General features: G+C 37.6%; 3 protein-coding genes, 1 long non-coding RNA gene and 1 pseudogene across 5 annotated transcripts in view; 2 read left to right on the plus strand and 3 right to left on the minus strand.

The window, feature by feature from the left end:
* The window catches only part of LOC149834061 (uncharacterized), a 4,504-nt gene extending 1,357 nt beyond the window's left edge, over positions 1-3,147 (minus strand). Inside the window, exons 1-2 of the long non-coding RNA XR_016432746.1 lie at positions 3,134-3,147; positions 1-18 (exon numbers count right to left, since the gene is read on the minus strand). The exon at positions 1-18 is cut by the window's left edge and continues 130 nt beyond it. This is a non-coding gene — a long non-coding RNA (uncharacterized LOC149834061). The remainder of the gene's footprint in view (positions 19-3,133) is intronic.
* Positions 3,148-4,634: 1,487 nt separating this feature from the next.
* Positions 4,635-6,480, minus strand: LOC149834062 (allene oxide cyclase, chloroplastic-like). The gene is made up of 4 exons (XM_090011199.1): positions 6,187-6,480; positions 5,949-6,073; positions 5,706-5,849; positions 4,635-5,159 (listed from the first exon to the last, which is right to left on the minus strand). The coding sequence occupies exons 1-4, from the start codon at positions 6,404-6,406 to the stop codon at positions 5,139-5,141; spliced, it is 510 nt and encodes a 169-aa protein (XP_089867325.1). The 5' UTR covers positions 6,407-6,480; the 3' UTR covers positions 4,635-5,138.
* A 4,058-nt stretch (positions 6,481-10,538) lies between these two features.
* LOC149834063 (T-complex protein 1 subunit beta) lies at positions 10,539-23,601 on the minus strand. 2 transcript variants are annotated; one of them, XM_090009949.1, is made up of 11 exons: positions 23,409-23,601; positions 22,891-22,947; positions 20,769-20,834; positions 20,515-20,626; positions 19,898-20,026; positions 19,093-19,164; positions 18,359-18,474; positions 17,023-17,099; positions 15,490-15,975; positions 10,945-11,260; positions 10,539-10,835 (listed from the first exon to the last, which is right to left on the minus strand). In XM_090009949.1, the coding sequence occupies exons 1-11, from the start codon at positions 23,412-23,414 to the stop codon at positions 10,689-10,691; spliced, it is 1,584 nt and encodes a 527-aa protein (XP_089866075.1). In that variant the 5' UTR covers positions 23,415-23,601; the 3' UTR covers positions 10,539-10,688. The 2 variants fall into 2 exon arrangements, with proteins under 2 accessions (XP_089866075.1, XP_089866076.1); XM_090009950.1 differs by having other exon boundaries at positions 19,898-20,014; positions 23,409-23,537.
* Positions 23,602-31,252: 7,651 nt separating this feature from the next.
* Positions 31,253-37,326, plus strand: LOC149834064 (110 kDa U5 small nuclear ribonucleoprotein component CLO-like; annotated as a pseudogene).
* A 6,902-nt stretch (positions 37,327-44,228) lies between these two features.
* On the plus strand, positions 44,229-46,244 carry LOC149834065 (uncharacterized). The gene is made up of 5 exons (XM_090009275.1): positions 44,229-44,297; positions 45,324-45,485; positions 45,563-45,734; positions 45,818-45,891; positions 45,975-46,244. The coding sequence occupies exons 1-5, from the start codon at positions 44,229-44,231 to the stop codon at positions 46,053-46,055; spliced, it is 558 nt and encodes a 185-aa protein (XP_089865401.1). The 3' UTR covers positions 46,056-46,244.
* Positions 46,245-60,948: the final 14,704 nt, after the last annotated feature.

Genomic DNA, 60,948 nt, shown 5'->3' on the forward strand with positions numbered 1-60,948 from the left:
ATTTACACTGCATAAAGACTGCCCAATTCGAGTTCCCAAAATACACATCAATCGTTAGCTTGGCCAAGTAAGCAATATTTAACTTTTCTATCCTACCACCTTTTTTACAAAGCAGGTTATGTGTCCCCCCCCCGAACAGGGCAGTTAGCTACATCTCATGATCGGGGGTCTCAAAGAGCACCACGTATGTAAGCATGTGTGTCTCGTATCCCCATGTTTGTCAGCATTAATTAGCGTTGGAGTTTGATGCGATTGCAAAGACTTAAGTACCCTCTTCTCCATTGGTGCAAAAAAAAATGACGGCTCTTGAAAATGAGTGGTTGTAAAGACTTAAGTGCCCCGAAGATGATTATTTAAGACCCAGTCTCTGCACTGCAGGATTATCCGAGAAAGAAATCTCCCCTGGAGGAGGCCATGAACATCAACCCTCTTACTCTCTCTCTCTCCCTTCTATTTTTGCTTCTGTGCACATCCATTAGAAGATCATACATTGCTCCATCAAGCACCGACTGACCTGCACATTGACTGTTGTGGAGCCTGATTCAAAGTTTTTACCCTTACAGGAGGAGGGTTTGGGGGCTCATCCCAGCGTGGGTAGCATCATTCAACTCTCACTCTCTCTCTCTCCCTTCTATTTCTGCTTCTGTGCACATCCATTAGAAGATCATACATTGCTCCATCAAGCACCGGCTGACCTGCACATTTACTGTTGTGGATCCTGATTCAAAGTTTTTACCCTTACAGGAGGAGGGTCTGGGGGCTCCTCCCAGCGTGGGTAGCATCATTCAACTTGAAGAGTTATGGAGTCTGATTTAGAGTTTTTACCCTTACAGAAATGGGGGTCTGAGAGCTCCTCCCAGTGTGGGTAGCATCATTCAACTTGAAGAGTTATGGAGTCTGATTCAGAGCTTTTACCCTTACAGAAGGGGGGTCTGAGGGCTCCTCCCAGCGTGTTCATGGCCTTTTGCCCTTACAGAAGGGGGGATTTACATTTCGTAGAACACCCGTCACCGAAACGAGATGAACACCCGTCACCGGAACGACGGCTTCGCTGAGACCTCATCGCTAGGGAAAGGAAGACGACGTGGTAGAGCTTCTGCTGGCCATCCTCAGCGCGACTGCACCGACTGTGTTGCTGTCGATGAGGAGGGCGAGAACGGTGACTCTTAGCTTGGGCAATCTTTCTTTTGATGATTGTGGTTGTAATGTATCGTTGAAGTTAAAATGGGGAATGAAATGACAATAGAAATTGCTGAAAATTTACAAAAATAAACTAGACTCAATAACGAAGACACAACTTTTTACAGATTTGGAATATGACCTCCGGTTAGGGAGATATGGCTCTGACAAGTTGGTCCTAATTTGCGGAAGACACTACAAATCGCTATAGCGATTTGCGGAAGACACTACAAATCGCTATAGCGATTTGCGGAAGATACTACAAATCGCTATAGCGATTTACGGTAGACACTACAAATCGCTATAGCGTTTCGGGATTTGCGGAAGACACTACAAATCGCTATAGCGATTTGCGAATCGCTATAGCGATTTGCGGAAGACACTAAAAATTGCTATAGCGATTTACGGAAGACACTACAAATCGCTATAGCGTTTCGCGATTTACGGAAGACACTACAAATACTACAAATTGCTGTAGGAAAGCCCGATAATACTACAAATCATTGTTGGAAGGCCCAAAAAAATTTTGGTCCGGAGGGCGCTGCCCCCCGAGCCCCCCGCCAGGGGCGGCCCCCCCGGACCCCTCTCCTGTAAGGGCAAAAACTCTAAATCAGGCACATAAGTAGAGAGAGAAGGGAGAGAGAGTGAGAGGGTTGGTGTTCATGGCCTTCTCCAGGAGGAACCCTTTACCTCCCTTGATTTCTTCTCTACAGAGAGAGAGGGTTTTACAGTGTTTTACGAAGAAGGAAGAAGAAGAAGATGACGATGGAGCAATGTAGGATCGTCTGTTGGATGTGCACAAAAGTAGAGAGAGAAGAGAGAGAGAGTGAGAGGGTTGATGTTCATGGCCTTCTACAGGAAGAACTCTTTGTTTCCCTTGATTTCTTCTCTAGAGAGAAAAAGGGTTTTACAGTGTTTTACGGAGAAAGAAGAAGAAGACATGTTTGTCATTTTTTTGAACAGAAAAAGAAGAAGACTTTGAAGAGTCAACATCATCCTCGACTTTCTGGATGGAGGACATGTTTGTCCTTTTTTTGAACTATTTGTTTTTTCTTTTTTGAATGAAGGACATTTTTGTCATTTTCTCAAACCATCACTTTATGAGAAGAATAGCAATAAAGGGTACTTAAGTCTTTGCAACAACACCAGAGTCCGATGCAAAGTTATGTCAACATACACAGGAATACGAGCCCCATGTGCTTGTATACGTGGTGCTCATTCAAAGCCCCGAACACAGGCGTGGGATTCAGTGAATCATCGGGGGCGAACATACACCACCCTCTCCCTTTTTTAGGCCTGGAGAGGGCCTCCCGAGCCACAAAGTGAGGCCACCTCCCGAAGTCTGAATCCTACCACAAGAAAATTTTGAACATCTTCAATTGTGCCTAGGGATGGCAGTGGACCGAGGGACAACGGCCCCCTGACCCGTTTGGACCGAGAATGAAGGGTATGAAACGGGGATGAAGGTTAAAATCTATCCCCTTGCCGGGATGGACTTACGCTTTCCCCCGCCCCGCCCCGTCCCCGTCTCAATCCCCACCTTTCCCAGCCCCATCCCCAATCCTTTAAGGAATGACTATAGACCGAGGGGAAACAGGGCCCAGCCCCGTCTCACCCCGTTTGGACCGGGGATGGAGGACATGAAACGGGGATGGAGGCGGGGGTGGAGGTTAAAATCCATCCCCGTGCTGGGATGGAGGCGGTGAAGGTTCAGATTTTGAAACGGGACAGGAGTGGAGACCTTGTCCCCCGCCCCAGTCCACTGCCATCCCTAATTGTGCCACTACTTTGTTAGGGACCTTAAATGACAAGATCCAAAAAATTGGAAGACAAGTCAATGTATTTTAAATAAGCAATAATCTTCCAACATAGGATAAAAGTTTGTCTTTCCATGCTTCCAAACCATGCTGAATTTTTGCAATAAAAGGTTGACAAAGCGTCGTATTCAACTTACCAATACAAAGCGGCAGACCCAAATATTTTTCATGCTTACAGCAGCTTCAAACTCTATGAAAATATTATTCACTAAAGTGATCTGATCCTTCGACGGTTTACAAAAAAGATCCACATCATCCGTGGAAAATAAGTGGGAAATATTTTGAGAAAGGTTAACTTCACATAAATTCAATCGCCTCAAAAGTCTCTCCATCACAATAAGAAACAAATAAGGTGATAAAGGATCCCTTGCCTCAACCCACGAGAACTCCAAATCTTCTATCCCAGAATACCATTCACCACAACTTGAAACGAAGCCATGGACAAACAAAGCATACTTTTTTGTACCCATGACGCATTAAAGCCCAACCGGATAAATTAACTTTTTAAGAAACTCCAAGATACATGGTAATATATAAGCCTTAGACAAGTCAAGTTTCAAACAGAAAGTTGCAATTTTTTTCTTGTCAAAAGAATCAAACAATTCATGGGCAAGTAAAATACTTTCATGAATGTTCCTTGGTTTAAGAATAAAGGAGAAATGCTCCTTGGTTTTTGAAAATCACCCTTGAAAGGATCTCTCTCATCCTATTGACCATTATTTTAGAAATAATTTTTTAAAGAAAGTTACACAAAGCAGTCAGTCTAAAATCCGTCAACCGATCCACACCTTGAGATTTAGGAATAAAGGAAATTAAACTAAAATTCACATTCTTGACGAGCTTACCTTTGGTAAAAAATCTCTCACTGCAGCAATAATATCACTACTCACAATCTCTCAGCATTTCTGAAAATATAGACCCGGAAAGGTGACTGTATTTGGTGTTGGAATACCAAGAGTGAACAACTGATCAAACGGCTAATGATACCTCATAAGCAGAGAAGCAAAAGATTGATTAGATAGTTTGTGAAGCTTACCAAGGTGATAATCAATAGCTGGTCTGAAATGATGATTAACTATACAGGAACTGCGACACGGCTAATACCCCTATCCAAAGTACAGGATTTGGAAGCTTTGGGGTTTGCCAAATCTCGTAGCGGGTTTGGGTGTTCACAATTCGCTGACCTTGGCATCTCATTACCAACTTCAGGCTCCCAAACAGTCGAATACAACCGGAAGTGATTTGAGAAGAGAGGTGACAAGGGTAATGTTAGAATTGCAAACTGCAACAAAGAGACGTTTTTTGCTGCCTTTTTTTTTTAGAGAGCACGAAGAATTTTGGCTGCCAATTCTTATCCCATATCGGGATTCATCCTATCTAAGCTCCCAAACAGCAGAGGGTGTTACGGAATCCGTGAATCCAAACAACGCTCTTCGACTAGGGACCCCCAAACAATAGTTGGTCCAGGTAACCATAGTATCTGCATCCTCCATCTAAAATTTATAAACTATCAAGAATATCAACGACGTTTATTCCCCAAAACTTCATTAATTACCCGGGGACTTTGATATTCATATTATATTTTTCATAGGATTTCATATTCTTTATAACTAATACCATTGGGCTCTCTCTCATGGCTTTAGAAACGGGCAGCCTTTTGTCATGGTTTACATTATTCAGGCCTGGGATCCACTGGTTGAAAGTTTTTCCTCATAGCCACATAAACAAATACATAAATGAAAGATTAATCAGCCGAATCATCATTTCCTCCTTAAATAATACAACTCCAAGCATCAACTAATCCAATATTATAAATGGACTCTTCCAAATGACCGAATAAACCTAAAACCTTCGTGCAACAGGGCCAAGATATTAGCCACAAAGCATGGTAGATGGTGAGGCCAATCAGTTGGTATAGTTGAGGACACTGGCATGGCGCTCTGCGGCCTTGGCTGCAGGGGTAGGTTCAACTGAGGCTGAAGGAGGCACTGGCTCCCCCAAGAGCTCTGCAGGAAGCGGTGGAATCCCCTCAAGATAAAATGTGTAGAAGATCTTGAATGGGAAAATTAGCTGTTGAAGCTTTACTTGTCCACGAGCGCCTTTAAATATCCCTGAGCCTCCTGTTACTGCTAAGTATGTGTCTTAGTATGTCAAATAGGGCCCCTGCATCAAATCACAAGCATATATAAATGCCTATTATACAAAGGATATTTAGGTTACCAGTTTATTTGGTTCAAGCTCAAAAGTTGATAGTCATATAGAATTATTTGGAGTCTGTTTTAGAAGTTCGAACAAATTCTTGAACTCCAAAGTTTCTGTCATCACCTGAAACATGATTCAACTTCATGAACTGGAAAATATGTAACCTTTCGTTAGGATTAGAAACATTGAACTTCATGAACTCAAGTCATGTTTCACTCTGCTAAAGCGTACCGATATGGAATGGGCTGGACGACCATGAAGCAGACTCATGCAATTTGAATTGTCCCCATTCCACTACACTCAAATGGCATTGAGTAATCAAACTAATAGACTCTCGTCTCTCGTCTATGATGTGACCAATTCACCATGAATATGTCAATCAGAATCGTCCGAGTCGTTGCACTCAATAAGAATCGGTCTTATTGTCAGGCGATTCATGAACTGTCCCGGGTTGAATACCATCCGGTTTTCGAGTTGCGTGAAATGTATTTAAATGCCGGAACTTACTTGAACAGAGATGTGGCCATAGTCTCCGAAGTAGAAGCTGAAGATAGCCTCGTACCGGTCGCCCTTCTTTTCCGGTACATGCTGTATCAGAATACAGATGCCGGATGTGATTCCGAGTCGCTTCTCCAGGTTGCCATGGTAGACCTGGACACAGTAATTTAACAAAAAATCAATTACCCAACTCAAGAGGGATAAGTGACTGATTGGGACCATTAACCTGGACAGAGAGAGAGAGGGGCATGCCTTGTTGGTGAAGGGCACCAAATCACCAAGAGAGTTGACTTCTTTCTGACTAAGGCGAAGGTAGGCAGGGCTGCCCCTGTCCCTCTCGTTTAACTCGTATACATGCAGCTCCTGAACACCACTTGCTGAAATACCACCAACAACATCAGATGATGAATGGTGAATGAGCATTTTGATGATGTGCACGATGGGATGACATGATGATGATGAGCATGATGATTGCAGTCAGATAACATACCTTGTTTCAAGGAGGTAGTGGCCAGGGAGTGAAACGAGTGTGAGGCAGATGGGGCAACACCATTGGCGGCACTATGCCTGAGATGGGTGCCCAAGAAATTGGGTCTTGCAACACTATACTTGAATCCATGGTTGGATGGAGACAGTAATGATGATGATGAAGGGGTTGATTTGGTAGACCTGAGTAGGAGAGATGAAGCTCCTGATGGGATTGCAGCCATGCTTTCTCTTGTTTTCTCTCTTCCTTTTCCCTTCACTATTGATCAAGAGTAAGGTTAGATCTCTTCCCAAGTTGCTCAGCCATGTCAGGGGGCAACACTTAAATAGGGATGCCAAGGCTCAGGTCACTGCTATTGGACGATCATGATGAAATCTCCACCGTCGATGTCCACTTTAAACGAGGAACACATGTGGCTTAACTCCCACACGGTATTAGACTTCCTTGTCAGGTGGGTGTGGTCCACTCGAAGATGTCAGCAGGTGGGTTTGGTTTGACCATTAACCCTCCCAAGACGTTGATGGTGAACAAAAAGTGGAAGGGTTCTAGACAACCAAAAGGTCGGTGTCTGCATCGACAGTGAGTAAAGCTTGGACCAAGAAAAAACCTCTGAGGCCTGTTTGGAATCTGGGCGCTGTGATGGGTGTTTATGCATTTGGGTGTTGCTGAGGCAAAATCTTGGTCAAACGAGTATGGTGGTCCCGTTTGGAATCTCGGCACTAGGATGGGCGTTTATGCATTTAGGAGGGGAGGTGAGTAGGGATGGAAGTGGACCGGGGGAAAGCGGGGCCCCGCCCCACCTCGCCCCGTTGGGACCGGGGATGAAGGGTATGAAACGGGGAAGGAGGCGGGGACGAAGGTTAAAATCCATCCCCGTTCAGGGATGGAAGCGGGGATGGAGGTGCACTTTTCCCCACCCCGTCCCCGCCTCATCCCCGCTCCGACCACTTTTCCCCGCAATATCCCTGCCTCATCCCTGTTTGAACCGGGGATGGAGGACATGAAACGGGGATGAAGTCGAGGGTGGAGGATAAAATTCATCCTCGCCGGGGATGGAGGCAGGGGTGGAGGATAAAATCTTGAGGAGGGGCGGGGGTGGAGACCTTGTCCCCCGCCCCACTGCCATCCCTAGAGGTGAGGTCAGGGTCGGACCTGTAAAGAGGCCAATGAGGCTTGGGCCTCAGGGCCCCTGGGCCCAAAAAAAATTAGGGGCCCATTTTTAAGGCCCGAGCTCCCTTATTTTTATTTAATATAATATAAATATTTGTAATATTATATTTGTTTAATGTGAATGCAAATTTTATTGTTATTTTGATTCTTTAAAAAAAATCGGAGGCTCTGCCCCCGAACTCCTACTATTAATAGGGGGCTCATTTTTCCCCTCTGCCTCAGGCCCCATAAAACACAGGTACGGCTCTGGGTGAGGCCCTATCCACTTGTATTTAGACTAAAGGATGGTTTTAGCAGCTTCCACTTCCTAGAGGCAGAGCCGGACCTGTCAAGAGGCCAATGAGACTTGGGCTTTAAGGCCCCTGGGCCAAAAAAAAATTTAGGGGCCCATTTTTAATAGAGATTTCATTTTCAATAGGGGTCCCAAAAAAATTAGAGGCGCTGCCCTCGAACTCCTACTATTAATAGGGGCCTATTTTTAGGGAGCCCATTTTTAATAGGGGCTCAAAAAATTTCGAAGCCCTGCCCCCGACCTCCTACTATTAATACGGGGCCCATTTTTTTCCCTCCGCCTCAGGCCCCATAAAACACAGGTACGGCCCTGCCTAGAGGTGGTAGCTGGGGTTAAGCAGACCCCACCAGTTACACAACATATCATTGGTTTTTGAACTTGCAACGTTCCAACACATTGGGGTTGTTTTTGAACTTTTTTTTTTCCAAGTGTTCCATCCTTTTAATTCCCCCAGCTCTTTTAGGATTAAAAACAAAAGTACCAACATGGGCAGAGGTGGACATGGATCAGATGGGGTCCCGGTTAAAGTTGTACCATAGTGATAAATATCGTGATATTCTAAAAAATATTATATTATAAAATACTTCTGAAAAGTTATGATTTATCACAATAATTACATTCCCCTTTTTTGCTTTTTTTTTTTTTGCCCAGGCCAAAGAAAAACCACGTTCTCATCAGTCGTGATTGGGATGAATGCAAACCCAGCACTCTGGTCTCCAGTAATAAAAACCCCAAGGTGTCTACCGCGCTCCCCGAACTTGTGATGCGAGAGCATCTCAAGACCATGCAGCCCCCCTAGTAACCAAGTGGAACACACTTATCATGGCCTGATATTTGCATTCTTACCAGCTATATCTCAAGAAAAAGAAACATGGTTATTCTTATTTTTTGTATATTTTGTATTTTACTTCTTTTCACATTTGCTAGGATATACCTTCAGCCAGTTACATCTATGATTGATCCCAGAACTCGTACAACGAAATCCAAAGGTTGGGCTGGAACCCAGCCCCTTTCACAAATCCCCATCTCTTCTAGATCTCTACCTAAATGAGAAGGATGTACTGGGTTTGGTTTATTGCACAAATTGATGTGAGCTTCATCTTTTTAGCAGCATCACAACATAAAAAAAATGAGCATGCAGCCCATTATCTAAACTAAAGATCCCCTCTTTCTCCCCCTTGCTAATGAAAATTGTGCACATGAGACACGAGGTGTGCACTTGATATTTAAAACCAAAAAAATGAAAGTGCGTGGGAAAGCACAAAGCATGCAACACAATGATGCCAAACATGTGACCCACGAGAGCAGTTACCATCATGTTGTATATGACGTTATGTTCCATCACCACCGCACATCTCACTTGGAGGTGCACGAATATGAAAGGGGAATTGATAATAACCGTATATACAGTATGACCATAACTCTCGTGACCCACGAGCAAGATAACAGCTTATCATATTACTTGTGGTTCTTGGGATGGTTACGAGCTGGATCCTGGTTGATCCAAATTGGAACCATAATTTAACCAACAAATGGGCATTTAGAGCTGAGTTTTGGATTAGAGTTCCAACACATACAGAAAATGTATGAAGAACTTATTAAGAAAATCAAAACAGCCGATTTCGTAGGCTAAATACTTCAGATTAGAGAGATTCTGGGTTCCAAATTTGGAGGTCCGACACAACACATATTCTGAATGTTTGGACGGCCTTAATATTGGAAATTTTGTTTCCAAAACCCAAAATGGTCTAATGATTTCAACAATAAATTGAAAATAGTTCACGGTTCAACATCCTGGACTTTCTAACACGATCCTAAAACGTCTACTGGACATCCCAAGTTCAGGAATTCAATGACAAAGTTTCAACTTCGGTTAAACTGCAAGGTGCAAAGTAAAACAGAACGACTCCATCTTCAGCAGGAAATCACTTTGTTCATTCACAACTGCAGTCTTGTACTCATGTATAATAAGCCTGAAGCAGGAATTACCCAATGCTTTGCCATCCTCTTCTTTGACGAGTATCAAAACATGTTTTCTTAGCTAATACGGAATTGCAATTTCACCAATAGAAATTTCTAGAAAACCTGAACATATGTTTAGATTTAATTCCGTTTTTTTTTTTTTTGAAAGGCAAGCTGGGGTTAAGCAGACCCCCACCAGTTACCATTCAATCGTACCATTGGGGTTTTGGATCTGCAACGTCCCACCACAGGTCCACTGACAACTCCTACCAACCACGAGGAGCCCACAGCCTTCCCTATTGAAAAACATACTTCTGATGGCATAAGATTTTCCTCAACGCTTTGCCATCCGCTCCTGTGATCCACGGAGATCCTAAGTAATGAGAATCCACTCGACACTTCCAGCAACAGAAGTTCCCAATGTCACTTGTACAAGTGGTAACTTGCAATTCTGAAAGAATCCCCCACAAGCATCTCCAGCAGTTCTGCTTCAGTTTATTGAGGATCAGGCAGTGAAATCTCAATTCGAACATACCTTCTAGAAGTAATATATATAGTAGTAACTCTAGCACCATTTCCTCCCATGAAACCATTAAAATAAGAACACAAAAGTAACAAGTTCAGCCTTGGCTAGAACCCTGAATCACAAACATACCTGGTCTGACACCCAAAGACCAGGAAACTAGAAGGAAGAAAAACAGCCATAAATAAAAAAAACTAATTACCAAATGCTAAATTGCATTATAGTATGATCTGTTAAGGCAAATGTACATAAAAGCTCCCAAATACTTCAAGTTTACAAACAGTTAAAGTACTTTGCAGCCACAGTGCCTGTAAGGTTGTGAACATATTCTTCCATGCAACAAGAAGATAATAAAAGTTTTGCTCATAAAAATCATGAACATGATTCTGCGTGGTGCAACAAACAAACTTAACACGGTTAAAAGCTTCATATTCCAATAGAAAACCATCTTATACATAAATTTCAAATGAAACAAGTAACAAAGCCATAGCAAGCCTAACTAACCCAAAAATTCATGAAAATCACAACCAAAATTACAAACCAACAAGCTTGTCTTCTTCACATCCGTTCCTCTCTCCTCCTTGGTGCACAGGTGATAATCTCATCAACCCTGAGTATCATCTCAGCAGCCTCCGTAGCAGAGAGTAGTACTGCTTGCTTGACCTTAAATGACTCTGATATTCCAAGCTTCTCCATATCCCCAACCTTGAAAGAGAAACAGAATGAAAGAAAACATAATAAGGAAAACATAATAAGTTGAATACAAGCTAAACTATATATACTTCAGAAAGCTAAAAATTGGCTTCCTTCTTACAGCGCCAGAGATGACATCAATTCCAGCATTTGTTTCATCCTTGTGGTGCTCAGCACGAAGTTGTGCAATCAAGTCTGCGCTGTCTAGACCTGCATTGTCAGAAATGATAGTTGGAATAGACTGGAGTGCACGAGAGAAAGCCTCAATTGCAAGGGACTTCTTTCCAGGTGTCCTCCGGGCAAGTTCATCAACTTCCCTGGACATCACCATTTCAGGCCAACCTCCCCCAAGCAGGACTCTGCTGTCTGTTACCGTTTGGGATAGTACACATAGGGCATCATGTAAAGACCTTTCTGCTTCATCTAACACATGGGAACTGCAATAAAAGATTGTGATTACAAAATGAAAACTTTGAATATATCCAAGGAATAAAATGCTCCAGAGCGACCATAAGATTAGCCTGACATGAACAGGTGGCAAATATAGCTTGACAGCAGGAAAAAATGAAGGAATATCCAATAATCACACTACCCATTACTTCAACATTTTATTTTGGATACAGCACGTTATTGGTTCTAATTTAGGAAGTGGTGCCATTTATAATAGGCCTCAGAAACAAAGGAAAGCCCAGTCAGATGGCTTATCATCCCAACATGCATGATCTCATGTATCCTAATTACCGAATGAAAAAGCCTACACTAACAAGGATGGAAAAGGTGCACATGAAAAATTGAAATACAAAACTGATTTTTTTCCAGAAATATTAGGGCAAGGGATCCAGATCCGAACAAAGAACCAATAGAAACATAGAGCTGAATTAAACTTTTTGATACCTAATATTATTTGGATGCACATTTTGATCTCATTTTAAGGTCCATATCTGAGAGTAAATTACCAAATGCAGATCAGAAGTCAACTGAATCTGATCTGTTTGTGCCCCTATCCCGATGCATGTCTCTTGTAAGGTCGATCACGCAGGTGTAAGAAATATGTGTATTACCTGTACCTGGTGAGGGGGGACGGATGGGAAGTGGACAGATTCAAAAGTAATAGGACAGAATAAAAAAACTCCTAATGGGGCAGGTTATCGACTAATACCCAGAAAAGCCAAGACCGGACCTGTGGAATGGGGGCCCCCTTTTCTCCGCCAATGGAAAGATTTTTTCAGATGCTCCGCTGCCTCAGATAAAGGAAGATACTGGTCCCCCCCCCTGGAAATCGGAAAATACACACACACACACACATAGAGAGAGAGAGAGAGAGAGGGAAAAAACAGTTTTAACTGAAAAGGGAAAATGGCTGACTGGAATCCAGCCAGAAATAAAAAATAAAGAAAATTTATCAAAAATAAGTAAAATTCAAGAAAATCTTCAGTTATAAAAAGAACCTTAATATGAACGCAAACAACTAAAGAAAACTTTTTTATGATTTTAGTTCAAAGTTATGAAAAAACAGAAAAGAGATCAGTTTTAAGAGTTTTGAGGGATTTACGTGACTAGAAGTTCTACCCTAATATTATTTGGCATAATCAATTGTAAATAAAATTGACATATAACCTTTCAGCCCAAAAGGTAAGGGGGGAGGGGAACTTAAAATGTGATGCTAAAAACAGAAAAAAAAAACATCTGACCTTTTTCAAACAAGCCAAGGTTTTTGTTCTTTCTTTTCTCACAGTTCTGTTTACAACAGACTGAATAAAGTCAATTTCAGAAGGGTGTTGTCCGATTCAACCCGATCCAACAATTCAAGGAAAATTGGTAAATTTTTGGGCAGACCATTCCAGTCCCCTAAAGGTTGATTTGATAACATTGATTGAGAGGAAGACCAAACCATAGTTCTGTCCAAGCCCCACCAACTACTGTTTCCAAAAAAAGAAAACTTAACAAGAGAGTCTCTAATTCTACTCAGTCCCTATAAAATCCCCTTTTAATCCATTGAACCCCTTTGAAATGGAATTTATGACCCTAGGTACTAAGCCTCCAATCACTTTGAAGAAACCTCATTGGGACCTAAACTGTGAAACATCAACAAGCTGTGAAAGACAAGATTAGTTGTTGGCTATAAGCTCCCTAAGGCTGGTTCCAATTCTTGTATATGTTAATGGCACATTTTTTATGTTTTCCTGTACTTCCTGCAATAAAATTTGAGAAACAAAGAAGAATTGAAGAGAAAGATAGATGGACGTATCAGCTAGAGAAAGAGAGAGTATCTTGAATCTGTTAATGGCTACACTTTTTATGTTTTCCTCGAATTCCCACACTAAAATTGAAAAACAAAGAACTGGAGAAAGATGGATGTATCAGCTAGAGAAGGGAGAGGTAAACAATATCTCATCTCATTCCTTTTCAAACAAGTATATTCAAAACATAAAATAGCTAGGACAATATCATAACGACTGAAATACTGCTGTAAAATGAAGAGATGAGTAAAAAATACATATAGGCTACAATGACAAAAAATACCCCTCTACAAACCCAATATGCCAACTATACTTCACATCACCACTTTCAACGTTCTACCTGCATATATCATCTCATCACATTGTATACATTCTTTTAGCATATTCATTATCACTCCAAATAAATTTTGACAACCATTCTCAAGCATGTTAATGATTGAAATAAGAATCTTGAAGGACAGTAACCAGAAGCCATTTGCCAGCAAGCAAGTCATGTAGACTCCCAACTTTCTAGTCTTTTCCAAGTTATAGAAATTATCGCTCAAGGGAATCCAGGGTTCAGTTTTCAAGAACGAGAGAAGAAAGCCAAGAGAATTTATCAGCAAGTTCGTTAACTACACCCTCAGCAAGATTATTCAAAATATTAGGAAATCAAAAATTACCTGATACCACTGATCTTCATGCATTGACATTACAAAATCATGGGGGTGCAAAACACTTGTGTGGAATACAATAAGAAATGCAGAGGTTTACAACTATAAGTGTGTTTAAATGCCCAGATCAACCAGAGATCCAGGATTCATTGACCTATGCCGGGAAGAGAGAGGGTCAGGACAGAGATGCATGAATCAAATGCTCTGGATTTCAAATCCATTTACAAGCATAGGATCTGAGGCAATCAAACGCACTCTATGAACATGGAGAACAAGTCGTTAAGATATATGTTCTCTTTTCTTATGTAATCGTATGTCTTGCATATACAAAAGTACACCTAACTGTACTGTAGGTATTTTTCTTTCTTTTATGTGTATTCTTGTATATTTTATTTGAATTGTACTCAAGCTATACTTTAGGTATACCCTTTTTGGATAGGTATACTCTAGGTATACCTATTAGTATAATATAAGTATACTTGTGTATACTTGTAGGCTAGATTTAGGATTCTTTTATTTTTATTTTTTGTAATACTGATAGCTAGTCGAACTAGCTGTTGGGATTTTGCAGTCGTTAGGATGGTCTCATGGCTAGTCAAACTAGCCATTTGACCATTCTAACGACTAGCTTGTTCTCTTGTCTGTTTATATGAGGCAAGTACCTCATTGAGAGTGAGAGATGATGGATGAATACAGCGTGTGCGCGTGCGCGTGCGCGTGCGCGTGCGCGTGCGCGTGCGCGTGCGCGTGCGCGTGCGCGTGCGCGTGCGCGTGCGCGTGCGCTATCTTGTATATTAGTCTGAATATTTCTCATCAATAAAATATTTAATTTTTATGTCTTGTTTTTTCCTCATGGCTGTGTATTGTTTATTATATCTAGCCAAATGCATTCTAATGCATTTGGATTTCATTTATATTTGATAAAATTATTGTTAATTCTTTTGTGTTTCTTGTGTCTCAAACTCCATGCCACTTTGTGACACAAATATCCCAAAGACTCACTGCACTGGCCAGGGCTACTCTAGAGGAGTATTTCCTACCAAACCGCAACCCCCAGTCCCCTATCCGAACAGGCAAGTGAAGTCCTCTATTTTCCTAAACTTGGGAATTACCATTGCTGAGGATTGCACACAGTCAACCATAAGTTAATAGTTATTAAATTCATACAGCGAAACCAAACTACAATTTTATTATTGAATCTTTCTTGCGTTACCCACCTTTGATTTGCAAAACACCCATATTGTGGAACACAAAAATAGGGAAAACAGAAGTTTACAACCATGGTTTCAAATATGTACAAATATTTCAAGACTCATGGCACTGAAGTGAACTAGCTATAAGTGTAAAACTTCCAGTTCCAGCCAAACCTCCAACCCCCAGCCCCATCTCTAAACGAGCAGGTGGAGTCCTCCTTTCTTTTTACCGCTAACGTCAGAGCTGCTGTTGCTGAGGGTTGCAAACAGAAAACTTTCGGTTGATAGTTTTCTAGGTCATATTTGGTCCTCATTGTATTACTTACCTTCTATTTAGGTGTCCGGCCGATTGCGTATTCTTGCATCTTAACCAAAAGACCTTGAATTTACATGCCCCCTAAAAACAGAGTAAAAGAGAGGGTGCATGCCATCCTTTATGAAATCAAGCCATTAAGCAGCACTAGTGATCAAGAATTAAGAATCAATCACTGTAAAAACCTGCTAGCTCACAAATTTATATGCAAAACCGAAACCAGGTATAATGAGTATTGAAGGTTCTGTTATCAATGAAAAAGCATACCTTGCTCCTCTTAATACAATGGTGCATGCCTGACCCATATCCACACCAGAAAAATGGATCAACTTATCTTCACCAATCATGATTTCTTCAACAAGCTTGCAGTGCCCAAGTTTAACAGACCCAGGGTCATCAAATGTTGATGCAATTTCTCCACCAGTTACTAGAGCAAGACGCTCAATTCCATCAAAATCAGCATGCTCAATCGCCAGAATTCCCGCATCAGCAAAGAGTTCCTCAGGAAAGTTGTATATCAGCTGTCTATTAACAAAGCAATTAATGCCATGGGAAATAATCTTCTGCACCTTCTCCTTCATTTTCTCTTTTTCTGCCCCTTCTATCTGAGCAACCCTTGCCATTGAGTCAACACGTACTCGTGCACCATATATCTTTACTTTATCAGTGTCCATAGCTGTGTTTGCCACCAAAATTTTTGCATTTTCGATTCGCTTTGGTTGTCCAACACCTATTTTTTTGTCCAGAATAAACCTGAATTATAAAGAAATTTGCCCGAGATCAAGATGATGGTAGCATTGCTAATGCTATAAATAATAGAACAGAACTGAAGGTACGATTATCATAGTTGAGAGACACAAGATGCTGTCAATAAACATAAGTTTCATAGTCTATTTTTTAGAATTATAAACAATGTCATTCCTTCTTTGTGAGACGCAAAAGAAAATAAAGAATATTAGTCAATCAGAAGTGTCAACACTGAAGAACATGGATTAGGAAGCAGTACCACCCTTAATAGAATATGCAGCCAGAAAGCTCTAAAATAATTAGAGAAAATATGTCCAACATAATAATGAATCACATTGGTAGCAAATCAACAACCTACAACAATTATGAAGCCCCTTACAAAAGATGTAAGGAAAAAAAAAGAAGCAACTGCTATGTAGGTATGCGCACTGATGCAGGTACGAAGTGTATGACACAGGAAATTTTAGAAGTATAGCCATGGGATATGGCTTCAACACACATATGTTTGTTGTGAACATGGATGACATTAGGATCAAGATTCACTTTCTTTTATAAAAAAGGGGGAGGGGTGCTGCCCTGAAGGGGACGAAACCTCCCTCCCTTGTTCCATTTAAAATAAAAAAGGTTTCCGGATCAAGTTCAAGTTGGACTCCACCCCACATGCCCCATACTCAACCTGTGTCTCATACCAACACGGGTACTCATCCCTTAGGGACGTAAGTCACATAACCATGTTACATAGACACCCAACTAAATTTCCATCAGATTGAAAGAATCTACGATGAAATCCTTTTGCAAATTATTTAGCAACAAAAGGGAATACTGAACATAAAGAAAGTGACTTCATCAAGATCAATGACAAAGAAAAGAGACAAGTCAACCATCACTAATTAACACTAATGCATATTACGTACGGAGATCACATATCAAGTTAACATAAAGACAAGCACTTGAAGTAAAATCAGGTTGATCTCATAACTTCCATTTGTGGCACCCACATCTCATACATATTAAATTCAAATGGAAAATGGGGGAAATTATAAGGATGTGTACCCTTCATCTAGGAATGAATCTTTTAATGAACCCCCAGCCTTTTTAATGATTTGGATGGACTCTAAATTGGTACTACCCTGCATTTATCAAGCCAAGTAAATTTAGAAGTTAGGGGGATAGAAGTTCAAGATATCTTCTCATTCATGATGGGAAGGAAGATATGGCAACAAGATGCTTAAATCAATATAATGGTAGAATAAAAAATATCCATTTAAATATTTGACAGTGTTATTACAACTCAAAAATGAATCAACCATTTTTAACCTAAGGAACAGAGATAATATACTAGCATGTACAGAAGTATACCATACCAGCAAACAAAGATCGCTAAATGCCAGACCTCTTATTCTAATACAGTTAGCCTCAAAAAAACTAATGCAAGAAAAATAATTTCCATGAGATATTTGAAGCATTGAGCTATAAACCTCAAAAATTAGTTTCATTCAGTTGCCCACCAATGTTTGGAAGATTTGAAATGTAAAATGGCTAAGAAAAGTGTCTTCTTGTGATGCTAAAGAGTGGAGAGAAACAAATATTTAGAGTGTGCTTCAAGAAGTATATGATTATTTGTTTTCCATCATTTGCACATCACAAGCATAGACACACCCATCCGCCCGCCCACACACCCACATAGCGATGAATGAAATACGCTGAATGAAATTTTTGGGTTTTCCATTCCTAGGCAGGGTCTTTGTCATCAATATATAATAATAATACCAACAATAATATTATTATTAATGTTGTTGTCATTGATAGGTTCAAATCCCTCTTTTTCCATATCCAAATCTAATTCACCAATGTTACCAACCACATTTAATAAGAATAATGAAGGTCTTAGTCTTTACAATATTGCTGAAAACTTCTCCTAGGGATAGCACTTGGCTAAACTGGGATGCTCTCTCTCTCTCTCTCTCTCTCTCTCTCTCTCTCTCTCTCTCTCTCTCTATATATATATATATATATATATATATATATATATATATATATATATATATATATATATATAGAGAGAGAGAGAGAGAGAGAGAGAGAGAGAGAGCATAATGCATGCATGCCCATGTACAGATGGAAAAGGGAAAAGGGATGTTGCATGTTGGTGGGTGATTAGCTGTGGATGCTGCTCTATTTATCACTAGAAGAAAAATAAGAGAATAAGTCCACATACTTTATAAAATAAGGAGATTGTGCAGACCATTGTAGATGTTATCAAAACAAATGACTAACTTTGGCCAAGTCTCAAAATTTTAAGTGGCCCAGATTCCGTTATTCACTCAAGTAAATAGACCATTAGTCAAATCTTGACTGTATCGAACACCATGTTGTTTGTAAAAATTACCTTAAGCCTCATAACAGCATCCACAGCCAGTTTAGCAAAATGTATTTTGTCTTGAGAAAGAATCTTTGAACTAAGTGTAGTCATTGCTATTTTTGTCAAGTCTGACCTGAACTTATCTGCATTACAAGAGTAACAGAACATGAAGAAGCATGAACAATATAAGAAAATGCTAGAAGAAGACAGTAGATCCAATATGACCTAGTGGATAATCTGCTTCCAAAACCAAACAGATTAATGCTTCATGCTTCTTTTGTCAACAAAAATTTTAGGAGATGTTTGTTTAAATCCCACGAGAATCATTCTCCCATCTAAATGAGAGAATGATTCTCATGTGCTCCATTCTCTCATGTCAAAACAAAAGTGAGAAAATGCAGCATGAGATAATGACTCATTTGTAGTGAGTTATTTTCTCATTTGTGTGAGAAATGGAATCACAAGGACCCTGAATCACATGATTCCAGATCACATCTGATTTGGAATCATTTCTGGTGGGTCAAACCAAATGTCCCCTTAGTGTAGATATGAATGCCAAGACTATGGCTGTGACTGCCAGTCTAATTGTACAAAGTTGTAAATTTCTACCAAAAAGTATCCAGTTAAAAATTGACACTAAGATAGGCCATTGGCCTAACTTTGGAATGTACCTCAAAAATTATTGTAGGATAACTAAAAAACAAAACAAGCAGAAATGCATACAGAAAATATGCGGAAACGTTAACATTAATAACTATTACCTGGGTTTTCTTTATTATCCTTAGATTTTTGTGTTAAAGCATTCCGAGCACATTCTGCAGCCATCCTATAACCTATGATAATGAAAACACATGAAGAATATAATTGAAACCAGTGAGAAATGGTTTTAGACTGTGTGCTTAATGCAGATGTTCAAAAGGTACAAGAATAACAAGCATAAAATACAATTTGGATTGTTATAAAATATTAAACTAAATGTTTAATGAGATGTTCTAGGATAACTAATAGTTATGTCTACAAAAATACATGCGCTGACATGCATAAATGAAAACATACTGTAGCTGTTAACTTCCACAAATATGCATGAACTTAGCTCATCACGCACTTTCACCCTTAACAAATTAAAAAAACAGTCGTTTCACGCATTAATTGTCCCATCACCATCAGTATTTCGGTAAATTTACAACAACAAAAAATAGAAGACAGTTTGTATATAAAAAGATCTGCTAGCAAATGTGCCATTTTTCTTTGCATAAAATTACTACAAAGACAATGGTAGCAAGAATCAATGCATGAAACTACTGTCATTTTAAAATGTGGTGCACTTGTTAACATCCACACACACACACACACACACACACACACACACACACATATGGAGAGGGAGAGAGAGAGAGATGTTCCCTACTGCTTCAGCAGATCGATTTGGAATAAAATAACCCCTCAGTCAGCAGCCAAATCACATTGATTAACATAAATGCTTACATGAGTATAATAACCATCAGAAAACTTTTAAGAAGGCCAAATTCTTATGGGGATTTATTGACTGCATAAGTTCAAGCAAACCTGAAATTATTGTCATTGGATGGATCTTCAGTGCAATCAACTTCTCAGCTTCCCTCAATAGTTCTCCAGCCAAGACAGCCACTGATGTTGTTCCATCACCAACCTCATCATCTTGAACTTTTGAAATATCTGACTCAAAAGTTAAGCAAAATACATATCATATGTGATCTTTTGAGAGAGAGAGAGAGAGAGGAGGCAATAGGTCCAGAAACGAATATGCAATCACTAACAAGCTGTTAGCATTTTATTACATTATATAAATATGTATCACTGCATCGGTATGTGATCATGGAGGATGCACAAACACTGTTTTAATAAGTACAATCAGAAACAGCCAAAGCAATGGACCAAAAACCTGTACAACATTAACGTGATCGCTGATGACTTGGATAGTTTCAAATAAAAGGGGGAAAAACTATGCGACAAGCACTATAGGATGCTAGGCCATCAACATCAAATAACAAAAATCTGCAGAAATTCCTGCCTAAGTCAAAGAAAATGCAAGACAAAATGTAAAATTTATGAGAAGCAAAGCCAGAAAATACACTGCTTTGTGAAACAGAAACAGTAAGGCTCATTAGTAGCAATGTGAGAATCATGTCCAAACAAATGGATACCAACTAAAACTTTAGCTGCCGGATTGTCAATATGAAGTGATTTCAAGATAGTGGCACCATCATTTGTAACAGTAACACTGTGACCTCTGCCTGTAGACTGCAATATCTTGTCCTAAAAGAAATGAACATTTAAATTTATTCAGTCAAGCACAAGAAGAAATCCAATACCACATATTTATCTTTAACTTTTTTTTTCGGGGGGGGGGGGGGGGGGCAGCTTCAATTCCGAGGCACAAAATACATCAGAACCATACCATTCCCTTAGGGCCTAGAGTAGTCTTGACTAAGTCAGCAATTGCCATGGCACCAACAAAAGATGCCTGCACCAAAATACACAAAACAAAAGTACACCGATGTCAGACTGTCACCAATATTGAGCACTTCCAAGTTCATAACAGCGATTAATAACTATAATTGAGATTTATAAGTTTTCTCAAAGAAAGAGTAACACAATTTTAAAAAATAAAAAAAAAATCATAGCAAGTTGGCTGGATAATGTTAGGAATTCTTCTTTCTGCTGATAGCTCAGGTTTGCAAAACTAAAGGAACATTTAAGGCAAATGAGAATATCATTCTCCAACTTGCATGAGATGCAGAACTGACATTCCATAAAGTGAGGAACAGGAAGTACATATGTTAGCAACTATGCCAGCATAAGGTTTAGAAAATAAGGATATGAAAACAAAAACAAGGTTCTCAATATATTCATCGCAACTTCTGAACAAACAAGAAATTTTAGTTAACAGCTATAAAAAAGAAAAATCTGGAATTGAGTTTTTTAACCAATTCTGCATAGGTTAAATTGTACTCACTGTAATAGCACTGGCAAGGGTTTTGTTTGGGAGAATTTACAAATACATGGTTTTCTTGGAAAATCTCAAGACATGTATTTTTAAATGAAAATAACAACATTTAAAATTTTAATATTATATTTTAGAAAGAGAACTTTTCAAGGAAATACAAGAATAATGTAACCATATTCTCACGTTGAAATCTTTTGATTAATATTGACAGTTTGGAGTTTTGTATTCAGACATCCTTTAAAATGTAAAACATGAAAAAGTAAATATGGATGATAACGTTGAAATCTTTTGATTAATATTGACAGTTTGGAGTTTTGTATTCAGACATCCTTTAAAATGTAAAACATGAAAAAGTAAATATGGATGATGACTCAACTTATCATATAAAATGAACATCAACAATTAACTACAAGAGAAATTAGAATGTTTTCAGTCTCAATACAATTACCTGACAAGACATCATCTTGCTTTGTTTTTTTAGAACAAGGAGAATTTTTATTCAAAAACAAGTATCAATTACAAATCTTATGAAGGGAAGAAGGTGTATCTTGCTTAGACTATAAAGAATAAATTTCAGTTAATAGTTTGGAGTAAAACTAAAGAATCAACATGATACTCACTTTTCCTGGACTTCAAGCACTCATGGACAAGTGAAGTCACAAATGAAGATAACAGTAGTAACCATTATTATAGTTAAGTACAGTCACTGGATTTAACTAGGACTACCAAAAACACCATCTTCAAAGCACCGATCTACTTGTTCAAAACTACAAATGGATACCTATCATTCATATCATCAACTTCTAAACAGAAGTATTACTAAATACTGTCTAAATAACCAGCTCTTAGTCTTAGACATTAAAGTAACGATCAGGAGAGATTTGGTTGCAAAAGGGCAATGGCTCCAGCACTATGGAATAGGATCATATGAACCAAAAATGAACTTGGTATACTGAGTATATCTGGTTGCAGGTAGTGAATCACCGTCCAAAACAGAAAAATCCCCAGTAACTATAGTAAAACATGGGAGAATAAATGGAACATGTGCCGGATAAGCAGCTACAAAGACCACCAATTTTGGCCAAAATTTAATCTGTCAATTAGATATCGGACCCCCATATTGTCCTAATCCAGCAGCGTTAAAAGCTTCACATGTTGCAGTGCATGTTCAGTAACTCAAAACTGCCTATTAAACATATTTCTCAATCAACATTTTATATTGCCAGCAAGATGCAACCAAAATGTATATTGGATAGTGTTCAACATATAGCTCACTTACAAAATAATGAAAGAGAAAAAATACAAAAAATGATAAAATAGCCAAAGCAACAAGAAAAGAAACGACCATGACTCTTGTCACGAGTGGTGATTCTATATCTGAATTTCCTAACCATACCCAGCATTTAAAAATGTTCTTTCAAAAGACGTTACTAATACATGGATCACTGTAAAAACCTCGGAATGAAATGCGAGCTTCACTAACGCACTGTGCACACAAATAAGAATATTTTACTGATGAAAATAACAATAAATTACGAAATGATCGTGATGACGGTAAAAAGAGGAGACTTACCATTCTGGCTCGTTCTCCCTTCTCCTCGGTGGCCTCATTCTTCAGAAGCTTCTCAACCTAAGAAACACGAATCAAAAGGGAAAACAAATCAGGATCCTCTAACAATCTCTGCAATGATATTAACCACGACAGCAACGATTCTTCCCACACTATGAAGGTTTCTTTACGCACCCGCATTTCCAACATATGGGGATTAAATCAAAACACGCATAATATTGCACCATAAAATTTCCCAACTTAACACATTTTTCTGAACAAGTCAGTGCCCACAAGCACCCCTTAAGCGGTTGTGTAGATTAACCCACAGATAACGGGATAAGCTCAGAAACAGCGTCATGATCACGAGCACAAAATCCCGACTTATCCCATCGTGGCATCAAAATAGATGCCTAAAAATCAAGCCAGGATGGGAGAAAGCAAGATCAAAGTTAAACTGAAACGGATAGCCACAGAAAATCACAGCAAAAGTGATGATAAATATAACATTTCATTGAAGAGAGAGAGAGAGAGATTCATACCGCCATCAGGAAACTCAAGGCAGGAAGGAGTTCGGGGGATCAAGCGAGGAGAGAAGAGAAACCCTAACGCGAAGAGAGGCTCTCTGACTCAAACGGGCTGTGGTGTAAGAGAGAAATGGCGCCCTTTTGTTGTACGAGTCAAAAAGGATGCAGAGCCCTTTTCGAATCGAAGCTCCTAGAGTAGAAAGGCCCTTCGATTTGACTCACTTAGGTCTGAACTTTAAACCCATGTCCAGGTCCGGATCCGAACATAATTAGGGTTGAATTGGATGAACATAAGTAGGGATGTATCCAATACTAGGATGATTGTTAAACGAATTAGGATTCAGATCAATATTTGGATGGTGAAAAACACACATCATTTTTACATGTAATTAGGCTCGGCTATCCGGATATAGACAGATTTTATAGCAAAAAATCAAAACTAAATTCGCGTTTTATTGTAATCGGATATAGTTTGGCTTACCAAATCCAACTAAACATACTCGAATTCAGTGGGATATCAGGTAATGATATTCCTAAGTATAATAATTCCTATGTATTATTTGTTTGACCTTAGGATGGCCATTTGGGATTACTCAGACCCGAAAAATAGAATTTGAAGACATGGTAAAGCAAAAATCATTAGTAGCAGCATTTAGTCAAAACCAGGTTAGAAGCTGTCATCCAAATAGGGGTGGCAATCGGGTCGGGTCGGGTTGGTGGGTCAGAATACCTCGACACGAACATGACCCTCGGATGTGGCAAACACGAACACGGCCCATTTATTAAATGGGTAACCCATTTAATAAATGGGTCAGGTTGTGTCGACCCGATTACACGACACGGTGACCTGTTTATTAAACAGCTCGACCTGATAACATAGACACGATAACCGACCCGAGTAACCCGCAACCCAATAACATAGACACGAACCTGTTTATTAAACGGGTTGCGGGTTGCCAGTTGATGGGTTGTGGGTTGACGGGTTCGTGTAAACGGGTTGACCCGCCCACCTAACCCGTTTATTAAAGGGGTCAAACGGGTTGGCGGGTTGGCATACCCCTAACACGAACACAACCTGTTTAATAAACGGGTTAGGCAGGTCGACCTGTTTGCGACATGAACCCGTTTAAGTCAAACCCTAACCCGGCTAAGAAGCGGATTCACGGGTTGGGTCAGATTTTGCCACCCCTACATCCAAACATCAAAACCAGGTTTTCATAGCGTTTTTAAAGCCAGGCTTTAAACCTGGTTTTCATTAAACCACGTTTTCTATGGCCGGGCATTAGGGGTGTAACTAAGTCAGGTATACTCGAATTGGGCTGATATCCAGAACTGATTTGACCTGATTTTACCCAATCTTGGTAAACCCATGGGTTCATGTTGGATCTAAAATTTCAAACTTATTTAGGAAACGGGTCGGTTCCTTGGTTGCGAACCCATTGAGAAATAGGCCAGGTCTATGGCCTGTTCAAGCTGGTTGAACAAGGGCACAAAGAAAAACACAGGCAAGTGCATGCACATAGAAAAACACATTATATATATATATATATATATAAGAGAGAGAGAGAAACATGCTAAATAGGTTTTTACTTTTTCTATATTTTTGTCATGGTTCCGAGCACATAGATGTGTTTGGCAAAGTCGATTTACTAGGAATCCACATCTGGATGATGCGTTTTTTATGAAAAAAGTAATACTTGAAGCCTACAATTTTTACAAAGATTTTGGACCGTTGAATGTTCAAACCTTATAAAAATCCGCACATCGGAATCAAACGTTCTAAGAGTTTATCTATTTAAAATCAAGGACAACATCTAATGCCATGTAAACCTGTCCATGAGCAACAAATATCAGATTGTGTGCATCGTGTTTTAAATCAATGAAAATAAAGACATTGATTGTCCTTAAAACATTAAAATTATGAGGCAAAAAAATAGCATTTTCAAAATGATGATGTAGTTTTAGAATTTTTTATAACAACTTTTTATTATAGCTAATTAAATTATAAGAAATCAAGATAAAACGATTATTATTTTTTCTTATTATGATTTGATAATTCATTTTCATTTGGTGCAAGTAAAAAAATTTGCTTTTTGTCATAAATAAGATATTTTTTAAAGTATTTATATAGTAATTTTTATTTTTTTAAGTATGAAGTATAATAAATTTATTACACTATGATTATGAAGTGAAAACTACTACCTCATCAAATTTATTATGTAGTTTCAGTTTTTTTATAACACATCATTTATTATAGTCTAATAAGTTATATAAAAACATGATATAGATAATTTTTTATTGTAATTTTCTAATTCATTTCCATGAAAATAAAAAAATTACTTTTTGTCATAATAAGATGTTTTTTTACAGTATTTATATGTTTTATTTTCTATATTTTAAAAGTATTTATTTTATAATGTACATTCAATAGTTCGTTTGTAAAAAAATGACTCATTTCATTATGCATAATAGAACTAGTTAGGAACACTTTAAAATTTTTATTCTAAGTAAATATTATTTTTATATTTTATTTATTTATGATAGTACTTAAGATACTATATAATTCATGATTTTGCATGATATTAAAACATTTAAACATTATCAACAATTATAAAACAATTGCTTTTGTAACTAATATGATATGTTTAAAGTTTATAATAACAACATTTATAAAACATAAACAAACAAAAAGAATTTGTGACTAATGTGATATAATATACATTTTTAAAATAATAGAATAACTTTGATAGTTTTGTAATGTTATATTTGATTAAATATCATGATAAATTATGTCATTAGATAAACTATAAATAAAACTTATTATCTTTTATCAAATTGTAAAATTTTAATAGATAATTTTTATTTCTAACTTTTAATATCTAGATATATATTATATGCATTAGCAACATACTTAGTTTGCTTTTTAATTAAATACAAAGATTGTTGTGACATAAAAAGAGATTAACTATTGCAATACTTTATTGGAAAAAAATGTTTTACTTCTTTCTTTAAAAATTCTTAAAAAATTATATATATATATATCATCTAAAATGATACACTTTTTACGTGTAAATGGATAAAATACTAGTGAAAAGCAAATTATAATAGATATATAGAAAATGATAAGTAAAAAAAATTGATAAACTAGACTTACAAATAACTATTAGCAGCTATAAATAGACTAATTTTGACTAATATTGAAACTTAAATAAAAAAATAACAAAAGTGTAACTTTTTTAAAATGTTTAAGTAAATAAACAAGGATATCTTTACCTTGTTGATTGCTAAAGATTTATAAATTAAGGTGTTTTAAAAGACAATAAGTTATGATGCTTCAACTTGGTTTCACATGAGCTATGCATTTTAATTTGCATAAATCAAAATTATGAAAGAGAAAATGTTTTTTTAGGTCAAGAGAGAAAAGGCAAAAGAGTTTGACTGTGAACATATTCATCTACAAATAAGCCCTTGGGTTAGTGTATTAAAGAAAATGTCATATAATTTATGTAGAAATTTTGTGTTTCTTATTATATGATGTCATTTTCTTGCGACCTATTTGATTTTCCTTTGCTTTCTATCTATAAAAACTGCAAATTTTACATGTCTTCTTGTTAATGGCATCATTTCAGTATAGCATATAGTTTTTGGGCACACGTCTGTTTTGTTACAAGTGAGTCACAAATCAAGAACACTCTTTTTTTTTGTTTCATATAATGATTTAGACAAGTTTACTTTTTCTAATAATATTTTTTCTAATCATTAAGTATCATAACAAACAACTTTGGAAAATTATTGTGCGTAGGATGAAGAAGCTTTTTATGCAACACTATTTAACTAAAAGGAAAGGGTAATGGTGCAACAACAAGTTACCTCATAAACAAAATTCCCAGTAGGCATCTTGGAAATAAATCCCCTATAGAGATTTTGAAGAAAATAAAGCATTCTATAGAACACTTGAAAACCTTTGGGTGTATTACTTATGTTTGGAATTCTCTCACTCATAGAAACAAGCTTGGAAAAAAAACCATTAGATGTGTTTTTTTAGGGTATTCCCAAACTCAAAAGGGTTACCGGTATTATGATAATGAAAAGAAAAAAAAGTTAGTCTCCCGAAATGTCACGTTTGATGAAAAACAAACATATTTTAAGCAAAGTTCTCAAGGGAAGCATCACATGACAAGACAGATTCATTCTGACCACCTAGTTTTGCCTAATATTTCTCTTGAGATTAACCAAGAAAATAGTGTCTCTCTCAATTCCTCCACAAAATCAAGTCAAGATATGCATACTTCTAGAGATGAACACGATGCCAAACTTCCGAATATTAGGCATTCATAAAGGATTTCTCGGCCACCAGAAAAACTGAGAGACTATATGTTACTTATAGTGTGGTTAAATATCCTATAAACTCTTATGTTGCTTATAACTTGTTGTCACCCTCATATACAACCTTCTTGTCTAAGATTTTAGTTGTCAAGGAGCCAACCACATTTGATGAAGCCTCCAAATGTCTAGAATGGAGACAAGCTATGTGAGAGGAACTTCAAGCCTTAGTAAAAAACAACACTTGGGGTTTGGTCTTTCTTCCTCCAGGTAAACAAATTGTTGGGTGTAAGTGGATATATAAACTTAAATTTAAAAGTGATGGGACGTTAGAAAGGCACAAGTCCAGATTGGTGGCTAGATGATTTACACAAACCGAAGGAGTAGATTACGGGAAAACATTTGCACCTGTTGAAAAAATGAGTACCCTTCGAATTCTTGTGTCTACTTCTTGCAATTCTTGTTGGGAACTCTTCCAATTAGACATAAAAATTATTTTTTTACAATGTGATCTTCAAGAATAAGTGCACATGCAAATTCCTCCATATGGTATAGAAATTGGTTACTCAAAAAAGGGGCTTTTCCTTTCTCAACAAAAACATACGTTAGATTTGCTTAACGACGTTGGGAAGCTTGGTGGAAAGCCGGTTGAAACACCTATTGAAGTGAACCATAGGTTGGATTTAGCCAGTGATGAACTGCTAAGCAATATAAAGTGGTATCAACGGATAGTGGGCAAACTAATCTATTTAACAGTTATTAGGCCTGATATCACATATGCGGTCAATAAAGTCAACAAGTACATGCATGCTCCTCGTCAATCTCATATCAATACTGTAAATGGCATATTAAGATATCTAAAAAATTATCCAGACCAAGGATTGTAGATGAAATATAATGATCATCTTAAAATAGAAGGGTACAATGATGCTGAGTGGGAAGAAAGTGCTTCTGACAGAAAATCTACCATCGATTTTTGCATTAAAGTTTGAGGCAATTTAGTCCCATGAAAAAGCAAAAAACAAGATGTGATATCCAGATCAAGCATAAAGGTTGAATATAGAGCTATAGTTGTTGCTACTTGTGAACTCATTTGGGCAAAAGCTTTATTAAGCGAATTAGGTTTTACTAAGCTCTTATGTGATAATCAAGCAGCTATTCATATCGCTGCTAACCCATTTTTTCACAGACGGACAAAGCACATCGAGATAGATTGCCATTATGTTCGAGACAAAGTTCAGAATGGAGAAATTGTCACTCCATATATTAGAAGCCATGATCATATAGTAGATATATTTATAAATGTTGTTACCAAAAACAAGTTGGTAGATATTCTCGACAAGTTGGGATCACTCGATATTTACTCTCCTCAACTTGAGGGGGAGTGTTGAAGAGGATAGAGACTATTCAAGAATAGAGGACTCTTTCCATAACAACCTCGATATGGATCCCTTCATTATCGCCTATTTATGCTCCTCTTAGATATTTGTTCTTATCGGTTTGGTACTTTGTTGATTTCTGATAAGAACCATATTTGTCAAGAAGATCCATATATATTGGTTGTTGTACTGGTTCATGAAATAATAAGAAAAAGATTGAGCTCCTTTCTTATCATGGATGTAGGCAATATGCTGAACCACATAACTCTTTCTCTTGAGTGATATTCTTATAGCAATTTATTGTGCTTTCTGTATTTTGTTGTTCTCCTTGCTTTTCCAACTGAAGTGAAGCATATGGACAGTGATGGTTTGTCTTGAGAAGAAAGAGAGTATGTGATTGTGGACAAAGGCAAAGTGGACTGAGTTTGATGGTGCATCCTGAAAAGATGCGGGTATGTGATGGTGCACATAGGGGAAGTAGATGGAGAGGGGCATATGATGGAGCATGAAGGAATATGCATGTTTTTTGGGGGGTAAAGGTTTGAAGTTTTTTTTTGTTTGCATGCACCAGTCCTTTATCAGTGGAGACTTCCACTAAGTACAATGCTTTCTCCTTACTCACCAATTCTTTGTTGGTAAATGATTTTTGTAGTGATTATTATTTTTATAATGTAAAAACCCTCACCAAGGATTGAGTCACTTAATGGGCTTGCCCCCCCCCCCCCCCCCCCAACACACACATCGCTTTGTGTTAAAACTATAGGTGGGGACACGATGACATTGTCTTACGTGGCCCAATGTTTTTTTTTATTACTATAGAAACAATATTGATTTTCTTCTACTTTGTAATATATGGTTCAAAACCTGTGAAGACATACATATTTCAATATATTATTGTGGTCATGTATATGAAAAATTTTTGATTTATTAATTTTGTAAGATGTGTTGAATGATGATTTGAACATGCATATCTTAAATTTGTATTACATGTTAATATTTTGAAGATGTGAAATTTAGCAATTCTTAAATGCATTTATTGATGAGATAGCCTAAAATAAGCTCACTAGTTGAATGAGTTTATTTGGAATTTTGATTATCTATTACAATTCATTGTTATTTGTTTACTTTGTGCAAAATGCATATATGAACCTATTAATAAGTCCTTTTGTCTAACTAAAGAAGAGACTTTTTATTTTGAGCCTATTTCGAACTCAAGTCTATAAACAAGTTGATATGAAAACACTCATCTCAACTTAGCATAAGTTTAATTGAGTACCAAGTATATTGAGTTACATACATATATTCTTGTGCATAGTTTCCCTAAACTTAACATGTTTTGTAAATAAGCTCATTTGCAGTCTAGAAGCCACAACACAACTTTTTCTTATGTGCATTTTAATAAAGTTTAATGAAAGAACATAAATTTATTAAATTGAATTAGAGTTGATCTCATACTTCACCAAAGCTTGAACTAACCAAGCTCCTATTAAAAGCCAAGGTCAAGCTTGAATAGACCATGACGGCTAGGGAGCTAGGGTTTGAAGTTCCAAGGCTCAACTTGGTTGGTTTCCTTACAACTAGACATGCATGATTATTAATTGTCTTATTGTTGTTAAGTAATTTTAATAGATAGTGATGAAACGGCATTATAATTGATGTTGGTTAATTAATTTCACTGCAGGATTATAGTGTTTTTTGTATGAGTTATCATTTCATTAATATTTACTATTTACTTTTAAAAATCATATATTACAAAATATGCACAATAAGAGTGTGTTTGATACGTAAAATGGGAGGGAAAACTGATTCTTCATTTTAATCTAAACCAAAAAAGATCCTGACCACAATTTTATAAGCAAGATTGTTGTTTAATGGACCTAAACCCATTTTCATATCAATGTGCTCTTCTTATCTATCTTATATAAGGGAGTGCCGCTACATTCGTAATATCATGCGGGAAAGTTCGGATCAGGCAGATGTGGAACTGATGGGGTTCCGACCCGGTAAGGCCTTTACCGACCCAAATCCGAATCTGTACTGGATCCTTCATATCCAGTAAGATCGGATTTGGTTATAGTACACTTGTACCCATTCAGAGCCCGAATCATTTACTTGCTACTACTTGGTCACACTCTGGAAGCTTAGGGTTTCTCTCTCTCTCTCCCCGCCATGGACGACAGTCTCTACGACGAGTTCGGCAACTACATCGGCCCGGACATCGACTCCGACGGCGGGTCCCCTGGCGGTGACGCCGGAGACGACGACGATGAGGAGGACGAGGAGATGCGCCGGGCGTCCGACAACGACGACGCCTCGGTGACGAACGGCTGGCTCTTGGAGCGGCAGGGCGCCGGCAAGGACGCGGACGAGCTCGAAGGGCAGGTGGTGCTGGCGGAGGATAAGAAGTACTACCCCACCGCAGAGGAGGTCTACGGCGAGGGCGTCGAGACCCTCGTGATGGACGACGACGAGCAGCCCATCACCAAGCCCCCTCGCAACCTCTAGTTCGAGCTCGGCGTGAAGGACTCCTCCACCTACGTCTCCGACCAGTTCCTCCTCGGCCTCATGTCGAACCCGACCCTCGTCCGCAACGTCGGTCACATCCACCACCGAAAGGCTGTCTTCATGGACATGCTCGTCGAGCAGACCCACCACATCTCCACCTTTGACCCCGACAGCGAGAAGCATATGCGGCATACGGATACACGGATCGACGAGCAGGAGCGGCGGATTTCGATCAAGACCATGCCCATGCCGCTCGTGCTCGAGGACGGGAACGGGAAGTCGTTATCATGGACACGCCCGGCCACGTCAATTTCTCTGACGAGATGACCGCTGCGCTGAGGCTAGCGGATGGGGCGGTGGTGATCGTCGATGCGGCGGACGGTGTCATGGTAAGATATGGTTGTTAGCCACACGTTTTGTTTCTTAGTTATGCAATCAAATGTGTTTCGTAAAAAATTTCACCTTTGCTGCTATAGCAATTTGCGGAGAATGATGTAGTGGGTACTGTATTTTTGCTTTGATTTGTATTTCTGTAGTATAGTATGAAAAAGTTTATGGTTGCTATAGTTAGGAACATAATGGGGAATCTGTTGATCTAGTCAATCAACGTCTTGATGAGAATCTTCTCTCTAAACCTTCTACTTGTCGATTCCTTTATAAATTCTCAAATTTGCCACCATTTCTGGATGTATTGGAAACGATATCTTAACTCTCCAAAACCAAGCTTGCTTCTTATAATGAACTCTAATCATGGTTATCAGAAGCTTTTATGCATCCTTTCAAGCTCGCTTCCCTGAAGCTTGCTTTGCAGGCATACTTTCTCACTTACGAGAAACACACTTTCGAATACATGAGGTTTTTAAGCACCGGACACCTTCATCAAAATGCAAAATGTTCACACAGTTAAGGTATTGTGGTTTCTATTACATGGGAACTGAATTGTATAGTAAACTATAAATGATAACTCATTTTTAATTTTTCACAAAAAAACAGTGTTTTCACGAAAATCTTATGCAGTCAAAAGCACTAGAGAGAGATCACCTAGGTGCTGGCTGGTGACCCAATTTTTATTTTTAAATATATGTGCTAAAATGCTATAATTAACAGATTCAATGCTTCAAATGTAAGAAGACATAATAACATGTTATAGAAATTATAACCACCGACACCATATAATCAGTCACGATAAATCACAAGCAACAGTGCACATTGCATGCAAACCACCACTTCTTAAATCTTAATACAATCTCACAGCACCATAAATTAGATTACAAATGTCCAATGCAACAGTATGAATATTTTCAGGATACACAACAAATGAAAATTATTGACATTATCAAAATGCAGAGTGGACAATCAGATCATACTTCACATTTACTACTTACTCATGTAACATCAGAAACTCATTGGATTTTTCAAAATTGCATGAACAGAATACATATTATCAGTTATTAATACATGTATACATACTTCATGTTATCAGTTTGTTAATCACAATAGATTATCAAGGGCTGGCTTAAGCTAGAGTCGCAAAGGTGGTAGGTTGAAATTGGGAATTTCCAAGGGAAGTTTTGTCTTGAAAAGCTAAATTGGATGTGACTTATTTGTGGTTATGATGCAGGCTTCTCATCCCCTTTTTATTTGCCTAAAAATTAAATAAGCTCGCCTATTAGTGCAGTGGCCAATTCCAAGCACTAGTGATGCTGAAAATGAATTTAAATATTAGCTTTGTGTTGTTATAATGTCATTTTCCTTCACCTTTTTCCAGATTTGAAATGGTCCCAAACCCATTGGCTGCTATGGAGGTGAATAGGATTTGATGAGGTAAATTTGGACAGTTTTTAACTTCCATACTGTTCATTGCATCACATAGGAAAATTGCAATTGTCATACTGTATTTTTGTCATATGATACAAGCTCCATCATACTATATTTTGCAACGTATTAAATATCATGAGTGGATATTCGTTAAAAATTTAAAATTGAGATTTTTGGGGTTTTATTTTTTCTTTTTTGTTGACCATTTGATTTATATCTTTTGGAATAAATATGGCCTTTTAATCCTATTCTCAAACCAAAAACAGTAGAGAGAGGAGTTTTTCCTCTCGTTCTGGTCTTCTAGTTTTTTTTTAACTTTTCAAATATTGGAAATTTTAGTAATCTTTTTCTCTATTCTTAGACCCTCTAGAGGCCTGATTCATTCATGAGGCTAGATCTATGGACTTAGGAGAGGAAGAGACGAAAACCATGAGGCAAGTTGCTAGATGTACATCAAAATCCTTGAAGCGATGATTCATCACCTACTTTGTGAGCTTTTAGTATTCCTAATAGTAGGTTGGGTGTATCTCTAATCTAATTCAAATTGATCAACTTCGAAAACTATGATAACAAGCTTGATTCATGGTTGAGTTTGACCAAAGTATATATTTGAGTGAGGCCTACTAATGACAATGAGAGCAAGTGGCAAAGACTGTTCGACTTGGATACCTTGTTTACTGTTTTTTCAAAGCTTGGATACAGCTTATTGTCTGTTCCACTGACGTTATGTGCAGAATATTTGTTGAAATGCCTTGCAAGTGGAGATCAATATATTAATATAATACTATGCAAATCTTTTACAATTTCTTCACATCTGCATAAGTCATACATAGTTTGTTAGAAATGAAAAGATACAACTACCAGAAGGTCGTGAAAAGAATAATGGACAACCATCAGCACCAAAAATTAAGAAAACTCAAACATTACCTCCAGAGGAGGTATTTTACTACCCTAAAAAGCTGGTGAAAGTTTTGCAACATATGAAGCTGGTGGAAGTTCTTGGGTGTATGAAGTAATGAGTAAATGACATTAGATGTTAGAAAAACTGGAATAGGTCAATGTCATTTGGATCGGATATTATGTGATTATTTTATTGTCTATTGCCTTTTATGTTGTCATAAGTTATATACTCAATGATTATTGATAAATTTTTTTCGTGTGTTCATTTGCTTATTAATTATAATATTTCTTCGTGGTTAAAATGTCAAGTATACATACTTTCAATTTTTTATATTTCAATGTAAGCTCTATATTTAATTATTAAAATTTAAATGTAGATCTTTTTGTGTATTTACGATTTTATGCTATTATGAAGGATTTGTATCTTAGACCCTTTTAGTACACGTTAGAGTATTTTTTACAACATTGTCTCACAATGATTATACCTTTATGTTTGGCAATGATTAGCACTCTATGATCAAAATCTGATTCACTTTTTCAACTAGATATATCAACAGGGAGCTTGATTAACTAATTTAACACTTATGTGGGTTTAACCAAGAGATTCAGGATCTATGTTTGGAAAGGTGTGACATGCACAAGCATCAATACGCCTTAAAATGACCACAGTGATTCACACAACTTAAAATTAATAATCTCCTGCTTAACTCAAGCCAAAAGGGATCCTTACAAGTCACACAGTATCTAATACTGAAACCAGATAACTAAAATATTATCTGCTAATAATCTTTATGCACAGTGATTAAGTGACCCTAGTATTGTTGAATGTGGAGGGTTGGTTTCATAAAACAATGACTACCTTTTTCAGAATGAAGTTTTTGATCTGTTGGGCATGTGTTCCGATTCTCCAAGTTAATAGCTGCAACCATTCTGTAGTTCTTGTCCACTTGAAAATTTTGAGCAGGTAAACACAGAAAGGGCTATACATCATGCAATACAAGAAAGACTTCCTATCGTAGTAGTGATAATAAGGTGATTCTTCAACTTTATTACCTTATTATATATTTTATTTGTTTATTCATTTTTTACTATCTTTCTTTTATATTCTGCATGGATCCCACCAGAGTTCTATTTTTTTCCTTTAAAGGTTGATCGCTTGATAACTGAACTTAAGTTGCCACCAATGGATGCATACTTCAAGTTGAGGCATACACTTGAAGTTATCAATGATCTTATCTCAGCTTTCTCTACCACAGCAGGAGGTGTTCAGATAATTGATCCAGCTGCTAGAAATGTTTGTTTTGCTAGTGCAAGTGCAGGATGGTCCTTCACCCTGCAATCATTTGTAAAATTATATATTAAACTCCATGGAATACCATTTGATGCTAGTAAGTTTGCCACTTGTCTATGGGGAGACTTATATTATCACCCTGATGCTAGAGTATTCAGAAAGAAACCTCCTCTTAGTGGAAGTGAAAGATCATTTGTGCAGTTTGTTCTTGAATCTCTTTACAAGCTATACAGTCAAGTGATAGGTGAATATAGGAAGAACGTTGAGACAACTCTTGCCGAGCTAGGTGTGACACTTAGCAATGCAGCATATAAATTGAATGTGAGGTCTCTGTTGAGGTTGGCGTGCAGCTCAGTTTTTGGATCTGCAACTGGATTCACTGATATGCTTGTTGAGCACATTCCATCTGCTAAGGATGCTGCAATGAGAAAGGTAGAGCACATATATACTGGACCACAATCATCATTGGTTTTTGAGGCTATGAAAGATTGTGATCCATCTGGTCCCTTCATGGTCAATATAACAAAACTTTACCCTAAGTCCAACTGCAGTGTATTTGATACTTTTGGTAGAGTTTACAGTGGAAGAATTCAGTCTGGGCAGACTGTACGTGTGTCCTATGAGAAGGTTATTCACCTGATGAAGAGGATATGACAGTCAAGTTAGTCACGAAGTTGTGGGTTTACCAAGCTCGCTATCGTCTTCCCATTAGTGAAGCACCTGCAGGTTCTTGGGCCCTCATTGAGGGTGTGGATGAATCCATTATGAAGACTGCAACACTTTGTCCACTGGAAACAGATGAAGATGTCTATATCTTTCGTCCTCTTCGATTTAATACACTTCCTGTTGTGAAAACTTCAACTGAGCCCCTTAATCCTAGCGTATTGCCCAAAATGGTGGAAAGACTTCGGAAGATCAGCAAAAGCTATCCTTTGGCAATAACCAAAGTTGAAGAATCTGGGGAGCACACAATTTTAGGCACAGGGGAGGTATATTTGGATTCTATAATGAAAGATCTGAGGGAACTTTACTCTGAAGTGGAAGTCAAGGTTTGTTCTTGAGCATAATAATGATACAGATTTATGATTTTGAAACATCATTTTTACTTTAATTTTGGTTGGCAAAAAATCTTTTCCTGTCTAGGTGCAGATCCTGTGGTTTCATTCTGTGAAACAGTCGTGGAGTCCTCGATCAAATGTTTTGCGGAGACACCAAATAAGAAAAATAGAATAACTATGGTAAATTATGATCGATCAGCCATACCATTTTGATGATTTTAATTTTTCATCATTTTGTGTACAGCTTGCAGAGCCGCTTGAGAAAGGGCTAGCAGAAGATACTGAGAATGGTGTTGTCAGCCTTGATTGGTCGAGGAAGACAATTGGAGACTTCTTCAAAGACAAATATGATTGAGATTTGCTGGCAGCACAATCTATATGGTCATTTGGGCCAGATAAGCAGGTATTAATAGTTCAGATAAATTTTGAAACATATCGTAGAATGCCATTGCGGTTGAAGGGAAAGTTTTATAGGACGACTATTAGACCCGCTTTACTATATGGTACGGAATGTTGGGCTGCCAAGAGACATCATATTCAAAAAATGAGTGTAGCTGAGATGCGGATGCTTAGATGGATGTGTGGAAATACAATAAAAGATAAGATTCGGAACGAAGAGATACGTAAGAAGGTAGGTGTTGCACCCATTGAAAATAAGATGCGAGAGAATCGTTTACGGTGGTTTGGACATATTCGGCGAAGGCCTAATGATGCTCCAGTTAGAAGGTTGGAGAAATGGAAAAATATATTAGTTAAAAGAGGTCGGGGTAGGCCTAGGAAGACTTGGATGGAGATGATAGGAAAGGATATGAATGCTTTGAACCTCACCGAGGACATGGCGTTGGATAGAAATGATTGGAGGAAAAGGATTCATGTGGAAGACCCAAAATGAATTTCTTTTTTGGTTCATATCGCTGACCCCAATTGTTTTGGGATGAAGGCGTAGTTGTTGTTGTTGTTGTTGTTGTATATCATGCACCTCATTCATGCAGATAGCAAGTCATTTTAGTTGTTACAATGTGGTGATCTTTAGTTTTATGCGCACAAAAATTTCCATGAAGGGCTTAGCTTTCTTGGTATGCTGCAACGTGCTTATCAATATACTTTGGCAACTAATACAAAGATAAAGGATACTTCTGGAAATAATGCTTTTATGTGACATGATTTCCAAATATGATGTGATCAAAAGTTGTTCCTCTCTCTCTCTATCTAAAAATTGAATTTTGTTTGTATTCATTTTGATAGAAGCAGGTATAGACAAAATCATCATTTGGTTCTTCTACCGCATTTATCTTTCCTGATGGTTGTCATAACCACAACAATACTGATTGTTTTGTGGACCCTTGGATTTGAAGTCTTTGCATTTCATTTTAGTGGTTAAAAGCTTTGCAGGTCATCAGAAAAAAAAGAAAGGAAAAGTATCGTTACCATGCATTCTCTTGTCATGCAGGGACCAAACATACTTTTGGATGATACGCTACCTGGTGAAGTTGATAAGAGTTTGCTGAATGCTGTCAAGGATTCCATTGTTCAAGGGTAGGTATCATATCTGTCATGAAGTTGGCACGAAATCCAAGGTGCAAGAAAATAAAAATAAAACTAAATCCTATTGGATAATTGGACAAATGAAATCCAAATGCCATAACAAAATGAATTTGGATACAAGCAACAAACAACTCATAAACAAGAGTAGGAACCAAGAAGTAAAAAATAAATATTTTTATTAATAAAAATATACAAAGATTACATGTAGGCCTCACTACAAACACACTCATGCACACACCTAAACTACTAGTTGGGAGAGGTGCAGCGGCTAGTTGGTCAGCTTATGTTGACCACATAAATAAATAAATAAATACAACAAGTCATTTTAAATAATGACCAATAATAATAAAAAAATTCCTATTATACCCCTACAAGTATACTTTGGGTATACTCAATCTAAAGACCAAATACCTAGTAGGTATACCAAGGATATACCTAAAATACAAAAATATTACAAATACAATGGAAGTAATGATAAGTATACCCAAGTATACCTTGGCAAATACCACACAAAGATACATTTATCTTAACACCCTCCTTCAAACTTACAGTGAGTAACCAGAATTTTGCAAATACAAAAATAAAGGAAAGATCCCAAGACTTCAAATGTCTATTCACCAATTGCATTCATTAGCTGCCATCATGGAAGGACATATCAAAATCTTTCATAAAATCTTCCAGATTTTCAACAATCATTTGGTCAAACTATCTTCTCTTTGAGAACTTGTAAATAGAGCAAAACAAATGTCCCAACTATACAAAAGAATATATATCACAAAATCCCTTTTAAAAACAAAAAAAGATTTTAAAGTAACAAAATTGTTATAATAATAGATAAATTTGATTTAGACAACAAATAAACTAATGTAATGCTATATATTACGGAGAGAGGATGATCAAGCATACCAACAAAACCCAAAAGATACAGTATATAAAAATAAATTAGACAATATATAGAGAATAAACATGTTTTATTGAGGAAAAAACATTACCATGGTCGAGCATACCAACAAAATAGGTATGGACAATGTGTAGAAATAGACTAGACACATATTAGACATAATTTTAAAACAATTTTTGAAAAAGGGATAACTATTCAAGCAAGACACAATAGCCATTAAGATAGACACGAGGAACATAGTACCTCAAAAACAATTTTAAGAAATCTAATTTATATAATCATAACCACAAAATCAACATATTTTTCAAGAAAACATAAATACTGGTCATAACTCATAAGAGAATTTGACCATTAAAGTTCAAAAGACAAGCACATATTAGACATAAAGTTTCAAGAAGAGATAAACAATCATGCATAAATAATATCCCAAAGGTTTAGATAAACATTTCAAATGAAGGTACAAATCATCAATTATGTTAAGCAAACACGACAATGTGCATATAAAATGTAAAAGCTCAAAAGAGCTCACAACAAAAGAGGAATTAATTAAATTCATACAAAAATCAATACAATAATGCATGTGAGGTAACCAACATGAAACAAATCTAAATACCCTCAATATATACACATATATATATACATATATATATATATACATATATATATATATACATATATATATATATACATATATATATATATACATATATATATATACATATATATATACATATATATATATATATATATATATATATATATATATCCAACATGCAATTAAAGCATATTTAATGCACATAATGTAACAAAATAAGAAGAGGCCCACACACCTCACAGAAGAGGCGAGAACACAACCCTCAAAGGGTGCAAACACAAGATCCACTAAGGGCCAAGGGAGAGAGCATACAATACTTTAAAAATACTTAATTTATTACTCAACAAATGCACATAAAATGCATTAAAATTTTTCAAGGAATAACCATTTTTCATACAAGGGCAAATAGACAACGGAAAAGATTAGAAAATACATGGAGGGATTTTAAAAAATCCCACATACAATAAATAATAACATGAGAAATGATATTCAATAATGTTTTGCTCACCTTAAGCAATCACCTCATTGACCTCCAACTCAATACCCTCAAAATTTGAGTGTATCAACACATAAGACCAAGGTTTTAAAACCCGTGACTCAGAACTCGACTCGTTCTTTATTGACTCGTGACTCGGCGGGTCAACTCGGTGACTCGGACCGGGTTTTGTTAACTTTTGATTTTAAAACAAAGACAATATATAAATTTTCATTTAAACATATAAAGGTTTGTAGAATGACTTAATTACTAGTTTAATTGATTAATAAGTAAAATAACATCAAGTAAAACTGCTCTTAATTCAAATCTCACATTTACTAAAGAAACTACACAAGCAGGAGCAAGTCTTTCAAGACAATATATAAAGAATGACTTAATTACTAGCTTCAAGAACTTTAATAGCCATGCTCGATCATGGTTTACATCCTGAATATATGGACATAGCTGTTGTGTTGCAGGGCCTTAGAAAATCCTTGCAAATTTTTGGGAACATTGAACTTTATCTTGATATTTGTAAGTGTGTTTCTGATGTAGAGTTGATTGGACCATGCTTTATATATCTGCACATAAATGCATATAAGCTTTGGATAATGAGAATGCTGTGATGTATATATATTATAATGATAAATGTGGGCATTTTATGCTGTTGGTTTTGAATAGGCTGGCTGCCAACTATTGTGTAGGTCTCAGAGATGGTTGCATGAGGGATCAATTATGTTAGCTGGATTAGTGGATTCACTCTATGCTCATTGAGGGGTACTGGGTTTGATTCCTTACCTGGAGCTACCAAAAGGAATGAATGATGGACATGTGAAATTTGATTGACTTTTACTAATTTTGTGATTTTATATTAAGTTGGTAAGCCTATTGTTATTATGCTATTTGTTCTTTGAAAAATGAACACTTACATATGAAAAAAATGCCCATAGCCTTTGAAAAATGAAAAAAGAAAAAAGTGTCCAAAACTCGCCCGAGTCAGGCCGAGTCAAGGCCGAGTTTTCGCAGAACGAGTTTAGCTTGCCGAGTTGACTCGTTGGAGGGCCGAGCCGAGCCGAGTCACCGAGTTGACTCGGCGAGTTTTAAAACCATGCATAAGACAAGAAATAAAAAACAAATGTCAGCAATAACCATACCAATGACCTTACACTAGCAATACCAACTATCTAAACTGACAATAAACACCAACTACAACCACAAGAAGTGCTTATACCTCACCTCACAAATGGTTGTAAAAACTGTAAATAATACCATTAACTACAACGGGTGCACATAACTCACCACATACATGGTTGCAAATTGATAAAATAAGATCCCTTGCCCAAAAAAAATCTCTCAAATAAGAGGAAAGAGTGAAAAAACAAGAGGTACAAATATTATAATGAAAACAAACTAATGTCAACAAGAGGATAAGCAATATGTTTTGAAACATAATATCTAAATCAAGGAAATAACAATAAATTTAGCGATATCATGAGATTTAATTCATAGGAAACCAACATGATCACAAAGAAATGATAGTTTAGCCATTACAAATAAAGATCTATATAAGCTTTCAACATAACAAGGGCCAAATAAACACTCGCAGAACTAGAGATCAAACATCTGTCAGTTAGAGCCAAACCAAGGGCCAACACTAGCACTCATAAACCGGAATTCTAAACCATGGTTGCCAGTTGAGGAAGCGGGAAGCGGGAGCGGGAAGCGAGGCACTTTCAAAATTTTAGGAAGCGGGGAAGCGTGGGACCACTTAGGACCGATTCGGGAAGTGTCTCGGAAGCGACCTAGGAAGCGTCTCGGAAGCGAGCGGAAGCGAAAAAAAAATAAAAAAAAATAAAAAATACAAAAAATTGAAAAAAACAGGGGAAGCGAGGGGGAAGCGTGGTGGGAAACGCGCTTCCCATTAAAGGGAAGCGCGTCCTCCATTAAAGGGAAACGCGTCCCCCATTAAAGGGAAACACGCTTCCCAAAAAAGGGGGACGCTTCCCCCCACGCTTCGGAAGCGCGCTTCCCCTTTTAGCTAGGCGCTTCCGGTAACCCTGTTCTAAACCGACAAGAATAGAGGTGCACACAACTCACCCCAACAAACATCTTTGGCTTCATAACACTGAGGTGCACACAACTCACCTCGAAAAGGCTGAACAAAATAATGGATGCATCAAATAAAAATGGACTCAGCCAAAATCAAGAGGCAATAGGAAAACCTTAGAAATCTCTTTCCAAAGGAGGTAGCAAACATGAACCAATTTGAAAATGATAATTTCAAATCAAATCAAATAACAAGAGTTGGAATCCTCAAATCCATTCAATAAATTGAGTTTTAACCATGTCACATAAATAAAACACATGACAAGTTACAAACATAATGCTTAAATCCTCATGTGAGGCAACACACGATATACAGACATGTAATATGATGTCCACCCAAAAAGGATGTAATGAAGTGAACACCCACAAGGAAGATCAGAGGGCACCAACACCACAAATCTAACGAGGGAAACAGTCCACCGAATCAGCCACTATAGGCATTATAGCCACACTGCCACATACCAAGAGAGTGCTCACAAGATAAAAACTAATATTTTATTGATGGCTGAAATGCATAAAGAATGCATCATAAATCTCATAGAAGAATTCAACACAAATTCCACAAAGATGAGTGCATAATTCTCATAATAAACAAGTCATGCATGGAGAAAACATGCTTTAAAACTCATGATATTGTAAAATCCACATGCACGAATAAACAAAATTAATGTGCATGCACAAACACAAAATCTCATGAGATCTTTTATTGACAAATAAGGCCAATAAGGTACAATCATGTATACAAACTGAAATTTCTAAGAAATGCCAAAACAACAACCACATATAACCTCAATACTTCTCAAATACTCAAATAAAGCATCTAGATTTCACGCAAGAGCGTATCAAGTAAAAGAGAGTTCAAACATGAGTTAATCAAGATCTCATAAGATCACACACATGAATATCACACAATACCATTGCACAAAATTAAATAGATTTGCATATCATATTAAAATATTTAACAAGATTGAAAAACATCACAAATATGAGTTCAACAAAGTCCAAAAAGCACAATAAATTTTGAAAACAAAAAACCATATACAAAAACAATTCCAAAGAGCTCAATCATGTGCTTATAATCAACCAAAAATCAAAGAATATTTCAAAAAGGTTTCAAATGAACAACAAATAATTTGTAATAAATTTCTTAAAAATCTATAAACAAATGCTGAATGCATGAGATAGACAACAAAAACAAAAATAAACAAAGTTTTGAAAATACATACCAGATTAAGATTCCATTGTCTCCAAGCCATACTTTGATCAAAGGATCCAGAATCCATCACTAACAGCCAAATACCGAGATGATCATATCTTGGCTTTGATACCATGTCACGAAGTGACACAGAATCCAAGATGCAAGAAAATAAAAATAAAACTAAATCCTATTGAACAAATGAGATCTAAATGCCATAACAAAACACATTTGGATACAAGCAACAAACAACTCATAAACAAGAGTAGGAACCAAGAAGTAAAAAGTAAATATTTTTATTAATAAAAAAATACCAAGATTACATGTAGGCCTCACTACAAACACACTCGTGCACACACCTAAACTACCCATCACTTTTTAACATTACAAATGCACACACTACCCATATATATAAGAAGAAAGGGTGGGAAAGAGAGAGAGAGACTAGCCCAACAGCTAGTTGGGAGAGGTCCAACGGCTAGTTGGTCAGCTTAAGTTGACCAAATAAATAAATAAATAAGTAAATAAAAATAAAAAGTTATTTTAAATAATGACCAATAAAAATAAAAAAATCTTCAATGTGTCTTTGAACTGCTCGAATATTGGCTCATTTCGCCTATCTTCAATGTGTCTGATCTATATGCTTACTGTGGCAACATCAAGTCGTCTGAGCCGACTTCTTCCCAACCAAAGGAGAATGATGCAGAGCAAGCCAAGGCTGAGCCTATACAGCGTGAACCGGACATGGCCATGGAACCCGACACCAATGGGATGGACGATCGGACCCAAATGATGGATCCGATCGCGAGTCAGGTACCTCGAAGCAGGGACGTACCTCTGCGCACCTATGCCAAGCGAGCAAAGAGGACAACGCATGACCACCACTCCAGCCAGGATTGATGGTATCGGGTCCATTCAATACTGGGTTCAGGACCCGGGATCCGGACCCGATACACAGCCTACTTAACCCGACTTTAGGGTTACGTAGAGGGGGAAGACTGATTTATTTTCTGGGAGTTTTTCCTCTGTCACGTTCAGCTACAACAGCTTTCATTTTGGCCTTTCCAGCCGCCAGTTCCATTTCCTAGTTTTGTTTTTTTTATTATTCATTGTAGTTCCATATATTGTTTTTTAATAAACAACATTGACGTCGGGACGTCGATCTCTCGCTGCATCATGATGGCAATCTGACCAAATATTAACCCTATATATATATATATATATATATATATATAGAGAGAGAGAGAGAGAGAGAGAGAGAGAGAGAGAGAGAGAGAGAGAGAGAGAGAGAGAGAGAGAGAGAGAGAGACAAACACACGTGCAAACACTCAGAAAAATACACAGCTATATTACATATTACAAGGTGCTCTACATATGAAGCTGTAGATTGTCAATTGTTGACCAAGTCTAAAACATGTCAAATCTTTGTAACTAGCTAACAAAAATGGCATACAGTTAACAGCCGATGCTTTATATTCCTAGCATTGACTACACATTGACAGGATCATTGGTCGAGATTGTCAAGTCAAGTCCAACACCCAGATGACCCATACCCAAAAGTACCCAGGTACTAGTGCAAATACGATAGAGGTGCAGGGAGCTGGTAGAGGTACCCATGTTACAAAGCTTTTCATAGGATTAATTATTGTATCCTAAGTTGTTGCAATTCTACCGTCTGTTGGTGATGGTTTCTCATGGTTTAGTAATTGATACAGTAGCAATATCTCCTTTTTTTCATCTGTTTTGGTGTCACGTCCTCTTTTACTGGTAGCCTTCTGGGATCAATTATTTTAATTTATTGTGTTGGCTTGTACATTATTGGTTTGTTCTTTGCTGCAGTATTTTATGGATGAATGCCTGCAAAGGTTGATTGAAAGAATTCAATCAGATGGGGAATTGTCGAACTTGATAACTACTGAGTGCATTGCCAAGCTTGTCCGTATCCGCCTGGAAATGCAGACACCTTGTATATCTCGATGGCCTCAAGCACTAAGTATCCAGGTATCGTGTTTGTGTCTTTACATGTTTATGGTGATGCATATTTATGCTACGTTACATATCATTGCATATCTTTTTAGGCACAACCAATGAATATTCCGACTAGCTTTAAGCAGCGCGCTATGCTAGTTGATGAAATTTGGCATGCTGCTGGTGATGAGGCTTCAGATATTGACTGGTATGCCAAACGTGCTGCATTAGGAGGAATTTACTCAACAACTGAGCTATATATGGTGACTGATCACTCCCCAGGTTATCTTTACCCGCTGTCCAACTTTTTGTAAACTGAGATAACTTTGTGAGAGCATTTGATGTAAATCATCTCTTTGAACCAGATTTTCGTGACACCTGGATGTTCTTGGATTCTCGAGTCAAAGATGCATTTGATTTTCGGAAGTCAGTCCAGGAGGTAATGCTTTGTGCATGCTGTTCTGCTTGTTGAATTTTCAAAGTTAAGTCAGATACTTGATGTGCATTTCTTGATTGTCACAGGCAGCATATTTGGCAGAAGCTGTAGGAGCAGGAATTGGGAACTCATTTCAAGGATTCGTGAAGAAAGTACTTCATCAATGATACAGAAAATTATGGCACTAATTTTGGAAAAATGTTTTTTTTTTTCATTTCAAGTATGCTAAAGTCACAAACAGATTATTAGATTGTTCTCTGTTTTGAACAGTAAGGACAATTATGTCATGAGATTATTGTGATCTAGATGTGAGACTTTATTACTTTCTGTGGAATATAATGTCCTGTTTGAATGTGAATTATCGTGAGCTGTACCTGACGAGATTGTTTCATGTTGCAAATATATGTGTTTAAGCAATATGTTTTTTTTTGTCTATGAAATCTTTCTGATCTTCGTAGATCCAGATCCATTTGTTGGATACTTGCTGTGGTACTTATATTTTTCTTTATTTACCTACTTGGCTTGGATTGATTTATGTGGTAAGAGCAAACTTTATATGATCTGATTATCACTAGGGCAAGCTCATTTTAAAAGTTAAAGCATTCTTGTTTATCAATTCCAAAAGTAGTTCCTTGACCTTCATAATCATGAGAGGCTGAATTTAAGTTAAGTGCATATGTTGCAAACCTGTTCTTCTATACAATAGGCGTATTGATCAATGTGTATATGTATTTTCTACGTGGGAAATAGACCACGCTTTCAATTGTTGAGCTGCTAAACATCTTGAGCACTTTATGGGTATGCGTTCTTCCTAAAACTTCTTACCATTCTTTTTGCTGCTGCTATTTAAGAGATTTCAACCCGGTCTTGATGAAAGATTGTGCAAGATAAATAACTTAACTAGAAAAATATAAAAACCAAGGTAATGGAAAGTCCGAATTAAGTCCAGTTACTTAGCTAGACATGATAGAACGTCTAGTAGGAAAAATCGAAGTGAGGAAATTCAATTTCAACAATTCTGTTTTTCTTTTTCCACAAAGGCGTGGGTTGTTTTCTATCTATATACTAAAAAATTAAAAATCAGTTGGTTAATATTTTCTATGCACATATACTGTTTCATGATTTTTGCTATATTATTAGTGGTTACACACACAAGAAAAACAAAGTTTTTCATTGGTGTAATTTGTAAACTAGTCCTAATACGGTTTGTGCATCCTCGATCCTAGTCCTGAATCTCCCTCCAATCTAATTGCGTAAGGAGGTTCCCCCTCCTACCTTCTCCATAGTATCTTTTCTTAATGACTGTTCTAAAAGCACATGGTAAAAACAATGTCCTTTTTCTTCAAAAATTACGGTAAGGAACATTTCGGAAGAAGATATAAAAACTTTAGCAGAATTCATACAAATTGCATTAATTGAGATACTGACAATAAATTGAATTTGTGATGGTATTACATTGATAACCTCATGCCATGTTCAACTTGAAGCTAAAAGAAACTTTTGTTTTTCTATTTGATCATGTCTTCGTTTATTGCAATTTTCACAGAATAGGTTTTGTTAGTTTACCACATTGTATTACAGAGAATAGGTCTGGTTAGTTTCTATTTCTCTGTTTTGCTTGATATGTTCGTTTATTTACATATAATCCCAAAGAGGCTACTACTTAAAAATTTCTTTTTAATTTCTTCAGAATTTCATAGTTAGTAAAATTAATTATTGAGATTCAATTACCATATCTTTTTTACCATCAATTAGAAGTTAAAAGATAGAAGAGGTTTCTTTTAAGTTTCGACTCCAAATGGATCAAGCAAGAATAAGAATTTAGTTTGTATAACTGGTGGGGATCTGCTTAACTTTAGTTAACTTTCATTTCAAGTTCAAAACTCAATGGCATGGTTGTATAACTGGTGGGGGTACTGCCTAACCCCAGCTTGCCTATCAAAAAGAAAAAAAAGAATAAGAATTTTCTTTTCTTAAAAAAATAATATTTTTGTTTTATTTAAGCATAAAGTCTCTTTTGACCAACCAACTCCAGTGCGAAAGATACAGAAATACGCTGGTATTTCATCTAAGAAAATTGGGTCACCCAAGGTTACAAACTTGAAGCCCTCTGGACGAAGTCCTTCACTTTTATTCAGGAATTTTGTTATTAATCTTTGTAAGAAACCACCTAGGCTTTTTGAATTACCATTGCATACAAATCTTCAAGCTAAAAGCAGCAGACACTAACATGTCCTCTCTTTCTCTCTCTCTCTCAAGGTATTTAGCTACTCCGTCATGAATCGTCAACGATGGCATTTTGTTTCTCCTTGCAAGCATGAAACTATCTTTTACTCACTGTTGGGGAGTCTTGAATCAGAGGTGTGTTGTGGTTTCGGTCCGATGCTCTTTTCTGTTTGGTAGTGGTGGTGTTACCAAAACCCTGCATTGTCAATGAAGTTGGTATTGAATTTTGGATTGGATTGGATCTAACTTGGATGTGACTCATATTGACATAGCATATCAAGGGGTGACTCTTGGGTTTTGGAAGTTATGGTTCTGTTCATTCTATTTTTTTTGTTCCAAGTCCAACAAATGTCCTTTATTTGATGGAAAAGAATGAAGAAGAAAAAGAAACCCTAATCAATGGAATAAAAACCCAATCAAGAAAAAGAAACCCTAATCTATGAAAATCAAACAAAAACCCCTAATCTAAGAAAACCCTTAAATATGAAAACCTAAAAATAATTTTGATTCAAACCGAAATAAAAGAAAAAAAAAAGAAAAAGAAAGAAGAAGAAGAAAGAAAGAAAGATGAAGAAAGAAGAAAAGATGAAGAAAGAAAGGGTGAACCTCGCCAACGGCCTCAGCCTTGGCGGCCTCGTGTTGATGACAGCGACATACTCATCCTCGGCATCGGTGACCCTGGCACCAGTGAATCCTTGGCTGCCAAGGAGAGAGAGATACTCAAGGGACCCCTGCACCCGATTTTTTTAACGTGTTCCCCACGTCTTGTTCTTTTTATAACAGAGGGAGAGGTGTTACAAAAAGAATGACTTTTTAAGGTTGTGATGGACGCCATTTCGAGCGTCCACCGCATTCGTTTGTTGAAATCACCTTCTCCCGTGTCCATTTTGTCCCATTTCAGAAGGAGGACGATGATTCAAACATACCTTTAGGGACCACCACTAGTTCCCATTATGGGTCTCCCCTAGATCTTCCTATAAATATGAGAGATTCATGATAGCTTGACGAGGACTACCATGAGGATATACGTGGTTGCTGAGTGCCACATTTGTGTGTGATCTTTCTCTCTGGGTTCAAGGATTCTGCTCACCTTTTGACATTTTGGCTTGGGCTCATTGAGGGTGTCAATTGACTAAGGAGAATGTCGACCACCCGCATCCATCAAAGCATCGTTCAAATCATCCAAGATCGCATCCGGTAAGTGACTCTTTTGTGACCCATTTTATACTAACATTGGGTTATGGGATGTCAGACGACGATGGAGGAATCATTGACAAGTGACCCACTGCTTGCCATAGTCGTTTCTGCCAGCCATTCGATTGGCTCACTCGTCATACTCTCGTTTGGTTTTGAGATGTCAGATGACGATGGAAGAAGCATTGACAAGCGACCTACTGCCTGCCATAATCATTCAATCAGCCATTCGGTTGGTTGTCCATCGACGACTGTTGAGGCAACCTTTACTGTACATCCTTAAATTTAGGCCATATCCAGCAGAGGATCGATGATCCCCCAGTAGATCTGATTTCATTCACGTGTGAGGATCTTGTCTGAGTGATTTGAGCATCATTGGAGTTCTGTGGAAGCATTTTGGCATGTTTTCTGAAAACTCTACAAAATTCTAGTAGAAATTTATTCATGCACGGTCTGATGCCTTGATTTGCATTTTTTGATTAACCAATGCAGAATTCAGTAGCGATGTTAAAATGAAAGTTGTTCTCCATTAAATTATGCAAAACTTCCATTCATACCTTATCGACATTTAAGATTCTTAGCAGGCTATATTTCAGAAAGAGCATCCCCGCACCCATTAGGGGGTTCCAGGTCTGTGTCTGACCCAATTAGACTCAGTCCAGAACCAGAACCCGTTGAAGGTTCCAAGTGGATGGGTTTTCTTAAAAACTAATAAAATCTGATATGTGACCCAGACTTGTTAGGGGTTCCGAGTGGATGGGATCCATGCCTAACCTGGTCAGACTCGGTCTGGGACCCGAACCCGTTGGGGTTCTAAGTGAACTCGTTTGAGTTTGACTCAGTTAAACTTGGTCAAAAAATCAGACCCGTTGTGGGTTTTGAGTGGATCGGGACTAAGTCCCAACTGGTCAAACTCGATCCAAGACCTAGACCCGTTGGGGTTTCGGGTGGACCGGGTTTGAGCCTGACCTAGTCCAAGATCAGAACCCGTTGAGGGACCCAGACCCATTGGGGGTTCTGGGTGGACTGGGTCTGAGTTTGACCTTGTCCGGGATCTATACCTACTGGGGTTCCAGGTGGATCAGGTCTAGTCCTGACCCAATAAGACCTGGTCTAGGACTCATTATTGTTCTTGAGTAGATCGGGTTAGTGACCATGGGTCAGATTAGGTCTAGAACCATACCATTTAACCCATTAAAGATAGAACCAGTTTAGGAACAAATATAGTCATTTTGGGACTGGTTCACGAGTTCCTAAGATCAGTTTTTGGGGTTTCTGAAATTGGTTTAGACATTCTAAAAATCGGTTTAATTGTTTATGAGATCGGTTCAGGCCTCTTATGATCGATTTAAGGGTTTTCTGACCAATTTAGTGATTTTTTGGACCGATTCAAGGTTTTTTGTGATTTATTTAGGGTCTTTAAGGACCCATTTAGGTAGTTTTAAGACCTCAGCCCCAAATATGACTCATAAATGCATGTTTTTATCATTGATTTCATACTTTTTGATAATTTTAACATGATATAAGGTGTGTTTCATGTTATTTTTAGAGTTATTCATGATTATTTAAGCATGAGATTATGAATATATGCATTTTATTTGTGTTATGACATGCTTTATATGAACTTATGATAAAAGATTTTGATTAACTCACTCTGGATATCTCCAAAATGATTCGAGTTTTGTTGATTGAAGGTTTTTTGGACCTTGTTGAGATTGTGTGTGACTTTATGAAACCATGATTCTATCCAAAGGTAGGTCATTATATTCAAAATTCACATAGGGTATAATAGTAGATGTATACACCAACACATAAAGTATGTTTGTACCCAAATGTATAATACTAAATTGCCTTTAGTTACATGATCTACTAGTTTAATCAGTTGAAGTCAATTCCTTGATAATTGAGGAGGCAAAACAACTCAAAGTATTATTTTTTTTCACCAAAGTAAAATAACAATGACTCTATTATACTTGCTTTAAAAAATATGAATAATAAATAGTCTCACATTTACCTTTTCGATATGAATCTCATATAAAGTGATTAATCTCTCACTCATATAGAGAATAACATAACCAAATTGAAGGTTGTCTATGAGAAGTGAGAGCGCTTAAAAGGTTGTTTATGAGAAGTGAGAGTGCTCAAATAATCTTAGTTTGTTGCTATTGCAATCACGAGTAGCTAAGAATATTCGAGGTGTCATTTCTCACTGCAGAACATTGATTTTTTTTTTAAAATCCATTAAAGGGAAATTTATTGATTTAAACACGATTTCATCTCAGGCCATATAGATTAAAAACTTCATTTTTGGTCTTGGTATAGTGGACTTTATTGAAAGGTCACTAAAGATCTTATGTAATGATGAAGCTATTGTGTCCTTGAATAACAACAAGAGCTCCACCTCATGTTGACACATGAAGTTAAAGTACTTTGTTGTTAAATAAAAGACTGAAAATTATTTAGTGTCTATTGATACAATTAGTACAAAAAAAATGATTGTAAATTCTCTTACTAAAAGGCTAGCATCGAGATTATATTTTCAACATGTAATTGGGATAAATCTATTTGATTCCTTATGATGTACAACTTTATTATAGTTATATGTGATTACATTTATGAAAATAAATTGATTTTCTATGATTTGTCCATCGTTGATTCTGTGTAAAGTGTCTCTCATTTTATGAAGAGAATAATAAATTAACAATATTAAAAAGATCAATAGAATGAGTCAGAGATCAACACATTTATAAAGGTATTCTTAACATGGTAAACACTGAAAATAAATAATATTATAGTACATGAAAATATGACATCTCATATAAAGGTGTTTATCTCCATGACTCATATGGTTTATTCTTGTGACACATGATAGCATGCGATTACACATAAAAATTAAATCAAGATAATAGTAAATAACTTCGATTATGTGTTTTTCTTTGTCAATAAGCCAAGTGAGAGAATGTTGAATTTTGGATCAGATCAGATCTAACTTAAATATGACCCATATTGACATGATCACATCAAGGGACATATATGGTTGTGGTTGTGGCTTTTGGGTTTTGGAGGTTAGAGGTCATGCTCATTAGAGACTTCTACTAGTGCCCATTATGAACACATTCTGGACCCATTAAGAATCTCTCTTAGATCTCTCTATAAATATGAGAGATTCATGGTAGCTTGATAAGGATTACCACGAGGGCATACATGGTTGCTGAGTTTCACATTGGTGTGTGATCTCTCACTCTAGGTTTAAGGGTCCTGCTCATTCCTCGATATTCTGGTTTGGGCTCACTGAGAGTATATGAGGAGAACGCCGACCACCTGTATCCACTGAAGCAACGTCAAGATCTTCCAAGGCCACATCCAATAAATGATTTTTTCAGTATCCATTTTATGCTAAAAGTTGGTAGTCTCATCACTGCATTTCAACACCATTCACGAGAATCTTTTTGGCAAATCCATCCTTAACGCCACCAATCTTAATGCAAGCTCCCAAACTGAGCCTTAGCTTTAATTTGATTGCAGATTCATCTTTCTTGAGGCAACTTTCAATGGGAGCAAGCACTGTGGTGACCCACTTTCCCAATCACATAGACCCACTCAGGAGTGGGTGCTAATCAATATTGACATGTATACAGCTTTGGTTAGGCGACACTTCTGTCAAGTGAAGCTCTTCCCTGCTTATAGTGGGCTGGCCTGATTGTTAACGCCGAATCTGGGCCTTCTATTGGCTTCAGAGTTGTCACTGTCAGGGGGCTGGATCTAAACTAAGCCAAACACCTTGCCGACTGACACTCAGTGGCTTGGTTAGATTGCATTTTTGACCAGTCAAGGCTCTCTCTCTCTCTCTCACAGAGAGATTTGAGCACTGGACCTATTGAGACAAGGCTTAAAATATCTCGATTACAGAAAAATACATTGTTTCAATGCTGAAAGTAATTGGATTTGAACTTCAAACCTAATGTTTGCATGTCAGCAGGGGTGGAACCACGTTGTGGATAGGGTGGGTACGTGCCCGCCCACCCTCAACCAGGAAATTCTCCCAAGGGGATAATGGATGCCCACCCTGACCTGAAGGACAGGTGGGCAGTGCCCACCCTGCCCCAGAGTGCAGGTGGGTAGTGCCCCGAGTCAGGGTGCGCACCACTCTTGCCCGTAGCCCCATGGCCCACCCCTACCCAAGCTCGAGTAATCGCGAGTCCCACCCCACACACATACTCTCTCTCTCTCTCTCTCTCTCTCTCTCTCTCTCTCTCTCTCTCTCTCTCTGGGCCACCCTAGTGTCCGCCCATAGTTAACGGGAGTAACTAAGATCTGTAGGATTGGTTGCTGTCTAGCGTGCTATGGGGCCATCGACAGAAGAAGTCCCAAGCGAGGTGGTTGTGTTGGAGAAAGAGAGTTCATAACCCTCCAAAAATCAGTTATATTTCTTTAAAAAAACCCTCTAAATTTGACACGTATGGCAATCACCTAATGTTATGATAATTACAAAATATGATAATTACAAAATAGTCTTTTGATAAATTTGAAATTATACAATACCATTACAAAGTTATAGAAAGGTTTCTTTGGATTCCAATTTACTTCTTGTCACTTCCATTTTTGCTTGTACAGTGTTTTTCCTTTTGTTTCCTACTTGTTTTTGCGTCAATCTCTTTATGTTTAATGCTTCATGCATTTTGTTAATTACTAAAAATTGTTAACTTTCGTTCTTTTGTTTCACCAAAATCGATCTGAATCGTCCTATTCAAATGGATTCGGCCGAACGACGATTCAAAAGGGGCTGATTCACATTCAATTCAATTCATTTTTTTAATATTTTTAAGGGGGTTAAAATAATTGTTTATCATTTTTTTTAGTATTTTTATTGTTTAATGACATGTCTCCATCTGATGGTAAAAAGTTGTCTACGCACAAACGATTCAATTCGATAGTTTTTTTCAAAGAAATTGATTCACCTATCCATTTCATATCTTGTAACTATAGCCCACCCTATCGATCTATCAACACTGAAATGTTTTTGGACTGTGCTTCTTATAATGAACTTTTCTCGTGGGCAAGCAGCATTGTGAAATCCAGCCCTTAGGTCAGCAAAAGCAAGAGTGAAAAGAGCAAGCAACAAGAGAATGAGTTGCTTCACCATTTTTTTATAGAAAGCAAAGTCTTTCTGCTTTCAATGAGAAGAACTAGCTGGGATTCAATGGCTAATCCAACAACAAACAAGGAACCTATTTGTATCCATAAAGAGGTGGTAAGGTGGTTGGTGGTTGGTGCTCACTTTTGAACCAACACTTATTTCCTTTTAGTATTCATTTGTGCCCACCCTACCCTAGTTTAGATTATTTGTCCAATGTACACTCCTGGCTGGGTCCAATCAGGTTAAGCAATTCTGGCATTGGGTTTTTGATGAAACAAATTTGACATGTTTTGCGAAGTCGTGGGTTCGAATCGTCTCCTCTTCACTTGTAAGATTTGATGGTGGTCCGCACGTAAAGATGCAGCTAGGCGAGTTTGGCCAAGAGTGATCCTTGAACCAATACTGCATCCCGTTCTTGCAAAATGAATCTGGTTTTGGATCTGCATCTGACTTGGATTTTTTAATACCATGGCAGATCATCTAAGTTTTTGTGGTACTGGATCCACTGAAAATGGGTGAAAATTGTTGGGTTTTATATAGGCTACGTTCTAGGGGCTTCAAATTGGAGGTGCATTGCAGTTTCCTCAATACTCTCTGCTGTTTGGAAGCAGTGTATTGTGGTCCCCTTAACACCCCTACTCATTGGGAGCTGTGGTGTTGCCAAAACACTGTATTGGAGACGAAGTTGGCAACCTCACCCTACATTTGAACACTGTTCGCAAGAGGATGTTTATGGCAACTCCATCCCCGGCAAACCAAATTTTGGCAACACCATATTTTCGCAACTCATGGGAATCGCGATTCCATCCCCATGCAAGGCTCCAAACAGAGCCTTATTTTGAAAAGGGTAAATCATGCGTTAGACCCAGTTCTTTCACAGTTTTGTATGTATATCTTATTCTTATCCTCTCCTTTTTTAGGATTTATAATCCAAAGAAACCGCATCTAGCACGAAGACCTGGTTGCACTGGCTCAGCCTGCCATACCTACGGTCATCGTGCCGGCAGCAAAAATTTTCGAGGCTAGGACCCCTACCCCCAGGGCCTATGCTATCCGATCTAAGCCTATTTGGATTTGGATTTGGAATGAAAAAAGTTAAACTGAATCTGTGTCCAATTAGCTAGCCGAACCAGGCATATTTTATATCTGATCTGGTCGGATGACCCAATGGGTTCAGATTTGGTGCAAACTCAGATTCAGATTTGAATGCTAATCTGATACTGGATCCGGGTCAAAACTCTTACCCATTTCTTGGTCTAATGAACTGCTATGTTATGTGAGGTCATTTTCTTTAATGAACATACTTCAGTCTTGACCCGAAGTTTGACTAGACCGGAGTAGTCCTGACCTTGAGCAAACCTGACTGACTATGTGGGTTTTTTTTTGGCTATGACCTTACACGGACAAAAACCTGACCATTGGGTGGCCCCCACACTTTCACTTATTATGTCCCCTCTTCAGCCAGCAGTGGGGGCCCCCTTTGTTTCCTCTGTGTGTACGTGGGGCCCATCTCCCTGAAATCTTTTCCCAGCCCCTGACAAAAGCAGGCTCCCCCCAGTTTGGTTCGGTGTTGGCTTCGGGCTTGAACCTAGCCGGTTAGGTCAGGTGACCTAAAAGGTTATAAGTGCGTCCCACTGAACCCTCCAGAGGATCCAGCCCGTCCATTTCTTGATGAAGCGTGGTTCTCTTTGATTTGGTTGAAACTCCATTATTTTGGGGTTCCACCTAAGCATCTACCGTGCAGTGCCTATGTTACATGTACACAACCATAAATACGTCATTTGTATGAACTATATAAACAGTATTCTTTTAGATATTTAATTTAATATATTTTATATGGAAATAAGATCATATTGCACAATATTCATTTTTTTAAAGACATGCACGTAAACTAGGGATAAACATTAAAATTATCAAGAAAAACATAGCCATAATAATATACATAAAAAATAATCTCTGTATCAACTCACTCAGATCTGAATTTTATTCAATGAATGGTGCAATCTATTCTTTTTCTCATACCCAAAGAACTAGGCACAAGTGAGATCACAGACTTTAGATCAATTTTGTTGTTAAATACCACCTTGAAATTGATTACCAACCTGTGCAAAGTGCTTTCATACCAGGACGAAGATCATTCATGATTGTGTGGTATTTGCCCGTGAAGCTCTTCACTCGATTCATACATCAAAGAATAAGGCTTTCCTCTTTAAAATTGATTTGAGGAAAGCATTTGACACATTAAGATGGCCTTACCTCTTTTAAATGTCTAGAAAAAGCAAGATTCTGAGTGCAGTGAAAATTATGGATTAGGGCAATACTTCTGCTTCTATTGCAGTGAACACAAATGGTAAGAGGATATATTTTTCAACCCTCCAGGGGTCTCAGGTAGGGAGATCTACTGTCCCTTTTACTTTTCATCATTGCAATTCAAGGTTTTACATGTCTTATGAACGAGGCATATGAACAGGGACTGATTAAGGGCTTCACAAACCTTTACTTCTTGCAAATGGTATCATTATTTTTTTTAATAAGTTTTGGAGCAATTTTGGATCCTTTGGCTGGTTTTGTGATGCTTGGCAAAATGACAGGACTACAAATAAATGGGGACAAGAGCCAGGTAATGGTCTTTAATGATGATAATGGGTGGCTGAGAAGTTTGGCTACATGCATTTTTTAGTGTGGGGGAGGGGACTTCACCAATGAAATACTTGGGCAGACCTTTGCATTTGAGGGGTGTCAAGAGACAATTATTGGGCAGGGAAGACAAGGTGAATAGGAGGTTAATTACAAAGCCTTTTTCTCTAACAGGTAAGAGTAACCCTGGTGAAACATGTTCTTACCTCAGGAGCAAGGATTACTCTATCAATCGACGTCAACTTCATAGATACCTTCTGAAGCCTTTTTCAAATACAAGAGTTCAGTATCTACAATACCTCAATCATTTTTGTAATGGCAAAGAAAACTGCGAAAAAACTAAGCGTTCCCAAAAAAAAAAAATTGGTGGGTCAGACGGAAGGGAATTCATGCAGCCTAGTTAATTGGCATGACATTTCAATGCCAACAGAAATTGGTGGGGATCTTGGTCAAGCTAATAAGGCGTTGCTCCTCAAATGTTGGTGGGTGGTATGCTCGGAAGAGAGCTTATTGTCGAACTGTCTCAAGGCTAAGTACAGACTCAAGGGGTAGCCATGGCAATAGGTACATGACACACATTGGAAAAATGGGTCCAGTTTTTTGAAAGGTCTCATTTCAGTCTTGCTGTTCTTTCTGGGATACATAAAAGTAGAGATTGACAACGAGTGTTCAACGAGCTTCTGGTGGGACGTAGGTGAAAAAAGAGCAGGCTTCAAGGGGCCATTTCCCAAACCTTTTTCGGGTGGTTTTGGTCACGAGAGGCTACGATGTGGTCAAACCATGAAGGGTGGAGTGTTGAATTTAGAAGACCATCACCGATAGTTTCAAGTGAACAAGAAAAGCTTACCACACTCATCTCGCATGTAAACTTTCAAGATCAAGATCACCTAAAGTTTTGAGATTTTTTGCCCCCCTTTAAGCACGAGTTTTGAAATTTTAGTCTTGAAAAATTTTGCACCCCTTTAAGCACAAGTATCTTAGTAATCCATAAGTTTTGAAATTTTAGTTTTATATTTTATTTTATTATAATTTTTTTGGTGCCCCTTTAAAGCAAAATATAAAAATTCATATTGCCTCGCTTTATATTTTATTCTATTATAACCCCCCCCCCCCCCCCCCTTAAGTAGAATATAAAGTTTATATTACACATCTTTATATTTTATTTTATTATAAAATTTTTGTGCCTCCTTTTAAGCAAAATCCTGGATCCACCACTGATCAAAGATGACATAATCAGTTGAAATTTTTCAACAGACGGAAAATATATAGCTGTCATGTTGTCAGATGAAGTTTGCTACTTTCCTAATGGAGCACTTTGGGGGGAGGGGCTCCATGTTTGCTTGGCTAATATTGCACGGCAAGGTAAAAGACAGGTTTATTTTTGAAAGCAAGGGGTTTTCACTTGTCCAACAAATGTAGAATTTGTGGTTCCAATGAGGAGCCTTTGTACCACTTACTTCATGACTGCCAATTCATTAAAGATCTGCATAGATGGTCATAGCGCGACTTTGATGCATCAGAGGAAGGTTGTCACTCTTTTCGGGAATTGGTATTGGCACATAGCTTTCATAGCAAGGGTACTAAATGGGTCTATGTGAGACGTTGCTGGCTCATGCTTGCTTGGAGGACTATTTGGATGGAAAGAAATAACCGAACCTTCGCTGGAAGTTTTAAGCAGTGGAGAATCATTCTTGATATGAATGATTCAATGGGAGTTTAGGCAGAGGTGTAAGCTTAAATGACCCAAGTCAGATTAGCATGGATTCGACTCTCAAAGAATCGGATGCCTTTTCATATGAGAAGAATACAGCTGAAATTTGATTTTTATCTTTTTATTTGTTTTGTGATTTCGCTTCATAGTTGGCTTTTGGGAGACACCTTGTCCCCAACATCTACAATGAACCTGAATATATTTTGCCAATGAATGAATGCTTTCTTTCAAAAAAAAAATAAAAGGGTACAAACTCACATATATACTACACCCACGTTCTGTATGAAGGACTCCTCTTGAGGTCATCTTCTAGTTCAACTTGACCTTTCTTTGGACTCTTTAACTCAAGAACTTCCTTTGAGTCCTTCACCTTAGAATCCTTAACTGTTGAACTCTATTGGACTGTAACTTGGGTGGAGACTCTATTAAACAACCAGGTGTTCCAACATTCAAGACGTAAGTTAAAATAGGACATGAGGGCACGGATTTTTTAACTTTTTAATCAATCAAAAATAAAAAATTTTAATATTTTTATATATTACTAAAAATAATAAAAAAATGTATGTGCGTGTTAGTAGGTGCCCTAGCGTGTCCTACATATGAACAGAGTCAAGCTGAAGATTTTATTTAATGTAGTGTGGTTAGCTTGTTCTGAGAACTAGGTTGTAGACAGACCATAACCTAATACAACCTTTACAGTTTGATGGCAATTGGCCAAACGTGCCCTGAAATGGGTGAATGCACATAGAAGAGAATTTTGTGCAAATTATTGTAAATAAACATATCCAAGTAATAAAAACAGATTATCCTTCACTTTCATTTACAACTTCTACAATATTTTTCACTTAGTATTCTGTAACATCTGTAAATTCCCTGCTAATTGCCTAATTGTTCCTTGCAGTACCTGGATTCTAATTTTCTAATGCATACATGCTAATGGATTAGTGCGTGTTTCACCTAACCCACTTAGACTATCATAAATCATGAGTATGCATAGATGTCTTAAATCTTTACATAGAGTTCGTATTGCAAGTCCATACACCAGCTCATGGAGTTTTACGCTGCCAGGACAGTGATAGTAAGTATGGGAGGCAGAGCCAACGCGGCTAGGTCTCTGATGCTGGGGGTGGTTCCTCCGTGTAAATATATAAAAAAAAAGTCCCTACACCTGATTAGGTGGGTAAGCTCAAGGCGTTCAAGTTGAAGGACATTACCTGAAGTGCGTATTTTGCACAAGTCCAAAGCCAATGAAAAATTGTCTGATAAACCAGAGAAAGTACTCATGGAGTTTTATACTGCAGACTCTGAAACAAGGTCATGGACAACATGACATCTCTCGGCCGGTAATGGGACATCCAAATGAAAGTAGTGATTTCTCTTCTTTGAAAAAAAGAAAGAAAAATGTCCGGTAAAGTGGTCAGTAATAGATTGACAAAGCTAACCTAACCGATGATGTGTATCTGATATCATAGTCATGAAAGTTCCCTCTTCATTTCAACTATTTGATAACCTTTCTCCCTTGGGTCATTCTCTTGTTTGTTGGTAATGAAGCTGGGATGAAAATCAGCTCCAATGGGGCGTTGGCAGCTAGACGGACAGTCACGGTTTGATACCCATAAGCGTCGCCCCACTGTGCAAACCAACGGCCAACATAGGCCCCGGGGGCAAGTGTCTTAGCCTTGGAGTTTTACGCCACTGGCACAATGACCGTAGGTATGGCAGGCTGAGACAGCACAATCAGGTCTTAATTAGTGCCGGGTGCAGTTTCTTCAGGTTATAAATCCAAAATAAAACTGGGATGAAAATCGAGATCCTAATGATAAGATTCACCATTGAATCCTATTTCATCCATGTGAGAGTGTTGTACACAAAGCAATACATGTTTGAGAACAAATATAACTCAATCAAGTAGTTCATCATGTGGGTTAGCAGCAGATCATGATTTTGTCCACTGTCCCAAACTAAATTTGTCCAAGGCCATTCGTTAGCATAACTTTGTCCTCTAAATGATGAATAGAAGTCTTAGCATACTTTTGAAGAAATCCCAAGTCCCTTTTACCCTCCCTTGCCTACATTGTTTCAATGCTTGGACACTGTTCACTTTAGAAGGTCCAATAAGATAGTTGGATGGCTGGATCACACTATCATAACCAAG

This window comes from Nuphar pumila, chromosome 6, assembly GCF_984573655.1.
Source record: "Nuphar pumila chromosome 6, dmNupPumi1.hap1.1, whole genome shotgun sequence".
Classification (NCBI taxonomy): Eukaryota; Viridiplantae; Streptophyta; class Magnoliopsida; order Nymphaeales; family Nymphaeaceae; genus Nuphar; species Nuphar pumila.

Bases quoted from the DNA above. Each gene is read 5' to 3' on its own strand.
- LOC149834062 (XM_090011199.1), bottom strand. From the start codon at position 6,406: ATGGCTGCAATCCCATCAGGAGCTTCATCTCTCCTACTCAGGTCTACC. The intron at 5,850-5,948 runs GCATGCCCCTCT...TACTGTGTCCAG, and splicing joins TGGTGCCCTTCACCAACAAG to GTCTACCATGGCAACCTGGA. The intron at 5,160-5,705 runs GTAAGTTCCGGC...GATTTGATGCAG, and splicing joins ATGGCCACATCTCTGTTCAA to GGGCCCTATTTGACATACTA.
- LOC149834063 (XM_090009949.1), bottom strand. The intron at 19,165-19,897 runs GTTTGCTTGAAC...TCATTATCATAG, and splicing joins TCCAATGACAATAATTTCAG to GTTATAGGATGGCTGCAGAA. The intron at 15,976-17,022 runs GTACACATCCTT...TTTATAATTCAG, and splicing joins GATTCATTCCTAGATGAAGG to GTTTATTCTGGACAAAAAAA.
- LOC149834065 (XM_090009275.1), top strand. From the start codon at position 44,229: ATGGCCATGGAACCCGACACCAATGGGATGGACGATCGGACCCAAATG. The intron at 44,298-45,323 runs GTACCTCGAAGC...TCTTTGCTGCAG, and splicing joins TGGATCCGATCGCGAGTCAG to TATTTTATGGATGAATGCCT. The intron at 45,735-45,817 runs GTTATCTTTACC...TCTTTGAACCAG, and splicing joins GGTGACTGATCACTCCCCAG to ATTTTCGTGACACCTGGATG.